Raw genomic sequence first — 72,089 nt, 5'->3', positions numbered from 1 at the left:
TCCACCTCAATTCCCTATTGAGTTACAACATAGCCAAGAAAAGAAACTCGATCCGTGCAAAAGATGCACTTCTCAAGGTTACCAAATAAACGTGCATCACGTAAGGCATTAAAAACATCACGTAAGTGATCCATATGTTCATCAAAAGACTTGCTGTAAATCAATATATCATCAAAGTAAACTACCACAAAATGACCAATAAAAACTCTTAAAACCTCATTCATTAAGCGCATGAAAGTGCTAGGTGCATTTGTCAAACCAAAAGGCATAACTAACCACTCATACAACCCGAATTTGGTTTTAAATGCAGTTTTCCATTCATCTCCAAGTTTCATTCTAATCTAGTGGTAGCCACTTCGCAAGTCAATCTTAGTGAAAATTATAGAACCACACAACTCATCAAGCATGTCGTCTAGCCTAGGAATAGGATGATGATACCAAATAGTAATATTATTGATGGCTCTACAATCAACACAACGCCAACTTCCATCTTTCTTAGGAACCAAAAGTACAGGAACGGCACAAGGACTAAGGCTTTCACGTACATACCCGCGGTCCAAAAGGTCTTGGACTTGCCGCTGAATTTCCTTAGTCTCCTTAGGATTGGTTCGATATGCAGCTCGGTTGGGCAAGGTCGCTCCCGGAATCAAATCGATTTGATGCTCTATCCCTCTCATAGGTGGCAGCCCCAGGGGTATCTCAGCTGGAAAAATGTCCTCATACTCCTGCAAAAGGTTAGTGATAGCAGGAGGTACCGAGCTAACAATATCATCAAGTGAAAACATAGCTCGTTTGAATACCAAAGCATAGCAAATATCATCATCAGAAATTTCAGCAAAGTCACATTTTGTTGCAAGCATAACACCACCCTTCAATTTAATCCCCTCAGCCTTAGAAATAGATGTAGACTTATCCTTTTTAGGTGGGAAAATAGAATTAGCAACTTGCTGATTTTCAGATTCAACATCATTCAAACCAGCAGAGCGTTCTCTATCAGCTTGTACAATTTGAGTAGGGGTCAAAGGTACCAAAGTAATTTTCTTTCCTTTATGCACAAAAGTGTATTTATTACTTCTACCATGGTGTGTAGCATCATTATCATGTTCCCAAGGACGACCCAATAAAAGTGAACAAGCTTGCATAGGTACCACATCACAATCAACAGAATCAGCATAAGAACCAATAGAAAATGAAACTCTGCAAGTTTGTGTTACCTTTGCTTTACCAGAATCATTTAGCCACTGAATATGATATGGACGTGGGTGTGGGCGTGTGGTCAAGCTAAGCTTCTTGACCAAATCAGAACTCACCAAATTGTTGCAACTACCTCCATCAATAATGACACGTGCTCGACGGTCGCTGATGACGAAGAAAATCTGGAACAAGTTATGGCGTTGTAGCTTCTCAGGTTGCTGCACTTGTGAGCTGAGCACCCGCTGTACAATAATGCTCCTATAGGACGCCGTGGTCTCGTCGCCAAGGACTTCGCCATCCTCCTCATCTGCATCTTGGTCTTCTTCATCCTCAATGTCAGAGGTGCTGATGTAACTATCTTCTGTAGCAATATATGCCCGCTGACTTGGGCAGTCCTTCTGCACATGGCCAATGCCATGGCAGCGGTGGCACTGAATACCCGACGTGCGTCCCATCGATGCAACGGATGATGAACTCTTGGTAGGCACCTGCAAAGAATTTTTACCTAAATCTGAAGGTCGTGTGGGAGGTGTCTTAGGTGTAGTGGAAACTCCAGAGGCTGTTGGTCGCTTGCTCGCTGGTGGAGGCGTCCGAAAAGTGGATGGCTTGGTCAGCCCTGAAGATGGGGCCGAGCATGGCGTATATGTGCTGGTGCTGACCTTGCTCTTGCCCTGCTGTTCACGCCCCTGCAATTCCTTTTCTGCAAGCATAGCAAACTGAAACAACTGGTTGACAGTGTTAAATTCTTTATAATCAACAATGTCCTGAATGTCGCGCCTCAAACCAGAGTAAAAACGACAAATGGCATCTTCGTTTCCCTCTACAACACTACAGCGCATCAATCCCTTTTGGAGCTCACCATAGTAATCCTGTATAGATTTATCTCCTTGTTCTAATCGCGTCAATTTCTTACACAAGTCTCTATGATAAGAAGGAGGAACAAAACGATCACGCATAGCTACCTTAAGTTCTTCCCATGTACCAGGTAAAGCATCCTGTGCAGCTAGCCCATTCCACCAAATAATGGCAAAATCCTTAAACTCACTAGTAGCTTGTCTAACTCTATGCTGCTCAGGTACAAGGTGGGCACTAAACTTTTGTTCTACCGTCATCTCCCAATCAAGATATCCCTCAGCATCATAATGACCCGAAAAAGATGGTATTGTGAACTTAATCTTAGCATAAGGATCATCGGGCACACGGTGATTATTACCTTGACGGTGGTGGTGGTGGACACCACCCATACCTATCGTGTTGCGGCGAAGACGTTGCCGTAATCTCTCTTGTCGGATAGCTGCTCGACCTATGTTTCCAGCGGCATCATGCACCGTGTCTTGACCATCGGTGTTGCTGCCGGAAACGTCGTTGTTGCCCGCCACAAAGGTTTCCAACTCAGTAACCTTGTCGGTTAGCGTAGAAATTCGCTTGTCCAATCTCTCCATGCTATTGCCAATGTTGAGTTCAATGAGTGCGTCAGTGACGGCCTTCCTGACAGCCTCATTCATCCTTTTTTGGGCATCCTCTACAACAGCTTGTAGTTGCTCTTGGCTGACACACTCGTTGAAACCCTTAGGATTGTTATCTCTAGTCTGTTCACCTCCTGCCATTGAAAACACAAAAACAGGAACAAACAGGTGAAAGTTATCCCTACCAAATGACTACGTGGTTGGAGTGGTGTCACTTTTCACAGCAAGTGGAAGCGTCTTACCAAGCTCTTACCAAGTTCTTACCACGCAAGCAGTGGACGGTACAACCGGCGGCTGGTTCATGATACCTGTGAGGTAGTGGTACCGAGATTGCAAGGCCCCTTGTCTGTACTGATCTGAAGAATTTGTGGAGCTTGGAAGGCAAACAAAGAGTAATATGTATATCTGGCACACAAGTCAGTAACAGAAAGTAATGCTGAATTATAGTCCAAAGTACTTGTTCTCGTTGCTGGTCTAAAGTGTTGCAAGTACCAGGTTGTGACAAAAGTATAGTGGATAGCAAGGTGATAGGTATGAGAAAAACAAGTATGGTGGATGGAAATAGCAACACAAACAAGGAAACAGACAGCACACGCAAACACAGCTCACTTTGGGCTTCTCTATGTGCTCCTCTAGATATTGTTCCTCTTTTGCCCCTCTCTTTTTTTCTATTTTTTGGGCTGTCGTTGTTTTTTGGGAAATTTCGACTTTTTTATTTTATTTTTTTGATATTTTTCCTTTACTTAGGAGCACAAAAGCAGTAACCATAGAAAATATGAGCTCAAACAAGTGTAAGACGTGGCCTGTGGAATTTTCAGAAAACTGGATGAAAATTGACAAAAACCTTGTGACCACGAAACGAGGATCTTGTGACCACTTTTTGGCCAATCTAAAAATTCCAAACCTTGGCAAAGCCAAGGATGGACGGATCCGAAATTTTTTTCTGATCGATTTGCATATATGGAACATCGAAAACGGAGTTCGTATGCGAAAACTAGACCGGTTTTAAGAATTGGCTCTGAATTAGAGGACAAAACGGGAATAATGTGTGCAAAATTGGTCACAACAGCCAAGATTTGATGGAAACGATGGGGGAAAACACACGAACTGGACTCTAACATGACCTAACCAGCAACAAGACCTCGACCAGGACACAAACTCAACACGATGGACTCTGAAACTGAAATATGCAAAGGCTATGGCGCGGAAGGTTCTAGGATAGGAAAAACGAGTATGGCACTGGACTATGGGACGAATACGAAACACTCAAACTAGGGAATAAAAGTGAACTTGACGGTATAACCTGGCTCTGATACCACTTAATGGAGACGGGGATCCCGATCTTCCGTCAGGTGATGGTAACTATCGTTGTGGCGGAGAATGACACACCGATCCGGCTTCAGATCGAAAGATCGAACCCTGCAATCTTAGCACCACAGCTCCTCTGGTTATCAACCAAGTCACGGACCAGGTTGACCTCGCCAAGAAGGCTAATCCCTGCCTGCGCAACGAAGAACACAAGCAAGAACAAGAAAGAACGCAACCAAATTGCAGATGAAAGATTAATCTCACGAGTTGGGGTCTCACAAACCGAAGAACGGCGAAACTGTTTCTTGACAGAATAATCTAAGCAAAACCCAAAAACTAATGGAGGGGCAGCGGCTGTTTATGAAGACTCTAGGGTCGTGCAAGACCCCTGGACGCGCCCCTAATGGGCCCAAACTCGATACACGGTCCAACGGACCAAAAGACGGTGTCGCAGCACCCTGGTAGATTCTGGACGCTGACTTGTTTCGACGATTCCTGTTGATTCCGAACAGGTTTTGACGTGAAACCACTTGGATTGGCTTCCTTATCAAATTAGCTTTCCATCCATATGTGGATCATCGAAAACGGAGTCCGGATGCGTCCTGGGCGACCAGTTTAAGGCAGACTGGTCCTGGAGGCCGAGGCAGACTCGAATTCGTGTTGGACTGGGCCTCCGGCTTGTGTTGGACGTCCTTGCTGGTCATCATCACCTCCTCCACGTCCTCTTAGTCCCTCTTGACCCTCTCCAATGTTCCTAAGCAAGATAACATCATTAGGTAGTAATCTATTCTCAAAAGTATGAAAAGGATCGTTTAAGAACGAGTTCACCTGTAAATTGAGTTGACGCATTCGAGCCCGGGTCATTGGACCTTGCATGACGGTTGGAGGATCAGCTGGTACATCCAAAGGAGTGATGTCCTCATCACTATGAGTGCAAGGTGAAGAATGGGGGAGGAGCAAAGAAGAAAGAGAAGAAGCAAACAAGCAAGCTCTCCAACACATACACCAACAAGGTGGACAAGAAGGCCTCCACAGCATACTTGTTAAAGAAGAAGAAAAATGACAAGGTGGTGGCCATCAAGGTGAACAAGCAAGCCAACAATGGGGTCAAACGCTTTTGGGTGCCAAAGGAAATCATTTCCAACATGAAGAGCACCAAGAAGGTTTGGATCCCGAAAGGGAAGTGAGAAGTCCAATTGACTTCGGGGAATTTGGAGACTTGGCAAAGTATGGGTGTATTTCATGGGGTGCATCATGATGGACAAAATCATTGCCAAGTGGGTTAGTGAATACTATGGACCCAAATTCCCCTTCCCATGTTAGGTAACTAGATGTTATTACTTTCAAATTGGTACTTTCTTCAAGTGGTAATTCTTACAAATTGGCATCTTATAGCATCTATTCACTTTTTATGCCTATGTTTGCATTTGCATGCTTATATCTTTTGTCATGCATACACTAGGCATATCTTATGGTAGATTTGCTCGGTTTCATTCTTAACCCTTGGAGCAAACCTACATGGTTTAAAATTGTTTAGGAGCACGGCACATAGCTTGTCTTTTGATTGTACATCTAATATGTACCAAAGACCAAATTGTAGATAATTTCTCCTGAATATCATCTTAAAAAATGACTCTCACATTCATGAGAAGTCATCTTTCAAGTGGTATTATTGATTCTCAAATCAATGTGCATGACTTCTACAAGTATCCCACACTTGTGTGCATAAATTTAGGGGGAGGTTAATCTACAAGTTGGATGCTTTGAGACTAACACATTTTCAAGCTTAGCATGTGTGTAGTAGTCTCATTGCAAGGAAAATGGAGTCCCCGGAGTTAAGCATCATACTTCAAACATCCACCACCTATTGCAAGTGGTAGAAATCAAATTGATTTCCACATATGGTATTTCTAAACCGATATCCTCATGTTGATTTCATTTTGATATTTATATGCTTTCTCCATACATTATATAGACTAAATTCCCTTGAGAAATAATTTACCAAATATGCATATGCCTTGCTTTGTATCATATGTATGCATATATTTAGGGGGAGCTTAATCTATATAATGTGAGAGTCAAATTTTGTGACCTATTCCACTCTACTTACAAAGGATCACAAAGTTTGACCCTCCCTTGTGCTACTAATGTCTTCCTTTTTGGTGTTTAATTCCAAAGGTGGAGAATTTTGAGGACCAAAAACAAGCATTAATAATTTACAAGTAGTAATGGTCCGAGAAAGAGAGGATAGTGGATTATGGATTGCCTATGTAATGGGGAGAATTTGTAGAAAGCAAGGCTTAAATCCATAATGCCACATGGGGACATTTTGCAAGGGCAAGATAAGTTTTTATGTAGTATCTTTTAGTAGTATCTTTTAGCAACATATAACCTTGCCCCTTGCATTGCATCCTAGCAAGTAGATAGTTTTTAAATTCGAAAAATTTTATTATTTGTTTGTTTTGGTTGTGTTGTCATTGTCGACGAAATATGGTCGGCAGTCTACCTAGGGGTATGCCCAAGGTAGTAGATTGTCGGCAGACAGATGCGCAAGCTACAAACAAGACGGTGACGCAAGACAGACACGAGTTTTTATCCAGGTTCGGCCGCCAAGAAGGCGTAATACCTACGTCCTGCGTCTGATTTGTATTGTTGTATGTCAATGAGAGATGTTTTTTAGAGGGGTCCCCTGCCCGCCTTATATAGTCCGGGGGGCAGGGTTACAGATCTGGAAACTAATCCTAGCCAGTTACAATTGCCATATGTGACCGGATAAGGATTCCTATTCTAACCGACCAGGATCTTGCCTGTTCGCCAAATCTGCCTTGACTCCTTGTGCGGGACTCCGAACAGGTTGGCCGGGCCGCACGTCGTCTTTTGGTGGACCGGTCTCACCGATCTGGGCTGGCCCAAGCTTAGCCGTAAGGGTATAGGGGTTAATACCCCCACAGCTAGTTCCTGAGCACCATGTATTATGCTGCGACACACCATTTTAACCTTCTCCGACAAGTAAGGCTTGAGTCCTTGACATCTCTGACCACCGTTGTCACCAGAGAAGTAGGTTGTCCGAAGAATGTATGGTGCTCTTAAGAAAAAAGAAAAAGATTTCCGTCCTGGGAAGTGTGCCCACTTGTATTTCTGAACAGAAATGTAAGTGCGTCTTGAAGCGTAGCGTCCTTGATCATCAGAGGCGTAGGGGTCGAAAAACAAACACATTCACCGCAAGGTGAAGTGTGCCCACTTAGTCCCCGAGCCTGGTAGTAGGTGACATAGGCACGTGGTGCCAGGGTCTAAAAAGAATTCCCAGTTAAGTTGAGAACCCAATTGTCGTACAAGCAATACGAGATGCACCGGCAGGTGCATTGTACCGATGTAGTCCCCAAGCTTGCTGGAAGGTGAAGTATGAGCCTTGTAGCAAGGTCTAAATAAATGTCTCTCAACTGTATGTGAGTACAAATCACATGTAGTTGAGGAAAGCAATCTCCGAGCAGTGGTCGGGACAGTCCCCGAGCACGATAGTAATCCTTACAATCATTCAAAGCACAAGGGTCGATTAAATAAACACATTCACCGCAAGGTGAAGTGTGCCCACTTAGTCCTCGAGCCTAGTAGTAGGTGACGTAGGCACGTGGTGCCAGGGTCTAAAAAGAAGAATTTCCATTGAAGTTAAGAATCCAATCATCGTGCAGGCGATACGAGATGCACCGGCAGGTGCATCGTACCGATGTAGTCCCCGAGCTTGCTGAAAGGCGAAGTATGAGCCTTGTAGCAAGGTCTAAATAAATGTCTCTCAACTGTATGTGAGTACAAATCACATGTAGTTGAGGAAAGCAATCTCTGAGCAGTGGTCGGGATAGTCCCCGAGCACATTAATAGCCGGAGCAATCCCCGAACACGGCAGCGGTCGGAGCAGACCCCGAGCACGGCAGTGGTCTAGGCGGTTCCCGAGCATGGCAGTGGTCTGGGCAGTCCCCGAGCACGGCAGTGGTCTGGTCCATCATTAGGCACAAGACATGCAGCGAAAGGAAAAAGAACGCCGCTTGTATTATTATTTGGTGTATTTATTTATCTCCTTACTCTATCAAGTCCAAACTGCCACGTCTGGTCAAAAAAGCAGACGGATATAACACGTCACTCTGCCTTATTGCTCTTTCTGGCAAACAGTCGCTTGGCACCTGTATGGAGGTGCGTCAGTGTGGGCCCTCTCACACTATCAACGAAGAGGCGCGTACACTGGTAATGAAGGGGCGCGTTTATTGGCGTAGATCTCGAGGTTGTGAAAACAACCATCTATGCCACGTGCGCACGTCTCCCAAGAATCTCGGGCGGACGAAATGACGGAGCTCTTGGTTATTTATAATATAGAACTAGTAAGTTACTTTTTACCGATCCCCATTGTCATTCATCGCCGCAACCTTCTTCTTCCTCTTGCCGAACCCTATTCCTCCGAAAATCATCACCAATCCCCCCGCCACCGCATCCACCCCCTTAGTAAGGACAGATTAATGGTGAAGAGAGACGCCCAGAAGAAAGGTGGAGTCATGGCGAAGGAGTGGTGGAAGTCAAGGAGCAATGAGCAGACCATCGAAGACCTCGTCGCCATGGGAGTGCTCCACAACAAGGCACTCGCAGGATGGCGTGCGTCGGAAGGAGAAAGCTTCCCCGATCCACAACCAGGTGAGATTGTGGTTTTCGAGGATTTCTTCAAACGGGGTTTTGGGGTTCCAGTGCACCCTTTCCTTCAGGGTCTCTGCTTGTATTACGAGATTGGGATTTGCAATCTGCATCCCAACTCGATTCTTCTTGTCTCCACCTTCATCCATCTTTGCGAGGCCTATGGTGGCTTCTAGCCCCATTTCGACCTCTTTCACCACCTGTTCTGTCTGTGGAAGAAAGGGAGCGGCGGCTCAAAGATAGCCGGAGGCATCTACCTCAATCTGCGTGACGGTATGAAGGCCTAGTACTTGCACTACCCCTGGAACACCTCGCTGGATGAATGGTACAAGAAGTGGTTCTACATCCATGAAGAGCCAAACACAATCACCCTGTGCGATGTGGGGTTGATTCCGGAGAAGAAGAACAGCTGGTCGGAGAAGCCCGAGCACTTGGAGCAGATCGCAGAACTACTCGGGATGATCCCGTGGGGAAAGCTGGATGGTCCAAGCGTGGTCGGGAACTTCATCAGCCGAAGGATCCAGCCCTGCCAGAAGAGGGTACATCCTAGCTTCGAGTACTAGGGGAGCGCAGATCCAACGAGGACCAGGAAAGAGGTGCTCGACAAGATAGAAGTCAAGGCCAGGATTGGGGAGCTATTCAACCTAGCCGATCCCAATTATGTCAGGGTAAACGACATCGAGCACGCCTTCAAGCTAGCCCAACCTCCCCAAAGGTAAATGATGCTTCCTTGTACCTATAGAATCATGTTGTAACAAGAAATTGACTGTTGTCTCCTTTATGTTTCCCAGAGTAATGGTCGTGACCGGGCAGTAGTGTTCGTGTCTCCGCCCCCTGGTGTGGATTGGCCACAAGTTGCTGGCCCAGCCACCCAGACCAGTGCCAGGACCAAAGACATCCACTGGGCGGCACTCGAGGTTGTGGAGGATGCATCGGCCAGAGCTACTGGCAAGCGGCCGGCTGCCAACAAACATCGCCAAGCCATCTTCCCCCTTTCAGACGATGAAACAGAGGATGCAGACATCTTTCGACTCGTCCCTCGAAAGAGGAGGAGACAAATGGGGTCGACGGAGCAGGGTGGCTCCGCTGTGCCAGCAGTGATCGCATCACCAACCACTACAACACAGAGGACAAGTGGGGGAAGTGTCGAGCATCAAACCCCGACGCCAGTACCGGTCATGGAAAAAGACCTAGTGGAACCCACCGAGCACGTGGAGCAAGCGCGATCGAAGAGACGCTCCTTCGCCATGTCATTCCGTGCTTCCAAGCTATAAGTATCTATAACTTTGATGTAAGTTTATAATTTATATTGAATACTATTGTCTTCTGAACTTTTCCCTGGTATATCAGGTCGGCGTCCACCGAAAATCCCGACTAGCTAGCCGGGTGTGGCACGGCTTCGCCAGTACTGGCGGAAAGAACTGCTCAGCAGCAGGTTGTGGAGGAACCTATAGAAGAAATTCCGCCGGAACCTCAGCAGACGAGCGGCCAGACGTCAGTCCCCGAGCAACTGGTCGAGAAGATAGCCGAACAAAGTACAAGTGCTCCGAGCACTAACCCTGCTAAAGCAGGTACCTTGGCGCCAAGGGAACCAGACCAAACCGAGGAGCAGCAACCAGAGTTGGCACAGAGCACGCTAGCTGATGCTATGGCTCGTGGGAAAGCCATAGTGGTCGCAGAGACTGCAGACTCCAGACCAGCGTGGCCCCCTGAACAAGAGGTCAAAGAGGATGAAGTAGAAGAAATTCTGGGCCATCCCCAAGATAAACGACAACATGTATATATGTCGCGCTGGCAAAACGACGAGTGGGTTATGAAGTTGAGACTGGCTGTGTGCCAGTTTCTCCTTCATTTTGGTGGTGTGGTCCTGGAGTTGAGACTGGCTGCGTGCCAGTTTCTCGTTGTCTTCCTTCAGACGACCATACTCTGCGGTCACGTGGCTATTCCCCTCCTGGAGGCGGGTTACTTCAGCTTCTAAGCCTGCATTACAGCTGTCACTACCAACAACACAACAATACGTGTTACACACTTGCTGTGATAAAGTGACAACTTACTTATTCTTTCCCGCTCTTTGTTATTAAGCTGGCCGACCAGGTTCTGGTTTTGTGCCTCTAGCTCTGCCCTCTTCTGGTCGGCGGCTTCAAGTTGGCGGCTCAAGTGTTCCATCTTGGCCACCAGTTCTTTATTATTCGCCGTGATCCCCTCAATCTGGTCGAAACACCTCTTTTGGTACTTCGCGGTCTTCATCAAGTCCTGCACATAAATAAGCTAAGTCAGACAGATCGACTACATAACAGGGTCAAGTGGTCAAGCCAAACAAACCTGGACTTCTGTCACCAGACGCTTTGTCGCCCGTTCGACTCTTAGGGTCTCTTCGACCTCTAGGATTTCTTCGTGCATAACCCATTCATCGTTCCGCCAGCACGACACATATACATGTTGTCGCTTATCTTGGGGACGGCCCATGACCTCTTCTACTTCGTCCTCTTCAGCCTCCTGTTCAGGGGGCGGCACTGGTCTGGAGTCCGCAGTCTCCGCGACCACCATGGCTTTTCCATGAGCCGTTGCATCTGCAAGAGTGCTCTGTGCCACTTCCGGCTGCTGCTCCTCGGCTTGATCCGGCTCCCTTGGCGCTAAGGTATCCGCCTCAGCAGGGTTTGTGCTCGGAGCACTTGTACTCTGCTCGGCTGTCTTCTCGACTAGCCACTCAGGGACTAATGTCTGGTCGTCCGCCTGTTGAGGTCCCAGCAGAGTTCCTTCTATAGGCTCCTCCACGGCTGGCTGCTGGGCAGTTTTTCCCGCCATTGCTGGCGAAGTTGTGCCACACCCAGCTAGCTGGTCGGGGTTCTCGGTGGACGCCGACCTAATATATCAGAGAAAAGTTCAGAAGATAATAGTATTCAATACAAATTACAAGCTTACATCAAAGTTATAGATACTTACAGCTTCGAAGCGTGGAATGATGTGGCGAAGGAGCGTCTCCTCGACCGCCCCTGCTCTGCGTGCTCGGCAGGTTCCACCGGAACTCTTTCCACCACCGGTACAGGCGTTGGGGTTTGATGCTCGACATTTCCTTCGCTTGTCCTCTGTTTTGCAGTGGTCGGTGATGCGATCACTGCTGGCACAGAGGAGCCACCCTGCTCCGTCGACCTCGAGCCGGAAGATGTCTGCATCCTTTACTTCGTCGTCCAAAAGGGGGAAGATGGCTTGGCATCGTTTGTTGGCAGCCAGACGCTTGCCAGCGGCTCTGGTCGATGCATCCTCCACAGCCTCGAGTGCCGCCCAGTGGACGTCGTCGGTCCTAGCGCTGGTCTGGGCAGCTGGGCCGACAACTTATGGCCAGTCCACATCGGGGGGCGGAGACACGAACACTGCTACCCGGTCACGACCATTACTCTGAGACACATAACGGAGACAACAGTCAATTTCTTGTTACAACATGATTCTACAGTTAAAAGGAAGCATCATTTACCTTTGGGGGAGGTTGGGCTAGCTTGAAGGCGTGCTCGATGTCGTTCAACCTGACATAATTGGGATCGGTCAGGTTGAATAGCTCCCCAATCCTAGCCTTGATTTCTATCTTGTCGAGCGCTTCTTTCCTGGTCCTTGTTGGATCTGCGCTCCCCTAGTACTCGAAGCCAGGATGTACCCTCTTCTAGCAGGGCTAGATCCTTCGGCTGATGAAGTTCCTGACCACACTTGGGCCATCTAGCCTTCCCCACGGGATCATCCCGAACAGTTCAGCGATCTGCTCCAAGTTCTCGGGCTTCTCTGACCAGCTGTTCTTCTTCTCCGGAATCAGCCCCACGTCGCACAGGGTGATGGTGTTCGGCTCTTCATGGATGTAGAACCACTTCTTATACCACTCATCTAGTGAGGTGTTCTAGGGGCAGTGCAAGTATTGGGCTTTCATACCGTCGTGCAGATTCAGGTAGACGCCTCCGGCTATCTTTGAGCCACCGCTCCCTTTCTTCCGAAGATAGAACAGGTGGCGAAAGAGGTTGAAATGGGGCTAGAAGCCACCATAAGCCTCGCAGGAGATGGATGAAGGTGGAGACAAGAAGAATCGAGTTGGGATGCAGATTGCAAATCCCAATCTCGTAATACAAGCAGAGACCCTGAAGGAAAGGGTGCACTGGAACCCCAAAACCCCGTTTGAAGAAATCCTCGAACACCACAATCTCACCTGGTTGTAGATCGGGGAGGCTTTCTCCTTCCGGCGCACGCCATCCCGCGAGTGCCTTGTTGTGGAGCACTCCCATGGCGACGAGGTTTTCGATGGTCTGCTCATTGCTCCGTGATTTCCACCACTCCTTCGCCATGACTCTGCCTTTCTTCTGGGCGTCTCTCTTCGCCATTAGTCTGTCCTTACTAAGGGGGTGGATGCGGTGGCGAGGGGGTTGGCGATGATTTTCGAAGGAATAGGGTTCGGCAAGAGGAAGAAGAAGGTTGCGGCGGCGAATGACAATGGGGAACGGTATGAGTAACTTACCAGATCTACATTATAAATAACAAAGAGCTCCGTCATTTTGTCTGCCCGAGATTATTGGGAGACGTGCGCACGCGCCGCAGACGGTTGTTCACACAACCTCGAGATCTACGCCAATAAACGCGCCCCTTCGTTACCAGTGTACGCGCCTCTTCGTTGATAGTGTAAGAGGGCCCACACTAACGCACCTCCATACAGGTCCCACACTGACGTACCTCCATACAGGTGCCAAGCGACTGTTTGCCAGAAAAGAGTAAGAAGACAGAATGACGTACTATACCCATCTGCTTTTTTGACCAGACGTGTCAGACTGGACTTGGCGGAGAAAGGAGATAAATAAATACACCAAATAAATACATCAATAGCGTTCATATTTTCGATGCTTGTTTTGTGCTCAAGGATGGATCAGACTCCTACAATGCTCGGGGACCGCCCAGACCACTGCCGTGCTCGGGGACTGCCCAGACCATGGCTGTGCTCGTGGACTGCCAAGACCACTACCGTGCTCGGGGATTGCTCCGACCACTGACGTGCTCGGGGACTGCTCCGACCACTGCCGTGCTCGTGGACTGCCAAGACCACTACCGTGCTCGGGGATTGCTCCGACCACTGATGTGCTCAGGGACTGCTCCGACCACTGCCGTGCTCGGGGACTGTCCCGACCACTGCTCGGAGAATGGTTCTTCTCGGCTACATGTGATTTGTACTCACATACAGTTGAGAGATATTTATTTAGACCTTGCTACAAGGCTCATATTTCGCCTTTCAGCAAGCTCAGGGACTACGTCGGTACGATGCACCTGCTGGTGCATCTTGTATCGCCTGTACAACGATTGGATTTTTAACTTTGGTGGAAATTCTTTTTTAGACCCTGGCACCACGTGCCTGCGTCACCTACTACTAGGCTCGGGGACTAAGTGGGCACACTTCACCTTGCAGTGAATGTGTTTTAATTGACCCCTGTGCTTTGAATGATTGTAAGGATTATCAATGTGCTCGGGGACTGTCCCGACCACTGCTTGGAGAATGGTTCTCCTCGGCTACATGTGAGTTGTACTCACATACAGTTGAGAGACATTTATTTAGACCTTGCTACAAGGTTCATACATCGCCTTCCAGCAAGCTAGGGGACTACGTCGGTACGATGCACCTACCGGTGCATCTCGTTTTTGTTTGTACAACAATTGGGTTCTCAACTTAACTGGGAATTCTTTTTAGACCCTGGCACCACGTGCCTACGTCACCTACTACCAGGTTCGGGGACTAAGTGGGCACACTTCACCTTGCGGTGAATGTGTTGGTTCAAGGACGCTATGCTTCAAGACCCCTACACCTCTGACGATTCAAGGACGCTATGCTTCAAGACCACTTACATTTCTTTCCAGAAATACAAGTGGGCACACTTCTCAGGATGGAAATCTTTTTCTTTTTTCTTAAGAGCACCATACATTCTTCGGACAACTTACTTCTCTGGCGATGACGGTGGTCAGAAATGTCAATTACTCAGGCCTTACTTGTCGGTGAAGTTGAAAATGGCATGTCTCAGCATAATACATGGTGCTCGGGGACTAGCTGTGGGGGTATTAACCCCTATACCCTTACGGCTAAGCTTGGGCCAGCCCGGATCGATGGGTCCGGTCCACTCGAAAGACGACGTGCGGCCCAGCCAACCTGATCGGAGTCCCGCACGAGGAGTCAAGGTAGATTTGGCGATCAAGCAGGATCCTGGTCGGTTAGAATAGGAATCCTTATCCAGCCACATATGGCAATTGTAACTGACTAGGATTGGTTTCCAGATCTATAACCCTGCCCCCCGGACTATATAAGGTGGGCAGGGGATCTCTCTAAAAATCATCTCTCATTGACATACAGCAATACAAATCAGACGCAGGACATAGGTATTACGCCTTCTTGGCGGCCGAACCTGGATAAAACCTCATGTCTATCTTGCGTCACCATCTTGTTTGTGGCTTGCGCATCTATCTACCGACAATCTACTACCTTGGGCATTCCCCTAGGTAGACTGCCGACCATATTTCGTCGACAAAGGGACCCTCCCATGGGGTTGCGAGTTTATGGACATCAGCCTGGTTTGTCTTCCACTTCAGGACCAAGTCCCCGACAACAAAGAACCGCTCTTTAACGTTCTTGTTGTAGTACCTACACAAAATAGCAAGGTATTTGGCCGTACGTTCACAAGAATCGAGCCGCTTCTCTTCTATGCTATTCACTTCTAGTTCCCGTACTTCATTAACCCTTCCTTCGTCGAAGTTCTCTACCCGTGCTGATCTGAAAGCTATATCTGATGGAAGGACTGCCTCAGCGCCGTAAACCATGAAGTACGGTGAGACGCCGGTGTTACGACTGGGCTGAGTTCTGAGGCCCCAGACCATGGCTGGTAACTCTTTGAGCCATCTTCTAGGAGCTTTGTCATTTTCTCTGTACATCCTCTTCTTCAATGCGTCTAAGATCATGCCATTAGCCCGCTCGACTTGTCCATTAGCTCTAGGGTGCGCCACCGAGACATATTTTACTACTATGCTCCTTTCATTGCAGAAGTCCCAAAAAGCGTTCCTGGTGAACTAAGTACCCAGATCAGTGATGATGCTGTTGGGTATGCTGAAACGGTGGATGACCTGGTCGAGGAATGTGATAGCCTTTTCTGAGGATGCCTGTACCAGAGGCATGTATTCTATCCACTTAGAAAATTTATCGATCAACCCAAAGACGCATGTAAATTTCCTTGGAGCCAGTTTGAAGGGCCCGATCATATCTAGTCCCTAGCATGCGAAGGGCCAAGAGGCTGGTATTGTCTGGATCTCATGTGCTGGTACGTGGATTCTCTTGGCAAAGAACTGACAGCCCTCATAGTGGCGGACTAGCTTCTCTGCGTCGACTACTGCTGATAGCCAATAGAACCCTGCTCGGAAAGCCTTATCGACCAGCGTTCTTGAGGCCATGTGGTTACCGTAGGAGCCAGAGTGGATTTGGTCCAGGAGATGTTCGTCATCCTCCTAGGTTATACACTTCATCAAGATTTCCTCCTTTGCGTTCTTGCGCCATAGCTTGCCATCGACGAGTAGGTACTGCTTACTGTGATGCATTAGGCGCTCGTTTTCTGTCCGATCAGTGTGACCGCTGCCATCTATTAGGTACTTGATGAAAGGTATTCTCCAGTCGAGCTCATGAGTGGTCGAAGGCGGCTCGGCGGTGCTTGACGCTGGAACCGTAGCCACCAACTGCTGGTCTGGAGGCTTGTCTGCCGTGGAATCTTCCTCTTCGATGGAAGGCGTGAGCAGATCTTGGACGAATACGCCATGTGGGATTTTGGCTCGAGATGATCTTAACTTTGATAGTGCATCCGCTGCTTGATTCTTGTCCCGAACCACGTGTATGTACTCGATGCCATAGAACCTGCCTTCTAGCTTTCTGATCGATTTGCAGTATGCATCCATCTTTTTGCTGGTTGTGTCCTAGTCCTTGTTGAGTTGGTTGATGACCAGAGCAGTCTCCGTAGACGTAGAGACATTTGACACCAAGCTCAACCGTAATGCGCAAACCATGTAGGCATGCTTCGTACTCGGCGGCATTATTAGATGCTGGGAAATAAATCCTGAGGATGTACTAGAGCTGCTCCTTGGATGGTGACACAAAAAAGACTCCTGCTCCCACATTGTCAATGTTGAGAGAGCCGTCGAAGTACATCGTCCAATACTCATCGGATCCTGGAGAGGCAGGCATGCTTAAGTCTGTCCACTCGACGATGAAATCGACGAGTGCCTGAGACTTGATTGTAGTACGGCTTGCAAATTCCAAGGAGAAGGGGCATAGCTCCATTGCCCATTTAACGATGCACCCATTCGCATCCTTGATGCTAATGATATCTCACAGAGGGTACTCAGTCATGACCACCACACGGTATCCGTCGAAGTAATGATTCAACTTTTGGGATGTTATCAGTATGGCGTAGATCAACTTTTGAATCTGTGGGTACCTGGTCTTGGACTCATTAAGTACCTCACTGATGAAATAGATTGGCCGCTGTACCTTGTAGACGTGGCCGGGCTCGTCTCGCTCAACCACCATGGCCATGGAGACCACTCGATTAGTAGCCGCAATGTAAAGCAGGAGTGTTTCGTCTTCTCTAGGAGCAGTGAGGACCGGAGGTGATGTAAGGTATTGTTTCAGCTATGTGAAGGCAGCGTCTGCTTCCTCCGACCACTCAAACTTTTCGGATGCTTTGAGTAGTTTAAAGAACGGTAATCCTTTTTCACCTAATCTTGATATGAATTGGCTGAGGGCGGCCATGCATCCGGTAAGCTTCTAAACATCCTTCACCTTTTTGGGCGGCTTCATGTCCAAGACAACTTTGACTTTCTCCAGATTAGGGCATATGCCGTCGTGACTGACGATGTTGCCGAGTAGTATGCCAGAAGGAACACCAAAGATGCACTTCTTTGGGTTTAACTTCCACTGGAATGTGTTAAGGGCTGCAAAGGTGCGTTCCAAGTTGTCAACAAGGGTATGTGCTTCCTTGGTTTTGACAACTATATCATCAACATAAGCCTCGACGAGGTCGTCTTTTATCTCGTCTTTGAGGCAAGCTTGTATAGCGCGTTGGTAGGTAGCCCCAGTGTTTTTGAGCCCGAACAACATAGTCATGTAGCAGTAGGCGCCGAAGGGCGTGATAAAAGATGTCTTGATCTGGTCGTCCTTTTTGAGAGCGATCTGGTGATAACCAGAGTAGCAATCGAGAAAGGAAAGCATCTCGCAACCGGCGGTTGAATCTATGACCTCGTCTATGCGAGGTAAGCCGAAGGGGTCCTTAGGGCAGTGTTTGTTGAGATCAATGTAATCAATGCACATTCTCCATTCATTATTCTTTTTGCATACAAGAACCGGGTTGGCTAACCACTCTGGATGATACACCTCTTTGATAAATCCGGCTGCCAAAAGCCGTGTAACTTCTACCCTAATCGCCTCCTTTTTGTCACGAGCGAACCGCCGTAGCTTCTGCTTGATAGGTTTGGCCTTGCCGTTGACATTTAAGGAGTGCTCGATCAAGTTCCGAGGTACACCGGGCATGTCAGCAAGTTTCCATGTGAACACATCCACGTTGCTCCTCAAGAACCCGACGAGCGCGTCTTCCTATTTGGGATCTAGGTTGGCCCCGATAAGGGCTATTTTGCTAGGATCACCGTCGACCAGCTAGATCACCTTGTGCTCCTTGGACTTGATGTTCTTGCATGGGGCCTCGAGCTTCGGGATCTCTAGGTGGTCGGTCGAGGTCTTCTTGGCATCGAGCATGGTCTTGGCCATGTGAATAGAGAGGTCATGATCCTCTGCTATTTTGAAACTATCGTCTTCACAGGTATAAGCTGCGTATACATTGCCCCGGAGGGTTAGAACTCCTTTCTCGGTAGGCATCTTGAGCACCAGATACCTATAATGAGGTATGGCCATGAACTTGGTGAGCGACGGTCGACCGGGAATAGCATGGTAGGTGCCGTCGAAGTCAGCAACCACAAAATTGAAGTAGTCGGTGCGGAAGTGGTCTGGGGTCCCAAACTGCACAGGTAGCGTGATCTGCCCGAGAGGTGTAGAGCTCTGTCCGGGGAGAACACCCCAGAACTATGCCTTGTATGGCTTGAGGTCTGCCTGAGCTATCTTCAGGGCGGGCAGACTGTTCTTGAACAGTATATCGATGGAGCTGCCGCCGTTGATCAGTACTCTGTTGAACTAAACCTTGTTGATACAAGGATCAAGGTCTAGGGAAAAACGCCCTGGCTCAGGTATTGCGGCCCACTGGCCCTTTCTGCTGAAGGAGATTTCATGGTGAGACCATGGAGGGAGCCACGGATCGGTGAGGAGGTTGTCGGTGTTGGCAACGTTCAAGCAAGCGTGGGCGAGCAGCTTGCGTTCTCGTTTGGTCTCGATGGACACTTTGCCTCCGATGATGGTGTGTACGCGATCGGTTGGCTTGACGTACTTGTGACGGGGGTCTACATCGTCATCGTCGTTATCCTCGTTGCACTGTTCCCCTACGTCGTTAGGCTTGTCGGATGTATCCGGAGCCTGTTGACGCGTGTAGATAGACTTGAGAACGCGGCAATTCTCCATGGTATGGTTAGACTTAGGATGGAGCTGGTAGGGCCCTTTCAATGCTTTGGCGTAGTCGTCTTCATAGTTACGACATCTGCCACCCTTTTTAACGGTATTGACCTCGCCGTCGTCTTCCCAAGCACGCTTGCTCCTATAATCATCACGGCGGTTACGCCGCTGATTATGTTGGTCACGGTGGTCGTGGGAGTCATTGCGCTGGTTGCGGCGGTCAAAATTATCGTTCCGACCATGGTTGCTGCGGTAGTCGTCGCGGTGTGGGAGGTGGTCGGAGCGTGGAACCCTTACTGCTTCTTCAATAATTATCTTTTTAGCATTGTCAGCGTCCGCATATTTCTTAGCGGTGGCCAGGAGCGCTGTGACCGATTTAGGTCTCTTGCGGAGGAGCTTGTCCCTTAGGGCATCGTGGAAGCGGAGGCCAGTGATGAAAGCCTCGATAGCCTCGTTGTCAGAGATTGATGGGACCTTGATGCGCATCTCCGAGAAACGCCGAACGTACTCACGCAGTGGCTTGTCTTTTCGATCTCGAATCCGTTGCAGATCATATTTGTTGCCTGGTTGTTCACAAGTTGCAATGAAGTTGTCAATGAAGGCTTGCTTGAGCTCCTGCCAAGAGTCAAAGTAGTTCGCCGGCAAGCTGACCAGCCATTGGTGACCTGCATGGCCAACAGCGACTGGGAAATAGTTAGACATGACGTGCTCGTCAGCCATGGCTGATCTACACGCAGTCTCATAGAGCATGACCCATAATTCAGGGTTTTCCTTGCCGTCGTACTTCTGAAGTTTCTTGATCTTGAAATTCTTGGGCCATATGACTTGGCGAAGGTGTGGAGTAAACTGCTTCAAACCCGGCGGGCCGTGGGCAGTGTCATATTCCATACGGCGATAACTTTCATGGGATGCTCGATCGTCGGCTCTCTGGTTGATGTGAGCGTGCAGATCGCGTCCACCGAGGTAATAGCGGAGATCGTTATTGCCATCATGGCGATCTCGATTGCCATCTGGATTAGCCCTATGACCGTGGTTATCGCGGCGATTGTCGTGGTTGTCTCGACGGTTATCGTCCCAGACGTCGCGACGGTTGTCGTCCCGATGGCGGTTGTCATCCTGGCCACCATCATGGCCACCGTTTCTGCCTTGACGGTTGTCTAATGGGTCATTGTTGCGCGAGCCACGTTGGTTGAGTGGCTATGAGCGACTTGGGTGCTGGTGGCTGTGGCTTGACTCGACCGAGACGGATGGGGCCTGGGCTTGGTTTACAATCTCTGCGGTCTGGGCCATAGCAGCCATCAGATAGGCTTGTATTTCATCGTGAACTGCTTGGGTTTCTGGGGTGTTGGGTAGCCGTTGCATTGTCGCTATGGCGACGGCTACGTTGGCGCTTGGAGTCCTAAAGACTTATTTGTCCCCCACCCTATCGAAAGCATCGTTGAGGTCACGTGGCTGGACCCTTATGCGTCGTGCCTCCTGGTCTGCTTCAGCTTCGATTTGTCGGTGATTAAACCGGTCAATATTGCGTGCTTCGCATGTAGTCCTTTCTTGTTCTGTTTCGCCAACCACTGGCGGTTCGTCATTGCTGACAACATGGATCAAATCCCCTCATCTTGGCGGGAAAGACGGGAATTGTGAGTACCCGGGGCATGGTCTGGGATATCCAGATCGTACTTGACGCCTTCATCTTCGTGATGCTGAAGCTCGGTGTGGATAGATGCATTAGATGCGATGCTAGATGAGGAGCTGGAGTCGCCCTCTTGGACTGTGTGGATGGATCCTTCTTGATAATCTTCAATCCGGATCATGTTGATGAAGTTGCGTGGCTTCGGCCGAGGTCGGTGCATAAAACACAGATCCAAATGGCGTTGTAGGCTATACGCGTAGCTGGAGGTAGCGTTTCATAGGCCATAGGGCTGGACCTAGTGGTTCTCCGTCGAGGCTTCGTACTCGAAGAGCTGGATACCCATCGCGGAGGCTGGCTGGCGATGAGCGGAGCGCCCTTCAGGAGTAGATATGACCACAAGATCTGTACCAAGTCATGCAGGGCGACTGGTCCGAGCTGGTTGGGTAGATCTATTGTGGGGAGCGGTTACCTGCTCATTAGGTTGACTTTGAATCGTACTTACCAGAGCTAGGGTTTCAGCAAGTTTGGTGCCGACCCGATCGATGGAGTCGAGCAGGTCGATGTTGTCGATCTGCTTCCCTTTGTAGCGGGGAAGCGAATGATGAGTTGTCGGCGTGGCTGAAGATGATGCAGGCATGGTCAGAGCCAGATGTACCATGGTCGGAGCCAGATCCATCATGGTCGGAGCCGTATCCGTCGTGGTCGGAGCCGTTTCTGCCGTGGTCGGAGCCGTAGCTGATGCAGGTGAAGCAGTGGTCAGCACGGACTGAATCCACGCCTTCTCTGGGGTCATGGCGATAAAGCCGTCGGAGCCAGTGGTCCAGGTGATCTAGCCAATAGTGAACGTGAGGCCATTCGGCGTAGCCATGGAGCCGGAGATGATGACCATCTTGTTTGCTTGGAGAGCAGTACGCACACCCCCTACCTGGCGCGCCACTATCGACAAAATATGGTCGACAGTCTACCTAGGGGTATGCCCAAGGTAGTAGATTGTCGGCAGACAGATGCGCAAGCTATAAACAAGACGGTGATGAAAGACAGACACGAGGTTTTATCCAGGTTCGGCTGCCAAGAATGCGTAATACCTACGTCCTGCGTCTGATTTGTATTGCTGTATGTCAATGAGAGATGGTTTTAGAGGGGTCCCCTGCCCACCTTATATAGTCCGGGGGTAGGGTTACAGATCTAGAAACTAATCCTAGCCAGTTACAATTGCCATATGTGACCGGATAAGGATTCCTATTCTAACCGACCAGGATCTTGCCTGTTCGCCAAATCTGCCTTGACTCCTTGCGCGGGACTCCGAACAGGTTGGCCGGGCCGCGCATCGTCTTTTGGTGGACCAGACTCACCGATCCGGGCCGGCCCAAGCTTAGCCGTAAGGGTATAGGGGTTAATACCCCCACAGTCATCAATCACCAAAAAGGGGGAGATTGTAAGGAAAATGGACCGTAGGCCCATTTACTTTGGATTTTGGTGTTTGATGACCAACACAACCAAATTGGACTAATGAATTTGCAAACGATTGTTTTGTAGTTCAATAGGGTGCAAGACATGACTTGGATGAAGGCGACATGATGATCCGATGATCAACACCATAAGCAAGACCTTAGAAGCACAAGAGAATACCCAAGATATCAACCAAAGTCCAAGCACAAAGATAGGAACCAAGTCATACGCAAGATTGTGAAGAAACGAGCTCACAGAGGTGACCGGACGCTGGACCGGATGCTCTGATAAAGTGGCTCTGACCAGACACAGGACAACAGTGTCTGATCAAGTATAGAGAGGTTCTAGAGCGGCAAAACTACGACCGAACACTAGTGGCAAACTGACCGGACGTAGGGCAGCAGCGTCCGATCGAGTACAGAGAGGTTCCAGAGCGGTGAAACTGCGACCGGACGTGTCTGGTGGCAGGTGACTGGACGCTGGCAACGTCCGATTAGTTGTTCATGGCTTCAACAGTCAGGACAACCGGATGCATCCGGTCAGGACGTGATCAACGTCCGGTCAGTAGCAGAAAAGCGAGATTTCATCCCCAACGGCTACTTTCTCAGTGGGGCTTATAAATAGACCCCCCAACCGGCCATTTAAGTAGTGTGGAGTTAAGGAAACATACCAAGGGTGTTGATACACCATTTTCGTGATCTCCACTTGCATAGTGCTTAGTGTTTCATTAGGTGATTAGCGTAGGTGCTTTGCGAAGCGCTTAGGTTGATTAGACCACCGCTTATGCGCTTGCTCTAGGTTTAGGCCTAGTGTTTAGTGAGGTTTGCATACCTCTTACCACTCGGTGCTTGCATGCACCATTGTTGTACATCAGAGGGGCTTGTAGTCTTGCGAGATCACACCAACCGCATTTATGGTGTGGCCACCACCGTGTACTGGAGGGAACAAGGCCTACGGCATTTCGGCCGAAAGCTTGATAATGAAGACGGTGGGGAGCATTCTAGGGAGGCTTGCCGGAAGGCACGTCGGAGACCCACTTGTGCGTGGGGAAGGCCTGATGCTATCCACGGAGTTACCTGACCGAGAGCTTGGCCCTTGCGAGGGATTCCTTGTGAGGGGCTCCAACGAGGACTAGGGGGAAGCTTGCGCGCTTCTCGATACCTCGGTAAAAATACCAGAGTCGTCGATGGGAGTTTGCATATCTCTACCTTACTCTTTAGATTCCGCATTTACATTGATTGTATTACTCCTTTTACGGTAGAGATAGCAACACACTAGCAAAACCGTAGTTGCACATTTAGATAGTTTATCTTTTGCATAGGTTTTGCTAGGATTAGAAAAAGAGGCCATAGTTTTGAGTTAGAATTTTAAGTTGCCTAATTCACCCCTCCTCTTAGGCATCAAGGTCCTTTCAAACACCCCGATCCTTTTGCATTGCATCAGGATCAAAAGTAAAACATGGATTATGGTCACTGTATGACACGTGAAATCCATATTTCTTTGTACAAGTTCTATTTAGGTACTCCCTTCCATCCGGTTTATAAGGCATTTCGCGTGAGCCAAGAGTCAAACTTTATAATCACTAGTAGAGAATGAACTTTTGGTTTTTGGCTTTAGTCTTGGCTAAATTTGTGCCCGGGACTAAAGGGATCATTAGTCCCGGTTGAATCCACAAAACGGGACCAAAACCCCATGCCTAATGGTTAGCGCCGCAGGTTAGCGCAGACTTTTGTAGGAGGGGACCCCTAGTCCCGGTTCGTGGCTCCAACGGGGACTATAGGTCATCATCTAGTCCCAATTAGAGCTACTAATTAACTGTTACTAAACCTTTGATCCAAGTTGGTGGCTCCAACTGGGACTATAAAATGAGCAATAATTCGGGTTTGAACTCACAAACCGGGGCTACAGGTCTCGGACTATATACTTTCTCCTTCCTCCCTCCGAGCCATTTCGAGCTCTGCATGCTCTCTATTCTTGCTCGTGGAAGGAATTCATGCTTGTGGGATTTGTGAAGACTTCATTCCTCCATCCATTCTTGGGTTATAAAGGTTAGCATCTTCATCATCTCCTATTTCATTGCTAGTATGACTCATTTTCATGGTTTAGAAATAGAGACATTTATGGTATTTTAGATTGGGAATAATGGTGAATTTTTTTTATTTATATGCCATTTGAGCTCAAACTCACTTGGTAGTTTGCATATGTAGCTATAAGAAGCTTATAGTAGTTCATCAAAACTAGTATCCTCCTTTCATTTCTAGTATATATAGCTCATTTCATGGTTTAGAAATAGAGAAATTTATGGTAATTGATAGAAATGGGTATAGAGATATCGAGAGTAGATGGCGACTGCTTCCGGGTCCTCGACCTCGTATCAGGTTCCTAAGCGACTGAGGCTGGATCTCCCTCCATTACATACGGCAAGTGCCAGTTGAAGACTGTGCTAGAGTACAGAGTGAAGAAGTAGGGTCCCAACAAGGGACGCATCTTCTACATGTGTCTGGATTGCGATGTGAATTCTTTTGGCCATATTTTTTTATGGTTTGTAGCCATTTTCTGTGATGATTTTATTAAAGTTCTTTATTTGCTGATTTAATTTCATGGGATGGCACTAGATGTGAAGGCTGGTATTGGGAGGAAGAGTACGTTAACCACGTGTAACAAGCGACTAAGGCGACTGATGAGAGTGCACCTATGCATGAAGAGGCAGCGAACTAGCAGAAGAGGCCCATGGATCAAGAACTGATGACGAATTTGTCTCTTTTAGTTAGAATTGGTCGCAAAATCCTTATTCTGTTGTGCATTGTTGGTCTTCTTTGTTTAGTGCTATTTGGGATTGTCTATATTGTATCAAGGATCTAATAAATTAATGTTCGAGTGAAACACCTGTGGTATATAGGATATTAATTAATCATGGTGAGTGATGGATATTTTGGATCTTTTAATTAACTAATCATGCATGTCGTGTAATATAGGATATTAATTAATTATGTTCAAGGTTTTGGTATGGTCATGTAATGCAGATGAACTGACAATTGATGTACAACATTGACCGCCGCTCCTAAGAGTTCATTGAGGGCATGCAAATGGTTTCATGTGCTGCTCATGTGTTCTTTGTAAGAATGTGAAGGATTATGCTTCCTCAAGGACCCTTCATGAACATCTATTTAGGTCGGGTTTAATGCTAAACTATATTTGTTGGACCAAACACGAAGAAAATAGGGTTGTAATGGAAGAAGATGAAGAAGAGGGCATGATGACAACATTATTCATGGGTTCACTAAATATGGTACCTTTGATGATATTGGAATGGGTGAAGCTGAAGAAGAGGTAGCGGTAGAAGATGACAGCCTGATGATCTTGGTCAGGCCATTCATGATGCATAGAGAGCGTGAAAAAGGAGAAGATCAAGATTGAGTGCATGCTAGAGGATCACAAGAAATTGCTATACCTAGATTGTGAAGAGGGGTTGAAAAAGTTGGGTACCACACTGGAATTGTTACAATGGAAGGCAAAGAATGGTGAATCCAACAAGAGATTTGGGGAGTTACTAAAAATCACAAAGAAGATGCTTTCGAAGGATAACAAATTGCCCACCACTACATATGAAGCAAAACAGGTTGTCTGCCCTCTGGGATTAGAAATTCAGAAGATACATGCATGTCCTAATGACTACATCCTCTACCATGGTAAGGAGTTTGAGAATTTGGATGCATGCCGGATATGTCATGTATAACGGTATAAGATTAGGCGAGATGACCCTGGTGATGTTGAGGGGAATGAACAACGCCCCAGGAAGAGAATCTCTACCAAGGTGATGTGGTATGCTCCTATAATACCATTCTTGAAATGTTTGTTTAGAAACAAAGAACATGCAAAGTTGCTACGATGGCACAAAGAAGACCGTAAGGTAGATGATATGTTGATACACCCCACTATTGGGTCCTAGTGGAGAGCAATCAACAAAGAATTCCTAGAGTTTGCAAAAGACACAAGAAACTTAAGGTTTGCTTTAAGTACAGATGCAATGAATCCTTTCGGGCAGCAGAGCAGCAGTCATAGTACTTAGCTTGTGACTCTACGTATCTACAACCTTCCTCCTTGGTTGTGCATGAAGCGGAAGTTCATTATGATGCCAATGCTCATCCAAGGCCTAAAGCAACCTAGCAACGACATTGATGTGTACCTGAGGCCATTAATTGAGGAACTTCTACTTTTGTAGAACAGAATAGGCATACGTGTGTGGATGAGCACAAATAGGAACACTTTGAGCTATGAGCATTATTGTTCATAACAATCAATGATTAGCCTGCTCCTAGTAATCTTTCAGGACAGATAAACAAGGGATATAATGCCTGCACGCACTATTTTGATGACACCAAAAGTATATAGTTGAAAAAATGTCAGAAGTTCATCGATTTTTCCTTCGAATCACCCCCTAAGAAGGAAAGGCAAGCATTTTAAAGGTAAGGCAGATCATTGGACAAAGCCTGACAATCGTAGTTGTGAGGATGTATTCAATATGGTCAAGGATGTACATGTAGTCTTTGGGAAGGGACCTAGCAGCCAACCTATTCTAAATGACACTAACGGACATGCACCCATGTGGAATAAGAAGTCTATATTTTGGGAGCTATCCTATTGACAAGTCCTATCAATGTGATGCACCTGGCGAAGAATCTTTGTGTGAACCTGCTAGGCTTCACGGGTGTGTATGCGAAGCATAAAGATACATTGGAAGCACGACAGGACCTACAGTGTTTGAAAGAATGAGACAACCTACATCCAGAGAAGGCAAATAATGGATGCTATTACTTAAGTCCTGCCAGCTACACTCTTAGCAAAGAAGAGAAGGAAAACATGTTTGAATGCCTAAGTAGTATCAAGGCCCCGTCTAGCTTCTCCTCAAATGTAAAGAGGATAATAAATGTGGTAGAGAAGAAATTCCTAAACCTAAAGTCTCATGACTGCCACGTGCTTATGACATAATTGCTTCCAATTGCATTGAGAGGGATTCTACCTGAAAATGTACAATTAGCCACAGTGAAGCTATGTGAATTCCTCAATGCAATTTCTCAGAAGGCAATCAATCTAGTGGATCTAGCAAAGCTATAGAATGATGTGGTCCAATGTCTTGTCCGCTTTGAGTTGGTGTTCCCACCATCCTTATTTAGTATTATGACGTATCTCCTAGTTCATCTAGTCAAAGAGATTAGTATTCTCTGTCCTATATTCCTACACAACATGTTCCCCTTTGGGAGGTTCATGGGAGTCCTAAAGAAATATGTTCACAACCGTGCTCGGCCAGAAGGAAGCATCTCCAAGGGCTATGTAATAGAGGAGGTCATTGAGTTTTGTGTTGACTTTATTCCTAACATTAACCCAATTGGCGTTTCTAAATCATGGCATGCGGAGAGACTAAGTGGAAAGGAAACACTAGGGAAGAAAGCATATATTGGTAGGGATGATAATTATTTCCATAAAGAACACTATACGGTTCTGCAAAACTCCTCCATAGTGGATCCGTATATCGTGGTACACAAGGACATTGTATGATCTGACTTCCCGGGGAAGCCTAAGGCCTAGATTATTCGTCGGCACATGGAAACTTTCGGTGGTTGCTTGCGAAAACATCTCATGGATGATGAGACTCTTGATGAGCAATTGTACTTGTTGTCTAGGGAACCGTCTTGGCATATCTTGACATTCAAAGGGTATGAGATAAATGAGAATACATTTTACACGATAGCCCAAGATAAAAGGAGCACCAACCAAAATAGTGGTGTCCGCATATAGATGCCGCAGACCCAAACAGGAATAAGGAAACATATTATGGACACATAGAGAAGATATGGGAACTTGAATATGGACCTTCTTTTAAGGTCCCTTTGTTTTAGTGCCAATGGGTGAAGCTGACCAGAGGTGGGGTAATAGTGGGCTATCAGGACGGAATGACAACAGCGAACCTCAACATTTTTGGGTACAGAGACAAACCTTTTGTCCAAGGATGTAACTAAGGTGTTCTATGTGAAGGACATGTCTACCAAATTGAAGAAAGGGAAAAACAACAACTCAGACAATGAGCCAAAGCGCCACATAGTTCTTTTAGTGAAAAGAAACATCGTGGGAATCGAGGACAAGTCAACATGTTAGAAGATTATGAAAAGAATGATGAAATTACACCTTTCGCAGTGAACAATGACCCAAGCATCCTGCTAAATAATGAGGACACTCCATGGTTATGGCACAATCATAACAGAGGGACATGCGTCAACAAGAAGTTCATTGTTGTTCTCGCTTGATGGTGATGTTTAATAGTGTGTATTAGACCTATTATGTAATAATTGTGATGTGCATTTCAACAATGTGTGATGGAAAAAATCTCATTATTATGTTAATTTGATGGATAAACTTATTTCCTATTCAAAAGAAATAATTTTAAAGATTTTAATTAAGTACTATATTTTTGCATTAACCAAATTGTAATTATAACTATAGCATATTAAATATTCATAGGGTAAAACAAAAGAATTCAAGTTACACATTTTTCTTGTGTAGATCAAAGAAAAACCAAGCCAAAAAATTTGTTTGGTAATCTCTAGACTTATATTTTATTTACTACCCAATTAACAACTCTTAGCATATTTATGAAATAAATATATAAAAAAGCAGTAGTATGCCCAATCCTGGCAGGAAACCAAACTACGTGCCACCTTTAGTCACAGGTGGTAGATCCACCTGGCACTAAAAATGGGCCGCATTTTCATGGCCCACCAAAAAATATCTGTAGTCCCGAGTGGTGGCTATAACTGGGACTAAAGGTCAGATCATTATTCCTAGTTGTAGCCACCACCCGGGACTAAAGGGACTAAAGACTCTTTAGTCCCAGTTGTTGGTTGCAACCAGGCCCCCCTGCCCTTTATATACCGCTTCCTCTTCTCCCCTCCATCGCTCGATCTATAATTTTTCTCTACCCGACAAGTCACCCTACCGCCACGTCTCATCGCCATCCTTGCGCCCAGTAGGCCTCACCTTGTCACACCATGGCCCCTTGCCCCCTTCCCCACAGTTGTGCATCGTCATTGTACCCATGCCACCATCATTCGTGGCCTCATGAGCACGCGTGGACCATGCACTGATCTCTATCCCAGCACCCCCACCATCTCCGCCGGTGGCCCGGCTCGTGCCTCCATCCATGCGCGGCGCCCTGCGCGGCCTGTTCCCATCCTCGTCCGTCGTATGACAAAACTATAGATCTCCACGCAGATCCAATCTAGATCCACAGTCGTCGTCGTCCTCGTTCTCGCCGACCAGTCCTGGGCACCGCTGTTATCCTCTCATCTAGCGCACGTGTGCCCCCAGCGCCCGACCTTGGCTCGCCATCCTCTTCATCGGTATTGCCCCATCATTTGGCCCCTTGACCCGGCCGGCCTCACCCCCGCGTGCCATCGTCCGTACGTCCTCTCGATGTGCTCCCTGGCCCGTGGCCTGTCTCATCCTTGCCGGCCCTGCCATCGTTGTCCTCGTCTAGCGCGTGCCCTGGCGCCTGGCGTTGCCCCGCGTGCCATCCCCTTCATCACCAGGCCTCACCCCCATCGTCCTCTCCGCAGTACGTGGGTGTTCGATGTGTGTGTGATGTGTGTAGTGTGCTAGAAAATTAAAAATGATTGTGGGCATAGACAAATTGTAGAAAAAAAATATATGGAAAATGTAGATGATGTATTATTGCATAGCGTGATATATAGAAAATGTAGATGATTTATAGTGAAAAAGATTATTGCATGATATGTGATGTATATATTGTATATATGCATGAATTTTGATATACAAATTTCGATATTTTGACTTTAGTGATGAAATGAATTTTGATATATATTGTATTTATGAATTTTGATATCTTGACTTTAGTGAATATGGATCTTGAAATTTTGGAATTTTGAAATTAAGCTGAGCTCTACACAGGCAAACCCTGCCCTAACTCCCGGCCGAGCTTGGGAAAATGCTAACTATGATTTTGAGCCTGACTCCATTTGCATATGCATGACTTTACTATGATATATAGTTGTGCTATAATTAAGATGGCTGACCCGTCGAAAGACGATAACCAGAATCAAGCCATGATGGACATTATTGCTAGCAAACAATATGGCGCCACCAAAGAGGATAACCAGGATGCCGATGATTACTTGATCAATTTTGTTGAGGAAGAAAATGCCGTGCAAGAAAATGTTGTGGAAGAAAATATTGACGAGTTATATATTGTTAATCAAGCATCACTTATATATGAAATTAAACATAATTCCATTCGAATATATATTAAGTAGTGAACCTTTATGTTTGTATGTAGCCCTCTAGATCGACATCATCAAAATCCAGAAATATACGAGGCCCGACCAAAAAGTTGGAGGGACGCTACATAATCTCAGTAGTCATTACCAGTACTGACGAAGTGCTTCTGCCAAAACATAATGCCAAGAAATTCATAAATCACATAGTTTCTTGTTAGGGACAAGCTCCCAATCAGCGCTCATGAATAGAAAATGAAGAAGGAAGATCCTCAGATCAGTTATGTGAGTGATAGAGACAAGAGGATTCTTTGGAACAAAATTACTGCACATTTTGAGCTACCAGGAGATGAAAATTTAAAAGAACTAGTTAAGAGTTGGTCTCTCAAGAAGATAGCCAAACAATACCAGACCTAGAAGAAGACCATGTACAATAAGTTTGTCAAGAAGAATCTGACTCTAGATTTCACTGCTGGCCCATACAAAAAGTTAAGGGCCCATTAGGATGAATTTGTGGGCTACAAGAATTCAGAAGAGGCAGGGTGAGGCATGGGTGAAGAATCAAGAGAATGTGTGACAAAAGATATACCATCATAGAATGGGAACAGATGGCTACAAGAGTACCATTGCCAAGTAGGAACTATGAACGCAACCTTGGTTGCCAAAGGGATCACACCTCTTACCTTGGATTGGCCTAAACGCTCCAGGACTTAGTTTTTTGCGCATGGGGGATCACTCAACCCAGAGACGGGGGCCTATATTATTGGTGAAACACTTCGAACAGCTGCACAAAGACTCTTTAATGCTATAGATGCTTCTACCCAAGGTGAGTTCTAGCCCAACCAAGACAAGGATGAGCTGACATATTCCCTCGGGAATCCTGAACACCCAGGGTGAACATGAGGCCAAGGGTTGATGTCATGTGCACATTTTATTTTACTTAGTACATGTTCAGTGTAATTAATGAGTTATGCTTGCGTATAAACATGTAGCTTTCACTGGATACTGTTGGTCATCGATGTTTCCAAAAGTCATATAAAAATCTTGAACTCATTGACAAAACCCATAGCAGAGTACCAAGACATGATAGATATTCTCTAGAGGTAATTTTGGTCTCGCACACTATACCTCTTACGCCATTTTGTTGATATCATGGTGTTGGTATTTATTAACTTGTCACTTGTTTTAATAGCCACTTATTATAAACCTATATCTCCTAACATTACTTTACTAGGTTGTCATCCCTAGTGATGATACTAGAGATGCTTGTTGGTACTATATAGCATTACTACTAGAATAATACTAAGAAGTTCTTTATTAATTTATGTGACTAGGAAGAATAGATAATATATATATATATATATATATATATATATATATATATATATATATATATAATCTACAAGCGCACAGATAATAGACCATTGTAGCACTTCACCCGAGAGTATTTCAGGTATCGTTATTTATATTTTTAGCACAGGGAAGGTCTGGCATGGATATGTATTGATAACCTATACTATTGATAGAGAAATAAACCATAACAAATGTTCTACTCATAACAGGGATAAGTTATAGGATAAGATATATGATAAGTATTGATTAATAATAATGATAAATTACTCAGAATACTCCGATATATGGCATTAGCATGGCCAGGTAGAATATTAGTTGAATAATTCCTATGTCATTCTTAATTACAATTCAAAGCATATATTGATTAGTGCAATTATACCTAGTAATCATTATTAAGATTATTGTCATATCTACACATAAGGGATATTACTAAGGAAGAATAAGAAAGAGCTTGTTCTTCCTTCATAACCGGACCCTACATACACCTATATTCAGGGAGTGGACTACAAAGGACTCAATAGGAGTGTCACATCCACGAACTACCACATGACCCGGAATATAGGGTGTATCAGGAGGTAAACAACGTATAAGCACCACGCTTACACAATGTCGACCACCCACCCAACTATACTAAACATTATAACAAAGAACATAAATAAGATGAATACTAATATTGTCATAACAATTGTAGCTAACATATAAAAGTAATGGAGATATAAAAGAGAGGGGGTACAAAGATTATACCAAACCACGCTCTTGACACGATTGGGAATCCAAGCGAAGCCTGCTTGCCTCCCTCTAGACCTAGCCTAACTAGTGATGCCTAGAATATGATGGAGCTCTGAGGATGATCAGGGTTTTTGTCTTCTCAAATGACTTGATGACTGGGGTTATGCCTGAGGGGTGGCAGGGGCTGGTATATAAAGGCTGGAGCATCCAACGTGAACCCTTGGATTAAACCAACTAAAAGGACAGCATAGATGCAATCTAGGAGGTGGTGGAGAACCGACATTGCAACGCGGAGGCTAACATTGGGTCCTAGGGGCTGACCGGCATACAGGTGGGGCCAGCCAACCCCACCTGGCAGCCTCTGCCTCTTTGCCTTGGCACAGAGTCCTCTCGAGTCTTCTAGAGTCTTCTGCTGTCTGTTTCGCTATGGATAAGTGCGATTAAATCTGACATGTAGGTCCACCTTGATGGTTTTCTGAATAAACCCTGCAGAAAATACAGATTCACCAAAACTCATGGAATTTGTTAGTTTAAACCCCTAAACCTTCATTGGTGATTATATTTATGCCCTTATGCATGTTATATTAATGGTTTATAATGGTTATTAAATGCCATCAATAAACTCCCACAAGCTTAACCTTTGCTAGTCCCTTAGCAAAGCTCAACTTTGTAAAAAGGATCAAGAGTTACGTCGATGCTTTCACTCCTCAAAACTACACATGCATTCAAACAAGAATTATCCTCTAGATTAGAATAAACCAATCTGACTTTCAAACTTACCCATATTACCTTCAACCATGGGGCTTCTTAGACTTCACTTGGGTCTTGAGTAATTGAAAGACAGAACAATCAAGTCAAGCACTATGTCTTAAGTTCTTTGCTCAACCATTATTCTAGAGTTTTTATAGATTTTCAAAATAAAACTTAGAAATTCCATTATATGACACTCTCAAGTCTCTCAATATATGTGGTATTTGTGGATCCTCACCAAAGACAGCAAAGATGTTATGCCTTTTTTTCTCTTCCTACAACTAAAGCTTATATGGAGTTCATAGGTAGGGAGAAAGCATAAAAGAGCATACTTGCAATACATATATTGTAAAGTCAAACCTCAGATCCAAAGAAAGTTGAGTCATACAATCAAATCAAGATGTGCATGTGTATGGATGAATGTGGTGGATATATATGGTGGCTAACCTAATTCTACTATGCTCCTTGAAAACATATCTCTTTTTTGAAACTTAGAAACATTTGCTAGAGAATAGGGGCTATCTTATTCATCTCTCTTTCTTTTTTTAGATGAGCATCTAACTACCTATTGTTTTCAATATCTCAGATACTTTTGTGTCCATTTTTTTCAATTTTTTTATGAATAACTTTTGCATAGCCCCATGCCTCTTTTATGCAACAAAACTTTTGAGAGATAGCCACAAGAACTTGGAGCATTTATTTCGCGGAAATTCCTATCAAGAATATTTTGGTGTTTACTCCCAGTGTAGGAGTAAAACCTTTTTGGGTGGATCTAGATAGAATGGCATGTTGTTGTGCCTACCCCCAGTGTAGGAGTAGTGCATATTTGGGTGGTGTGTGCATGATCTTGATTTTAATGGCATGACAAACCTCTCATAAGGGTCAATAAAGCTTGACAAAACTCAATGCAATGCACGTAGCATATATATTGAAGTTTTCCTAATCTAAATATCATGTATGGCTTTGGTAGGAATTCAAGCTTTGTCATATAGGAGCTCATCATGTAGGATTTTCATATTTTTCATAAGATAAAGCTCTAGAACTTTAGTATCACTTGGAATAAGATAAACAACAGCTCAAACCTTCTCATATCATATCCGTCAATTACCTAGACTTAAATCAAGCATATGCTACCCACAAGTTTCAAGTTTAGAGTAATTTCTTACATCAAAACAGTTGTATCCAAAACTTGGGAGAATTCAAGGCCGAAAACTAGGTACTTGAAAGGAATTACGATAGAGCAACTATTCATCATTTCCATTGCAAGAGATTATCCTCAGAGTCCATTTATTTAGCTTCTTAAAAACAAAAAACTAGACACACGCTTTTTATTTTGTTTTCATTTTTAGGATCACACCTTACTATTATATATATGGCTAATACAAATATAAATTTTTATTTTGCTTTTAGTTTGTTATGCATCTTTTTATTTCATTATTATTTTTAGCAACTATATAGCAAACTTAAAAATAGCAAATGAAAAGAAATACTTAGCTAGATACATGGGGATGCTCCTCCCCCAAGCTGGATGTTGTTGTGGTCTTTCTTAGAGTGAGTCTACCAACATAAGTCTTTCTCATCCGTCCAGAAGTAGGGTTCCTTGTGCAGCGGGTGTGACAATGACTCAAAAAAATATTCTTCGGATGGTTGGCTTTACTCTTGATCATCCAACAAAATACTCCTACAAGAACACCAAACCTCGAGGCACTAAAAGAAAATATGCATATATATATATATATATATATATATATATATATATGCATATATATATATACACCACAGTGAATATTCCCGTGGGTGTTTACACACCATAAAATTACTCATGTGGGGCTTAGGATTTTTATAATGTGATGATATACAATAATGAAACTTTTTATCTTCCTTTTCTAAATGCAATGCTAATGTAGATAAGTAAATATGCTAAAGTGAAAAGAATTCATGCAATGCTAGAAAGTAAATATGGATAACTACCGATGTTACCTCACGGCCAGGGTTTGGATTTTTGAGTCCTCCGGACAGAATTTGATTGGAGAAAAATCCTTTACTCTTCGGGTGCATCATCCGGTCTCAACGATGGAGACCTAGATGGCTGCACATCTTGTGACGGTGTCTCTGATGGTGATGTCACCTCCTCTTTCCATACCTGCTTGGTTCATGGACTTGACTTAGGCAGAGTAGGTTCATCTTTCACAGGTTGTTAAGGTTCCTCATCTTTCTCCCAACTTTTCTTTGGGGATTGATTCTTTTGGTTTCGGGATGATCAACATCTCCTCCTAGAGTAGGACTTCTTCAGTTGCTCATAAGTGGTACAACTATTGAAATAACATCATACATTCTCTCTAGGGAATTGGAAGTGGACTTGTCTAGATCCGACATAGATGATCGCATTGGTAGTGTTGAGGAATGGTCTTCCAAGGATGATGGACATATTATCTTCTTCTTCACCATGTCTAGAACCATGAAAATGGCAGGGGCAAATTGATCATGTATTCTTACCATAACATCTTTTGCTATTCTCTCTGGGAATCTAATTGATTGGTGTGGCATCTACAATTGCATATATGTAGGGAACAAATGTTCATCACCAAATAAGTATTCATACTTTACCTTGGACATTATGTTAACACCCGATCCAATGTCGTGGAAGGTCTTGTGGAATATTCTTTGATCAATGGTACACTTGATCATTGGTACTCCTAGATCATCCTTCTTAGCAAGGAATGGTTAAGCGAGGAGGTGGTCATACTTTGATCTGACTGTGTTGATCATGTTGATTGATTCTTCTTGTGACTGCCTGGTTTTGTTCTTCCACCTTCTCCTATTGTTCTTCTTCTTGGTCACTGTTGTCTCTTCAGGCAAGTATGACATTTGTGGATGTCCAGGAGATTGCAAGATACGATTCTTGAAAGAAAACTTCTCCTTTCTATCCTTGATTGTGAAGCAAATCTTGGCACTATCCACGTAGATGATGGCTTTTGCAGTGCTAAGGAAAGGTTGGCCCAAAATAATGGGTGCCCTTACATCTCCACCTGTTTCCAAAACAACAAAGTCTATGGGAACATATGATTGTCCTACTCGAACAATGGCATCTTCAAGAACTCCCTTGGGGTAGTAGAGTGACTGATCTGCAAGCTACAAATGCATATTTGTGTACAACAAAGTATCTCCATTAATTTGATCATAAATCACCTTAGGCATGATGTTGACACTTGCTCTGAAGTCACAGATAGCTTCTTGAAAAATGTGAGGTCCAATGGCGATGGGGATAATAGGTCTTCCTAGAACGCTCTTCTTTTCTGGTAAGGTATAATCTATCCACCTTCCCATCAATGGTTGTATACAGTAATATGCTGCATTGTGAATATCGACAAGATTTGTAGTTTCTAGATCTTTTGGTTGCCTCAAAATCTTACCATTGTCGGACGGAGGAACAGCAGCAGCCAGCTGAGCTATTTGTGATTCTATCATTTTATTAATGCTTTGCTGATTTTTAAAGGTAGAATCAAAGCTATCCATTCTATTATTTATGTTCTCTAGAATTTTATTATAGGTAGCTACCTTTCTAGATAATCCCTCCATAAGGTTGGATTGGCTAGCAATTAATTCTCTCAAGGGTGGTTGATTGAAATTATTAAAATTATTACCTTGATAGTTACCTTGGTAATTACCTTGGTAGTTTGGTCTCTGTTGCTGAGTCCATCCCTGATTCTGCCAAGGACAAAAGTAGTAGTTGTTGTTGACAAAGTTCATATCCTCATGGGTTTTAGGACAGTTGCTCCCTGAATGCCCAATGTTTTACACACTTCACATGTCATTCGAGAATCATGAATGCGCATAACTTCTTGCTTCTCATTGACTCGATCTTCGAGCTTGTTGATCAGTAGGTCCATCTTGGTAGATAGCATGTCTACCTCCTTGAGTTAATGCATACCTCCACCTCTCTTGTAGGTTTGAAGACGTTCTTCATTCCAACCTTGGTTGGAGGCCATCTTCTCCACAAGAGTTGTTACAGCTGGTATGGTGAGTGATAGGAATGCACCTCTAGCAGTAGCATCCATAGTCTCATGGGTACTGTTGGTCAACCCGTGGTAGAAATTATGCATGAGTAGCCAATTCTCCATCCCATGATGAGGACATTCCGCAATGTAATCTTGAAAGCGTTCCCATGCCTTAGGGACATATTCATCATGTTATTGCTGAAAGCTTGAGATTCTCCCACGTAGAGCATTGGTCTTACCTATGGGAAGGAACTTTACTAGGAAGGCAGTGTAGCATTGCTTTGCCTTCCCCAAGAGTGAGAATGGGAAGAGGCAAAGTAATATGGCATCTTGGGTTACTCCTTTGATGGTGAAAGTGCTGCAAATCTCCAGGAAGTGTTGGGGATGTGCACTCGCAACTTCATGTGCCTTTCCATAAAATTGGCTTGCTTGCACCATGTTGATGATGGCTAGCTTGAGCTCGAATCCATTATCTCCAACATTGACTGTTAGTCCAGTACGAATGCTGGCCATAGTTGGAGCAAAGAATTCATAGAGAGTCCTATTAGCCATAGCTTCAAATTCAGGTATTAAGCTTCGCCTTATCTGGTTGTCTTTAGACTCTAAAGCTAAAACTTTCTTGAGTTTAGCCTTAGTCCTTTTAAGTAATGCTTTTGGATCTTCAACGTAGTTTGTCGGAAGGTCAAAACCGGTCATACATTACCCTGCATAAGATACACAAGTAGATAAAACAAGGGTAAGCCTGTTTGAGCAGAGGTCAATGGTTTTCCTCGATCACATCAATAAATATAAGTTTATCAATACTTCCTTTGCCTAGCTACCTTCCCCGGCAACAGCACCAGAAATGCTTGTTGGTATTTATTAATTTATCACTTGTTTTAATAGCCACCTATTATAAACCTATATGTCCTAACATTACTTTACTAGGTTGTCATCCCTAGTGATGATGCCAGAGATGCTTGTTGGTACTATATAGCATTACTACTAGAATAATAATAAGCAGTTCTTTATTAATTTATGTGACTAGGAAGAATATATATATATATGTGACTAGGAAGAATATATATATATATATATATATATGAAAGGAATCTGCAAGCGCACAGATAATATACCATTATAGCACTTCACCCGAGAGTATTTCAGGTATCGTTATTTATATTTTTACCATAGGGAAAGTATGGCACGGACATGTATTGATAACTTATACTATTGATGGAGAAATAAACCATAACAATGTTCTACTCATAACTAGGGTAAGTCACAGGATAATATATATGATAAGTATTGATTAATAATAATGATAAATCACTCAGAGTACTCCTTTCTATGGCATTAGCATGGTCAGGTAAAATATTAGAGGAATAATTCCTAAGTCATTCTTAGGTACAAGTCAAAACATACATTGATTAGTGCAATTATACCTAGTAATCATTGTTAAGATCATTATCATATCTACACATAAGGGATATTATTAAGGAAGATTAAGAACAGAGCTTGTTCTTCCTTCATCATCGGACCCTACGTGCACCTATATTCGGGGAGTAGACTACAAAGGACTCAATGTAAGTGTCACATCCGTGAAATGCCACATAACCCGGAATATAGGGTGTATCTGCAGGTAAACAATGTATAAGCACCACGCTTACACAATATCGACCACCCACCCATGGATCCTTAGAGTGAGCGCTATACGAACTTATGCATGAACATGATAATAATCCAACTATACTAAGCATATAATCAAAGTAGACGATGAACATTATAACGAAGAACATGAATAAGATGAATACTAATATTGTCATAACAATTGTAGCTAGCATATAAAAGTAATGAAGATATAAAAGAGAGGGAGTACAAAGATTATACCAAACCACACTCTTAACATGATCGGGAATCCAAGCGAAGCCTGCTTGCCTCCCTCTAGACCTAGCCTAACTAGCTATGCCCTAGAATATGGTGGAGCTCTAAGGATGATTAGGTTTTTGTCTTCTCAAATGACTTGATGACTGGGGTTATGCCTGGGGGTTGTAGGGGCTGGTATATATAGGCCGCAACGTCCAACGTGAGACCTTGGATCAAACCAACTTAAAGGACAGCGTAGAGATAGTGGGCCCTAGGGGCCGACTGGCCGACTGGCCCCACCTGGCAGCCTCTACCTCTCTGCTTCGGCGCGGAGTCCTCTCGAGTCTTCTAGAGTTTTCTGGTGTCCGTTTCGTTGTGGATAAGCGTGATGAAATCTAACATGTAGGTCCACCATGATGGTTTTCTGAATAAACCCTGTAGAAAATAAAGATTCACCAAAACTCGTGGAATTTGTTAGTTTAAACCCCTAGACTTTCATTGGTGATTATATTTATGCCCTTATGCATGCTATATTGATGATTTATAATGGTTGTTAACTACTGTCAACACATGGGGAATAACTGCATTTATTTATTTTCTTTGGTAGTGCTCGGGTAAAGTTCATTGCGAAACACCATGGTGATTGGAAGGTGCCTCTGGATATAGTCCAATACCAAGTAAGTATTATCAAGGTCCCTGCATCTTTATTTAGTTGAATTCATTATTACCATGCTTCATTAGTTGATAAATTGTTTTCTTTAAACTGGTGTTTGATGCAGGAAAAGTGGAACAACTTATGTGGATACTATGTTTGCGAGCTCCTCATGTTGTACTCATTGAAAACAAGTGAAGAGTACCTCGAAGTACGTAAACAATATACACAATTATTTATTATCATTGTGTTGATATATATACACACTAATCATATATATTCATACTTTTCTTTCATTCGAATTGAAACATGAATGTTGGAAGCAAATGGTCAGACGAAATGACTAGATAAAAGCAATTAAAGAGTCATTAGCAGGATTTATTAATGACCATGTCTTAGATCCCAATGATGAGTACTACTATGACAAAAGAAAAGTATTTCCTAGCCATGACGAAGATTATGATTGAATGTAATCCCAAGGACAGTACAAGCTTTTGTTAGCTTATGTACATATTCCATGTACAAGCTTTTAAAATATTTGTATAGTTTCATACATTTTAATTTGTTATTTATGTATAATGCTCGAACAAAAACTTATACGTATGGATGTATATTAGTAGCGTAGAATTCATATAAGAAAAGCTAATTGAAACAAAAAAAGAATTAAATTGAAAAGAAACCATAAAAGAAAAAGGAAAGAAAAAGGAAAAAAAGTACATTTTAATATATTAGGCTATTTGTTAGTCAAAGACATTTCTAAATACAAATCTAATGTAACTATTTTTGTAATACAAACTTTTAATACATTAGGCTATTTGTTAGTCAAAGACAATATAGTATGAATTTTGAAATATGTGTATGCCTTATATTCGGGGACGGAGGGAGTAATAAAGTATGCAGTGTCTCTATGGCCCTTCACTCTTTCTCGTGGCAGTACAAGTTTGAGAAGCATATGTAAACACGATGTAACATTTGGTCCCAAGGCAAATTGGAATGTGTATCAACATTATAGATAAATCTCTAAATGGACGTGCCATATACAACTTAGAGTAACGCGCTTCTAGGCATAGTATAGGAGTCCATTCAATGAATTGGAATGCATGATCGTGATCATTGAATCACTGTTTGAACCACAAGTTGTCCAGGTGATCACGCAATAAGCTTAAGTACGATTGCAACACACGAATATGTTTGCTAGTAAGTATTAAGGACAACAACTATTTTGCATAGTTTTGCCTCCATGTAATGACACAAGAGGTCCCTAGCAGCGTAACACGCCCTCTCATCGCCTAAGTGGATTGCTAGAAACAGTGAGCTTCAAGTAAGTTGGCGGCATGCTCGTTTAATCAATTGCATGGCATTGACAAATTCAGTGACCGCGTGTATATATATCAGTACCCACACCCAACCAAATCTAGTGTAGCATAGCGAGGGCAGCTCGGATGATGGTTCATCCTAGTTGGTGGGTGTGGGCATCATATATGTCAGCATGGTTTCCTAGGGTGACAATAGCACGAATGTGAGACACGTTTATGTAGATTATCATTGTAGAGGTTCATGTCGCTATGGGTATGGGTTATGGTCTTGGAAAGAGGTGGTGGTAGCAAAAGCTAGGTGGCATGGAGCTTGGTTTGGCATGACACCTAGGCATAGGGGGCAGCGTTGTAAGGATCATGTGCCCATGCTCATATCTTTTAGCGTTGGTGTTGAGATGCAACACAAGCCTAGGACTAACATGTGTGCTTACTATGTGTTAGACATGTTCTAATAGGTATTAAGGATGCAAGATTAAAGTTGATCAAGATCCAAGTTAAAACAAAGAAGAAACAATGAAGATTCCCTATCGAAGCATTCACTGGATCACTTGATCACTACTAGATCATACGGTGGGGTCCAATAAGGGTGTGTTTGGTTGGTATGCTCCACACATCCTACATGGGTGGAGCTATATAAAGCTGAGCAAAAAGTTTGTTTGGTTGGTTGCATGTTTGCATGAGCGAATGCAATTGCATGAGTGGATACACATTGGTGGGATACACCCAAATTGAGCTTCAGTGCTAGGCTAGGCTGAGTGGATACAAGATGAGGGTGATGGGACACAACCTCACTAAACACCTTCTTTTATGAAATATGGTTCCACTCAGCTTGCGTCCCCTCAACCATGAAATATGAAGCAAGTCCCATCCATCCAACCAAACACACCCTAAGTTGGCCAAGAAAATAGTGCCCACAAGATGATACGGTGAAAAGAAGAATCACCCGACAGATCATCCGGTGCACATCAAAGCGTTGGCATAGTTGAAGACCTAGAATATCAATGCCACTAGATGATACGATGTAGCATAGGAGCAACATGACATCGCATCCGGTCAACATTAGAGGCATGGCAACGTCAAGACCAGCAATTGATTACCGCGCTAGATGATTGTTGACATTTCTTAGCGTTGCTACTAAGAACAGAGTTTTAAATCTAGTCCCTAGCGACAGCGCTAGAAATGCTTGTTGGTATTTATTATTTTGTCACTTGTTTTAATAGCCACCTATTGCTTACCTACATCTCCTAACATTACTTTACTAGGTGGTCATCCCTAGTGATGATGCCAGATATGCTTGTTGGTATTACCTAGCATTACTACAAGAGTAGATCGTCACTATTTTATGTGACTAGAAAAAATATATATGAATATATGAAAGGAATCTGCAAGCACACAGATAATTATACCATTGTAGCACTTCACCCAGGAGTATTCCAGGTATCATTATTTATATTTTTACCACAGGGAAGGTCTAGCATGGACATGTATTGATAACTTATACTATTGACGGAGAAATAAATCATAACCCATGTTTTACTCATAACAGGGGTAAGTCATAGGATAAGATATATATATATATATATATATATATATATATATATATATATATATATATATATATATATATATATATATATATATATATATATATGATAAGTATTGATCAATGGTAATGATAAATCACTCAGAGTACTCCTTTCTACGGCATTAGCATGGTCAGGTAGAATATTAGAGGAATAATTCTTAAGTTATTCTTAATTACAAGTCAAAGCATACATGGATTAGTGCAATTATACCTAGTAGTCATTTCTAAGATCATCTTCATATCTACATATAAGGGATATTACTAAGGAAGATTAAGAATAGAGCTTGTTCTTCCTTCATAACTGGACCCTATGTGCGCTTATATTCAGGGAGTGGACTACAAAGGACTCAATGGGAGTGTCACATCCGCGATCTATCACATGACCTAGAATATAGGGTGTATCCGTAGGTAAACAACGTATAAGCACAACGCTTATATAATGTTGACCACTCACCCATATGGTACCTTAGAGTAAGCGCTATATGAACTTATGCATGAACATGATGATAATCCAACTATACTAAGCATATAATCAAAGTAGACCATGAATATTATAACGAAGAACATGAATAAGATGAATAATAATATTGTCATAATAATTGTATCTAGCATATAAAAATAATGGTGGTACAAAAGAGAGGGGGGTACAAAGATAATACCAAACCATGCTTTTGACAAGATGGGGAATCCAAGCGAAACCTTCTTGCCTCCCTCTAGACCTAGCCTAACTAGCTATGCACTAGAATATGGTGGAGCTCTGAGGATGATTAGGGTTTTTGTCTTCTCAAATGACTTGATGACTAGAGTTATTCCTAGGGGGTGGTAGGGGCTGATATATATAGGCCGGAGCGTCCAATGTGAGCCATTGGATCAAACCGACTTAAAGGACGGCGTAGATGCAACCTAGGAGATGGTGGAGAACCGACATTCAAAGGAGAGGCTAACATGTGGGCCTAGGGGGAAGAGCGGCCTATAGGTGGGGCCGGTCGGCCCCACCTGGCATCCTCTGCCTCTCTGCCTCGGTGCGGAGTCCTCTCGAGTCTTCTGGTGTCCGTTTCGCTGTGGATAAGCACGATTAAATCTAACATATAGATCCACCTTGATAGTTTTCTGAAAAAACCCTATAGAAAGTACAGATTCACCAAAACTTATGGAATTTGTTTGTTTAAACCCCTAGACCTTCGTTGGTGATTATATTTATGCCCTTATACATGTTATATTGATGGTTTATAATGGTTGTTAACAACCATCAACAAACTCCCCAAAGCTTAACCTTTGTTAGTCCCTTAGCAAAGCTAAACTTAGTAAATGGATCAGGAGTTTAAAGATTTTTTTGAACATCGACGCAACTCCTTAAAAGTACACATGCATTTAAACAAGAATTCTCCTCTAGATTAGAATGAACCGATCTGACTTTCAAACTTACCCATATTACCTTCAACCATGGGGCTTTTCAGCCTTCACTTGGGTCTTGAGCAATTGAAAGACTGAACGATCAAGTCAAACACTATGTCTCAAGTTCTTTGCTCAACAATTATTCTGGAGTTTTTATAGATTTTCCAAAATAAAACTCAGAGTTTCTATTATATGACACTCTCAAGTCTCTCAATATATGTGGTATTTGTGATCCTCACCAAGGCAAAAGTGTAGCACCCGGTTTTAATAACAAAAGCAGATACGCACCATATATGAGCCCAGGAAGTCAAATTTCACATATAGCTACAAATAAGGGGTAATATCAAAAGACAATGCTCAATATATCACGTACTTAGTATAAAGGATATAACCTTCTACAACAAACAGCGGAAAGACAACTCTGATCTTCTGGTGAAGACTCCAACTTCACAGGGACATCTAACTGGTTGATCACAAGCCTAATTCCTCCAAACTCTAGCAATCTGGTACCCATCTGGGATTTTTATCCAAATAATTGAAAAATAAAGCAAGCGTAAGTACATGTCATACTCAACAAATATAACATGGGGTTCATGAGGCTCAAAAGGCTGACACTAGTTTAACTACGATTAGCTTTTAATTGTCACAATTTTAGCATAGGAGTAGCAACAAGTTTATCATAAGCCCATATAAACACATGATCAGGCAAACATGAATAATGAATAGCAAAAACACTAATCATTAGTGAGCATCTTTATCATCAGTATCATCAGTGTTCACCATCATTAACCATTAATGATCATCTATTCCGTAAGGGTCCAAGGCCGCTCGTGACTGTGAGCATGGCTGATATACCAGTTTTACACTCTATAGAGGTAATACAATTTCATTGTGAGTCGTGATTTACCCTTTCGCCCGAGGCGGCCAACCTCTTGACCCACTACCAAGGAAGGCCGGTAGGGTTCACTATGAAGCCTTTCAAAGGTTCGTCTAACAAGTTAGGGCCGCTAGGTTTCCTCATCAATAAGCATGAACTCCCCTCCAAGGAGTGACTGACAAAAGACCAAGAAACCAAAATTCACTCAACCTGGCAGGCAAGTCATACCTGTTGGAGCCCCTCTTGCGCCATAAAGATAACCACTAACAAACTAGAAAAGGTCCTTATACTGAGCTAAAGCCAGAGCCATGTAGCCCTCATAGCTATACTATAAGTCCTAGATGTTCGCTTACAGATAAGTCCTTAGGGAGAGGAATCTAGAGCACCATAAAAATAGTCCAATGCTCTAGCCCCCTTGTTCCATGTTGCTAAAAAGCATCTTTTAGTGATTATTGCATATACATTAGTCAAGTTACAAGATCATGGTTGTAGTTGAGCACTAGCATCATACTACCCAATGCAATAATCCATAGGAATCAAGGTACAGAGTAACAAAGTACTAGGAAATTCCTAGTGGTAATCAAGGTAGAAACATGCATATGATTAAAATGATAGTAAGGTGAATAGGACAACAAGGAAGATCCCATGCTATACTTGCCTTAAAACTCATATCCTTCTTCTATTGAATTATAACCTCCAAAGGACTTCTTCTAGATCACCAACTTCTTTTATGTCACGAACGCAAAGCTCACCAACTGGACACAATCATAAAGCACCACACAAGCATCCATGCAATCATACACAAAGCAAACAATAGATCTAAATTAGAATAGTACACCAAACATAAAATCAAGATGAAAAGTTTGTAAAACAAATCTACGTCTTGCTACAAACACACATACGCTAAAAGCACTCTAATCGGAGCTATAACAAAGAAGTAATGAATTAAACAAGATTTCCTTTAATAAAATAATAGATTAAATCTAACCTTGAATTTCAAAACTTGAAAATATATTTAATAGTAGCTTGAACATGTAGATTACTCAATTACGAATCTGATGCAACTTAAACGGGTCAAATCGAAGCTAAAACAGAGATTTTATAGCTAAAACAAGATCAGTGCCACTTCTGTAAATAGCTGAAACTTGATTTTAGAACTTAAATTAATAAAATCAGATTTTAAACTAAGCTAGGGATGGCGGGCATGATAAAGAAGAAGTATGGGGGTTCTTTAGAAAAAGTGCAGGGATGGTGGGTTCTAATCTACAAAAAACGAGGGCTCTTTTGAAAAACTGTCGGACGAAGGGGTACCGGCCAATCTCGGCCGTTGGATCAAGATAGAATGGCTAGGAACAGATCAGAGAGAGAGCGGACCGGCGTGGCCAGCGGCGAGCTTGGCAGTGGCGCCCATTGACGGCGACAAGTGGCGCACAGGGAACACGGCCTACGGGCCTCGATTAGAAGTGAGAAAAACACCAAAAAGTAGAGAAAGAAATGGTGAATCCAACCAAGCATCTTACCGAGAAGCAGAGTGGACGAAGGTGTCACTATGCTTGGTGAGGCGACGATGAACAACAGCGCTATGGTTCGGCGATGTTGTGTCGGCTCGGTGAGGTGGCTACGGCTTAGAACGGGATGGGGAGAGGCGTGGTGCGGGTGGCTGCTATTTATGGCCTAGGATATGAGTGGGACGCATGCCAAGGACAAGGCATGGCAGCGGCAGTGTCGGAGGTGGCGCGGCGAAGTCTGGGCAGTCATGCATTGGAGGGTGAAGACCCTACTAACAGATGGGGCCGAGGTGGCAGCGAGACAAGGCAGGAGGAGCGGAGAACGGTGCGGCTACGCTGGGCTGTCCTGCTGGGCTGCTATGGCGGGAACTAGGCTGGCCTGCTGGATAGAGGGGCAGGAACGGCCTGCGGCGGAGGGGAAAGGCCGAGCGGGGGAGCAGGACACGCGCTGGGTCAGTGAGGGGAGAGAGCAGGTGGGCCGCGAAGGAGAAATGGGCTACTCGGGCAAAAAGCCGAGAAAGGGAGAAGAAGAAAATAAAATTCCTTTTCTATTTTCTTAACACATTTTAAAATCCAATTTAAATTCAAACTTAAATCCTTTTGCAAATTTTGATCAAACCAAAGCATCACAAAAAATATGCAGCATCATGTATGCACATTCATGTATGTAGACCTTATATTTGATTTTAAATTTTAAATAAGTTGTCATTTTTCTAAATTTAAATGCTCACAAAATGCATAATTAAATCAAATTCACCTTTTTCAAAATAATACAATTTTTAGGGTGTTACAAAAAGTGATATTATGCCTTTCTTTCCTACAACAAAGGCTTATGTGGAGCTCATAGGAATATAGAAAGCATAAAAGAGCATACTTGCAATACATATATTGTAAAGTCAAACTTCGGATCAAAGAAAGTTGAGTCATACAATCAAATTAAGATATGCATGTGTATGGATGTATGTGGTGGATATATATGGTGGCTCACATATTTCTACTATGCTCCTTGAAAACATATCTCTCTTTTGAAACTCGAAAATGACTTTGCAAGAAAACATGGGCTTTCATCGTTTCTTCTTTTTAGGCGGGCATCTAAGTACCCATTGTTTTCAATATCTCGGACACTTGTCCATTCTTTTCTCATCTCTTTTTTTTCTTTTTCTCTCTTTTTTTATGAATAACTTTTGCATAGCCCCATGCCTCTTTTATGCAACAAAACTTTTGAGAGATAGCAACAAGAACTTGGAGCATTTATTTGGTGAAATTCCTATCGAGAATATTTTTGGTGTTTACTCTCTGTGTAGGAGTAAAACCTTTTTGGGTGGATCTAGATAGAATGACATGTTGTTGCGCCAACCCTAGTGTAGGAGTAGTGCATATTTGGGTGGTGTGTGTGATGTTGATTTTAAGGGCATGGCAAACCTCTCATAAGGGTCAACAAAGCTTGACAAAACTCAATGCAATGCAAGCATCATATATATTGAAGTTTTTCTAATCTAAATATCTGTATGGCTTTGGTAGGAATTCAAGCTTTGTTATACAGGAGCTCATCATGTAGGATTTTCATATTTTTCAAAAGATAAAGCTCCAGAACTTTAATATCACTTGAAACAAGATAAACAACAGTTCAAACCTTCTCATATCATATCCGTCAATTACCTAGACTTAGATCAAGCATATGCTACCCACAAGTTTCAAGTTCAGAGTAAATTCTTACATCAAAATAGTCATATCCAAAACTCAGGAGAATTCAAGGCTAAAAACTAGGTACTTGAAAGGAATTACGACAGAGCAACTATTTATCATTTCCATTGCAAGAGATTATCCTTAGAGTCCATTTATTTAGCTTCTTAAAAAACAAAAAACTAGACACACACTTTTTATTTTGTTTCCATTTTTAGGATCACACCTTACTATTATATATATATGACTAATACAAATATAAATTTTTATTTAGCTTTTAGCTTGTTATGCATCTTTTTACTTCATTATTATTTTTAGCAACTATATAGCAAACTTAAAAATAGCAAATGAATAGAAATACTTAGCTAGATACATGGGGATGCTCCTCCCCCAAGCTAGATGTTGTCGTGGTCTTTCTTAGAGTGAGTCTACCAACAGAAGTATTTCTCATCCGTCCAGAACTAGGGTTCCTTGTGCAGCGGGTGTGACAATGGCTCAGAAAAATATACTTCGGATGGATGGCTTTACTCTTGATCATCCTACAAAATACTCCAACAAGAACATCAAAACTCATTGCACGGATTAGGATAAGGGGTTAGCAGTCAGCCATTTAGAGATTTGTTGTCCTTGGGGGTTTAGTCAGATTTCCTAATTGGCAAAGTTCTAGCAAGATGTCTATTAAATATTATTGTATTTTCTTTTTATATAATGCAAAAAGAAAATTTGCATGCTTGATATATATATATATAAATATATATATGCATGATATATATATATATATATATTATGCCACCACAGTGAATATTCCCGTGGGTGTTTAGACACCATAAAATTACTCACGTGAGGTTAGTATTTTATGATGTAATGATGTAATGTAGTCATGAAACTTTTTATCTTCCTTTTTCTAAATGCAATGCTAGTGCAGAAAAATGAATATGCTAAAGTAAAAAATAATTCATGCAATGCTAGAAAGTAAATACGGATAACTACCGATGTTACCTCACGGCCAGGGTTCGGATTTTTGAGTCCTCCGGACAGGACTTGGCTGGAGAAAATTTCTTCACTCTTTGGGTGCATCATTCAGTCTCAACAATGGAGACCTAGATGGCTGCACATCTTGTGATAGTGTCTTTGATGGTGATGTCACCTTCTCTTTCCATACCTGCTTGGTGTGTGGACTTGACTTAGGCGGAGTAGGTTTATCTTTTACAACTTCTTTAGGTTCCTCATCTTCCTCCCAACTTTTCTTTGGGGATTGATTCTTTTGGTTTTAGGATGATCGGCATCTCCTACTAGAGCGGGACTTCTTCGGCTACTCATAAGTGGTATAACTATTAAAATAACAGCGTACCTTCTCTCCAGGGAATTGGAAGTGGACTTGTCCAGATCCGACGTAGATGATTGCGTTGGTGGTGTTCAGGAATAGTCTTCCAAGGATGATGGGCGTATCATCTTCTTGTTCACCCATGTCTAGAAACGTGAAGTCGGTAGGTGCAAACTGATCATGTATTTTACCATAACATCTTTTGCTATTCTTTCCAGAAATCAGATTGATTGGTCCACCATCTGCAATTGCATATATGTAGGGAACAAAGGTTCATCACCGAATAAGTATTCATATGTTACCTTTGACATTATGTTATCACCCGATGCAATGTCATAGAAGGTTTTTTGGAATATTCTTTGTCCAATGGTACACTCAATTGTGGGTACTCCTGGATCATCCTTCTTAGCAAGAAATGGTGAAGCGAGGAGGTGGTCATACTCTAATCGAAGTGTGTTGATCATGTTCACTGATTCTTCTTGAGGCTGCCTGACCTTATTCTTCCTCCTTCTCCTGTTCTTCTTCTTCTTGGTTACTGTTATCTCTTTGGGCAGGTACGGTGTTTGTGGATGTCCGGGAGATCGCAAGATGCGGTTATTGAAAGAAAACTTTCCTTCCTATCTTTGATTGTGAAGCAGATCTTGGCACTGTCCACGTAGATGATGACTTTTGCGGTGCTTAGGAAAGGTTGGCCCAAAATAATGGGTGCCCTTACATCTCCACATGTTTCCAAAACCATAAAGTCTACGGTAATGTATGATTGTCCCACTCGAACAATGGCATCTTCAAGAACACCCTTGGGGTAACAAAGTGACTGATCACATGCATCTAGGTTATTATGTTGGTTCTCCACCGCCTCCTCGGTTGCATCTACGCCATCCTTTAAGTCGATTTGATTCAAGGGCTCACGTTGGATGCTCTGGCTTATATATATCAGCCCCTGCCCCCCTGAGGAAAGCATGTCATTTGAGAAGACAGAAAACCTAATCATCCTTAGAGCTCCACCATATTCTAGGGCATAGCTAGTTAGGCTAGGCCTAGAGGGAGGCAAGCAGGCTTCGCTTGGATTCCCAATCTTGTCAAGAGCATGGTTTGGTATAATCTTTGTACCCCTTGTACCCCTCTCCCTTTTGTATCTCCATTACTTTTATTTGCTAGTTATAATTGTTATGACAATATCAGTATTCATCTTATTAATGTTCTTTATTATAATGTTCATGGTCTACTTTGATTATATGCTTAGTATAGTTGGATTATCATTATGTTCATGCATAAGTTCATATAGCGCTCACTCTAAGGATCTATGGGTGGGTGGTCGACATTGTGTAAGCATGGTGCTTATACATTGTTTACCTACGGATACACCCTATATTCTGGGTCATGTGGTAGATCACGGATGTGACACTCCCGTTGAGTCCTTTGTAGTCCACTCCCCGAATATAGGCGCATGTAGTGTTCGATTACGAAGGAAAAGCAAGCTATGTTCTTAATCTTCTTTAGTAATATCCCTTATGCATAGATATAACTATGATCTTAGTAATGATTACTATGTATAATTGCACTAATCAATGTATGCTTTGACTTGTAATTAAGAATGACTTAGGAATTATTCCTCTAATATTCTACCTGACCATGCTAATGCCATAAAAAGGAGTACTCTGAGTGATTTATCATTATCATTGATCAATACTCATCATATATATATCTTATCCTATGACTTACCCCTGTTATGAGTAGAGTATTGGTTATGGTTTACTTCTCCTTTAATAGTATAAGTTATCAATACATGTTCATGCTAGACCTTCCCTATGGTAAAAATATAAATAACAATATCTAGAATACTTTCGGGTAAAATGCTACAATGGTATATTATCTATGCGCTTGTAGATCCTTTTCATTCATATATTTATTTATTCTTCCTAGTCACATAATTAATAAAGAACTGCTTAGTATTATTCTAGTAGTAATGCTATGTAGTACCAACAAGTATCTTTGATATCATCACTAGGGATGACAACCTTGTAAAATTAGGAGATATAGGTTTATAATAGGTGGCCATTTAAAAACAAGTGACACGTTAATAAATACCAACAAGCATTTCTGGCGTTGTTGCTAGGGACTTGATTTAAAACTCTGTTCTTAGTAGCGACGCTAAGAAATGTCAACAAGCATTTTTGGCGCCGTTGTCGGGGAAGGTAGCTTGGCAAAGGAAGTAATGATAAACTTATACTTATTGATGTGATCGAAGATAACCATTAACCTCTGCTCAAATAAACTTACCCTTGTTTTATCTACTTGTGTATCTTATGCAGGGTAATATATGACTAGTTTTGACCTTTTGACAAACTATGTTGAAGATCCAGAAGCATTAATCAGAAGGACTAGAGCTAAACTCAAGAAAGTTCTAGCTTTAAAGTTGGAAGACAACCATATAAGGCAAAGCTTAACACCAGAATTTGAATCCATGGCTAACAGGACTCTCTGTGAATTCTCTGCTCCAACTATGGCCAACATCCGTACTGGACCAACAATCAATGTTGGAGATAATGGATTCGAGCTCAAGCCAGCTCTCATCAACATGGTGCAAGCAAACCAGTTTTGTGGAAAGGCACATGAAGATGCGAGTGCACATCTCCAACACTTCCTGGAGATTTGTAGCTCTTTCACCATCAAAGGAGTAACCTAGGATGCCATATTACTTCATCTCTTCCCATTCTCACTCTTAGGGAAGGCAAAGCAATGATTCTACGCCAACAAAGATAGAAATACTACATGGGATAACTGCTCCACTACCTTTCTAGCAAAGTTCTTTCCCACAAGCAAGACCAATGCTCTGCGTGGGGGAATTTCAACCTTTCAACAACAACATGATGAATCTATCCCTGAGGCATAGGAATGCTTTCAAGATTACATTATGGAATGTCCTCATCATAGGATGGAGAATTGGCTACTCATGTAGACTTTCTCCCATGGGTTGACCAACAGCACCCGTGATACTATGGATGCTACCGCTAGAGGTGCATTCCTATCACTCACCATACTAGCTGCAACAACTCTTGTGGAGAAGATGGCCTCCAATCAAGGTTGGAATGAAGAACGTGTTCAAACCTACAAGAGGGGTGGAGGTATGCATTAACTCAAGGAGGTAAACATGTTGTCTGCCAAGATGGACCTGCTGATGAAGAAGCTTGAAGATCGAGCCAATGAGAAGCAAGAAGTCATGCATATTCATGATTCTCGCATGACATGTGAAGTGTGTGGAAACATTGGGCATTCAGGAAATAGCTATCCTGAAACCCAAAAGGATGTGAACTTTGTCAACAACAATAACTACTTTCATCCTCAGCACAATCAAGGATGGAATCAGCAACAAAGGCCGAACTACCAAGGTAATTACCAAGGTAACTATCAAGGTAATAATTTTAATAATTTCAATCAACCACTCTTGAGATAGTTAATTGCTAGCCAATCCAAACTTATGGAGGGATTATCTAGAAAGGTAGCTACCAATGATAAAATTCTAGAGAACATAAATAATAGGATGGATAGCTTTGCTTCTGCCATTAAGAACTAGCATAGCTTTAATAAAATGATAGAATCACAAATGGCTCAGTTGGTAGTTGTTGTTCCTCTGGCCAACAAAGTAAAGATTCTGGGGCAACCGGAAGATCTAGAAACTCAAATGCTATTGATATTCACAATGCAACATATTACTGTATACAAAAATCAACGAGAACTTGGATAGACTATACCTTGCTAGAAAAGAAGAGCGATCCAAGGATACCTGTCATCCCCATTGCCATTGGACCTCACATTTTTCAAGAAGCTGTCTGTGACTTCAAAGCAAGTGTCAACATCATGCCTAAGGTAATTTATGATCAAATTAATGGAGATACTTTGTTGTACACAAATATGTATTTGCAGCTTGTAGATCAGTCCCTCTGTTACCCCAAGGGAGTTCTTGAAGACGCTATTATTCAAGTGGGACAATCATATGTTCCCATAGACTTTGTAGTTTTGGAAACAGGTGGAGATGTAAGAGCACCCATTATTTTGGGCCGACCTTTCCTAAGCACTACAAAAGCCATCATCTATGTGGACAGTGCCAAGATCTATTTCACAATCAAGGATAGAAAGGAAAAGTTTTCTTTCAAGAATCATATCTTGCAATCTCCTGGACATCCACAGACGCCATACCTGCCCAAAGAGATAAAAGTGACCAAGAAGAAGAATAACAAGAGAAGGAGAAAGAACAAAGCTAGGCAGCCACAAGAAGAATCAGTCAACATGATCAACACACTCCGATCAGAGTACGACCATCTCCTCGCTTCACCATTCCTTGCTAAGAAGGATGATCCAGGCGTACCCACGATCGACTGTACCATTGGACAAAGAATATTCCATAAGACCTTCTACGATATTGGGTCGGGTGTCAATATAATGTGCAAGGTAATGTATGAATACTTATTTGGTGATGAACCTTTGTTCCCTATGTATATGCAATTGCAGATGGCGGACCAATCAATCCAATTTTTGGAAGGAATAGCAAAAGATGTCATGGTAAGGATACATGATCACTATGCCCTTGCCGACTTCATGGTTCTAGACATGGTAGAAGAAGAAGATGATACACCCATGATCCTTGAAAGACCATTCCTCAACACTACCAACACGATCATCTACGTCGGACCTAGACATGTCCACTTCCAATTCCCTTGATAAAAGGTACATTGTTATTTCAATAGTTATACCACTTATGAGCAGCCGAAGAAGTCCCGCTCCAGGAGGAGACATCGATCATTCCGAAACTAAAAGAATCAATCCCCAAAGGAAAGTTGGGAGGAAGATGAGGAACCTGAAGAAGTTGTAAAAGATGAGCCCGCTCTGCCAAAGTTAAGTCCACAGACCAAGCAGGTATGGAAAGAAAAGGTAACATCGCCACCAGAGTAACAAGAGGTGCAACCATCAGGGTCTCCATCCCTAGGACCGACTGATGCACCCAAGGAATAAACAAGATAGGAAAAGAGTCCTGTTCAGAGGATTTAAAAATCCAAACCCTCACCGAGAGGTAATATCGGTAGTTATCCATATTTACTTTTTAGTATTGCATGAATTACTTTTCACTTTAGCATATTTACTTTTCTACATTAGCATTGCATTTATAACATGAAGATAAAAAGTTTCATGACTACATTACAGTACTGCAACATAAATTCTAAGCCCCACATGAGTATTTTTACTGTGTGTAAACTCCCACGAGAAGATTCACTGTAGTGGCATAAAAAATAATATATATATATAAATAAAAAAATAATATCGGTAGTTATCCTTGGAGATTTATAACATGCATGCATATTTTCTTTCTGCATTATATAAATAAGAAAATCCAAAAATATTAAATAGACATTCTGCTAGAATTTTGTCAATTAGGAAATCTATCTAAACCTCCAAGGATAACAAATCTCTGAATGGCTGGCCGCTAACCCCTTATCCTAATCTGTGCCATGATTTTTGGTGTTCTTGTTGGAGTATTTTGCAGGATAATCAAGAGTAAAGCCACCCATCCAAAGTACATTTTCCCAAACTGTCACTACATTCGTTGCGCGAGGAACACAACTTCTAGATGGATAAGAAAGACTTCTGTTGGTAGACTCATTATAAGAAAAACCACGACAACATCTAGCTTTGGGGAGGAGCATCCCTCATGTATCTAGATAAGTATTTCTTTCCCTTTGGTTTTACTGTTAAGTTTGCTTCATCTTAGTTAAAATAAAAAGATGCATAATAAACAAAAACAAAATAAAAATTTATCTTATCTATATAATTGTAAGGTGAGATCTTAAAAATAAAAAGTGTGTGTCTAGTTTGATTTTTAAGAGCTAAATAAATCAATGAACTCTGAGGATAATCTCTTGCAATGGAAATGATGAATAGTTGCTCTATCGTAATTCCTTTCAAGTACCTAGTTTTCAACATTAAATTCTCCCAAGTTTTGGATACGACTGTTTTGATATAATAATTTACTCTGAACTTGAAACTCGTGGGTAGCATATGATTGATCTAAGTCTAGGTAATTGATGGATATGATATGAGAAGGTCTGAGTTGTTGTTTATCATGTTCCAAGTGACACTAAAGTTCTAGAGATTTATCTTTTGAAAAAATATAAAAATCCTACATGATGAGCTCCTGTATGACAAAGCTTTAATTTCTACCAGAGCCATATATGATATTTAATTAGGAAAACTTCCACTTATATGTTGCTTGCATTGCATTGAGTTTAGTCAAGCTTTGTTGACCCTTATGAGAGGTTTGCCATGCTCTTAAAATCAAGATCATGTACACACCACCCAAATATGTACTACTGCTACACTGGGGGTAGGCACAACAACATGCCATTCCATCTATATCCACCCAAAAATGTTTACTCCTACACTAGGAGTAAACACCAAAAATATTCTTGATAGGAATTTCCACCAAATAAATGCTCCAAGTTCTTGCTGCTATCTCTCAAAAGTTTTGTTGCATATAAGAGGCATGGGGCAATGTAAAAGTTATTCATAAAAAAAGAGAAAGATGAGAAAAAATGGACAAGTGTCTGAGATATTTAAAACAATGGGTACTTAGATGCCCGCCCAAAAAAAGAAAGATGAATAAGATAACCCATGTTTTCTTACAAAGTTGTTCCCAAGTTTCAAAGGAGAGATATGTTTTTAAGGAGCATAGTAGAATTAGGTTAACCACCATATATATCCACTACATACATCCATACATATGCACATCTTGATTTGATTGTATGCCTTAACTCTCTTTGGATCTGAGGTTTGACTTTACAATATATGTATTGCAAGTATGCTCTTTCATGCTATCTCCATTCCTATGAGCTCCACATAAGCTTTAGTTGTAGGAAGAGAAAAGCATAACACCACTATTGTCTTGGTAAGGATCCACAAATACCACATATATTGAGAGACTTGAGAGTGTCATACAAAGGAAGCTCTGAGTTTTATTTTGAAAACCTATAAAAAACTCTAGAATAATGGTTGAGCAAAGAACTTGAGACATAGTGCTTGACTTGATCATTCTGTCTTTCAATTGCTCAAGACCCAAGTGAAGGCTGAGAAGCCCCATGGTTGAAGGTAATATGGGTAAGTTTAAAAGTCAGATCAGTTTATTCTAATCTAGAGGAGAATTCTTATTTGAACGCACGTGTATTTTTAAGGAGTTGTGTCAATGCTTTTAAAATCCTTGAACTCCTGATCCATTTACTGAGTTTAGCTTAGCTAAGGGACTAGCATAGGTTAAGCTTGGGGGAGTTTATTGACGGTAGTTAACAAACACTATAAACCATCAATATAACTTGTATAAGGTCATAAATATAATCAACAATGAAGGTTTAGGGATTTAAACTAACAAATTCTATGGATTTTGATGAATCTGTATTTTCTGCAGGGTTTATCTAGAAAACCATCAAGGTGGACCTACATGTTAGATTTAATTGCGCTTATCCACAGTGAAATGGACACCAGAAGACTCAGGAGGACTCCACACCGAAGCGGAGGGCAAGACGCCGCTAGGTGGGGCCGGTCGTCCCCACCTATAAGCCGCCATCCCCTAGGGCCCACCTGCCAGCCCACCATTGTTATGTTGGTTCTCCACCACCTACTAGGTTGAATCTATGCCATCCTTTAAGTCGGTTTGATCCAAGGGCTCATGTTGGACGCTTCAGCCTATATATATCAGCCGCTGCCCCCCTGAGAAAGGCATAAGTCATTTGAGAAGACAAAAACCCTAATCATCCTCAGAGCTCCACTATATTCTAGGGCATAGCTAGTTAAGCTAGGTCTAGAGGGAGGCAAGCAGGCTTCGCTTGGATTTCTGATCTTGTCAAGAGTGTGGTTTGGTATAATCTTTGTACCCCTCTCTTTTGTATCTCCATTACTTTTATATGCTACTTATAATTGTTATGAAAATATTAGTATTCATCTTATTCATGTTCTTTGTTATAATGTTCATGGTCTACTTTGATTATAGCTGGATTATCATTATGTTCATGCATAAGTTCTTACAGCGCTCACTCTAAGGATCCATGGGTGGGTGGTCAACATTGTGTAAGCGTGGTGCTTATACGTTGTTTACCTATGGATACACCCTATATTCTGGGTCATGTGGCAGATCGCGGATGTGACACTCTTATTGAGTCCTTTGTAGTCCACTCCTCGAATATAGGAGCACATATGGTTCGGTTACTAAGGAAGAGCAAGCTCTGTTCTTAATCTTTCTTAGTAATATCCCTTATGTGTAGATATGATGATGATCTTAGCAATGATTACTAGGTATAATTGCACTAATCAATGTATGCTTTGACTTATAATTAAGAATGACTTAGGAATTCTTCCTCTAATATTCTCCCTGACCATGCTAATGCCGATCACACCTGATTTTAAGGATAAAATAGGATGCAAAATCTTATGTGCGCCTAGAGATCAGTCACACACATAACCCGACAAATTATAAATAGTATCATCACAAGTGTTTATTACATCACGAATAATAAGACATAGACTTCACATAAATGTAGCGGAAGTATAAAGAAAAATCTCACGCGAAAGCTCAAAATCACAGGGACGTCAACTGGTTGACCACAAGTCTAGTAATCCTTAGGAAAGTCGTCATTACCATAGCCATCTGTTACCCATCCAGGATTTTTATCTAAATAATGAAAATAAACAAGCGTAAGTATGTGTCATACTCAACAAGTGTAACATGGGGTTCATGAGGCTCAAAAGGCTTGACATAGGTTTAACAACACTCAGCTTTTAGTTATCATGATTTTAGCTTAAGAGTAGCAACAAGTTATTTCAATCCCAAAGTAATTCACATGATCAATGTAAACATGAATATTGAATAGCATAAATGAATAATTCTTAGTGATCATCTATTCCATAAATGTTCCAAGGCCGCTTGTGACCGTGAGCACGACTGATATACCATTTTACACTCTACAGAGGTTGTACACTTTCACTGTGAGTCATGATACCCATATGCCCAGGTTAATTACTCCCAAAACACTTCTAAGGTGAGCAGGCAAGGGTCACTATGAAGCCTTTCAAAGGTTCGTCTAACAAGTTAGGGCCATTAGATTCACTTGGCAAACAAATATAGGAACCCCCTACCGAATGGCACAATTCCATCACGGCTATACACATAAGAGTAGAGGTTATCCTATACTCGGTTCAGCAAGCCATTCTTATGCCAATAAAGGTAACCTCTAACAAGCTAGAACAGGTCCTCATACTACGCTAAAGCTAGAGTCATGTAGCCCTCATAGCTGTACTATAAGTTCTGGATGATCACTTACAGATAAGTCCTTAGGGAGAGGAATCTGAAGCATTTAGAAAGTAGCTAAATACTCCAGCCCCCTGTTTCCAAGTTGCTAAAAAGTCATATTTTAATGTTTATTGCATATACCATTTGTCAAGTTACAAGATCATGGTTTAATTGAGCACTAGCAAAGCTACCCAATGCATATCCCATAGGAGACAAGGTATAAGTTTAATTCTAGGGAATCCCTATCAAGGTGACACATGCAACATGAACTAAATATATTAAAGTTGATAGGAAACAAGGGTAATCCCATGCTATACTTGCCTTGAACAAAGTGGTCCTGTTGTTCCTGCTCGTCGAAGTAGTACTCTTGATCACCCACGAATTGCTCACCGTCTATACTCGATAACCACAACAACATACAAGCATCCAAAAGCAATCATGTAAAGCAAACAAAGGCTATAGATTAGAACAGTACATCAATCAGCATAAAATTTAGATGAAAAGTTTATAAAATGAATCTACGTCTCGCTAAGGTCACACAGACGCGAAGATCACAAAATTCAGAGCTAAAACGAAGAAGTTATGAATTAAACAAGGTTTCCTTTAATAAAATAGTAGATTAAATCTAACCTTGAATTTTAAAAGTTGAAAACATACCTAACAGTAGTATGAACATGTAGATTATGGAATTATGAATCTAACGCAAGTTGAACGGATCAAATCGGAGTTAAAACGGAGAAGATATGGCCTAATGAAGATAGTGGCAGTTTTGTAAATAGATGAAACTTAATTTCCAAATTTAAAATAATTAAAACCTGATTTTAAATCTGCCTAAGGACTGCGGATACAATTTAAAGAAAAGGCAGGGGCTCTTTAGAATAAATGCCGGGACGGCGGGTTGAGATCCAAATAATTATAAGGGCCCTTTTGCAAAACGACTTGCGAAGGGGTATCTTTGAATCTGGGACGTTGATCACGTGATCGACGGCTACGATTAAATGGGTGGGAGAGAGAGAGAGTGTGTGTGCCCGCTGGAGAAGAAAACAGCGTGGCATTGGCCATGAACGGCGGCGAGGAAGCTCGTCGGCGACATTGATTTAGGCCCTACGGAACACCACAGAGCAAAGTGAGGGCACAGGGAGAGAGAGGAGATCAAGGCAAACTCACCAAGACCAAAAGCAAGGATGGGGATGGACCGACGACGTGCGGCAACTGCTCGACTCAACAACAGCGGTGGCGCTAGGGCTATGGTTTTGCTGCGGTTCAAGCGAGGGCGGCAGCTTGCTCTAGGATTAGGAGGAGGTGAGCGCAAGGGCCGCTATTTATAGGCGGCTTCGGCGTGCGGGTCACGCCAGGACATGGCATAGAGGAGGTGGACTCGGTGGCGACGGTGGTCATGATTGACAGGGTCTTGCGTGGGGAGGAAGAAGACAACTGATCAGTGGGGTCCACCTGTCAGCGTCAGCGGGAGAGGAACGACATGGGTGCGCTACCGAGCGGGCCATGGGCGAAGCTGGGTCGAGAGAGGAAGGGGGAGAGCACTAGGCCGAGAGCAGCAGGCCCATGCGGGGGAGTGAGGGAGAGGATAAGGTGGGCTGCGCCTTGGGCCAGAAGGCCGAATAGAGGGAGAGGGAAAATAAAACTCTTTTTTTCTATTTTCTTAAACACCATTTCAACTCCAATTTAAACTCAAATTCAATTCTTTTGCAAATTTCAACCAAACCCAAGCATCGCAAATAAAATATGCAGCAGCATGTATTTACATACATGTATGTAGACCCATATTTGATTTTAATTTTAACAAAGTTATTATTTTCTATCTTTAAATGCCCACAAAAATGCATAATAAATCAAATTCTCTTATTTCAAAATCATGAAATTTTTAGGGTGTTACAATTCTACCCCCCTTAAAATGAATCTCGTCCCCGAGATTCGAACGATGCTTACTCAAATAACTGCGGGTATATTTTTCTCAAATCCTCTTCTCTTTCCTAGGTAGCCTCATCTTCTGTATACTAATTCCACTGAACCTTACACATCTTTATAACTCGGCTCCTCGTAACCCTTTCTACCGTTTCAAAAATCTTTATCAGGAACTCCTCATATGTAAGATCTTCCTTAACTATGAGCTCCTCTAACGGTATCTGGTCCTCAGATACACGCAAATACTTCTTTTATTGAGACACATGAAACACATCATGCACACCTGACAAGCTCCCAGGCAATTCCAATTGATAAGCTACATCTCCACATCTCTCTAAAATCTTGAAAGGCCCAATATACCTTGGTGCAAACTTTTCTTTCATGTTAAACCTTCTCACACTTCTCATAGGTGACACCTTCAGGAAAACATAGTCCCCTATTTCAAAAACCAACTCTCTTCTCCTAGTGTTGGCATAACTCTTCTGTCGAGACTATGTCACTCTCAAGTTATCCCTAATCATCCTTACTTGCACTTCTGTGTCTCTTAAAACATCTAGTCTAAACACTTGAGTTTCTCCTGTTTGATTCCAAAATAACAGGGTTCTACACTTTCGTCCATACAAAGCTTCAAAAGGTGCCATATTCAGACTCTTCTGATAATTGTTGTTGTACAAGAACTCTACATAAGGCAAACTCTTGTCCCAACTTGTACCATACTGCAATGCACAAGCTCTCAACATGTCCTCTAAAATCTGATTAGTTCTCTCAGTTTGTCCATCTGTCTAAGGATGATATGCTATACTAAAATTCAACTTTGTTCCCAACGATCTATGTACTTATTGCCAAAAATGAGACGTAAATTGAGTACCCCAATTAGACACAATTTTCTTGGGAACTCCATGCAGACATAATATTCTTTCCATATATAATGCAGCCAATTTGGGTCTAGTATAGGTAGTCTTGACCGGTAAGAAGTGAGCAACTTTAGTTAACCAATCCACTATCACCCAAATTGAATCATAACCTCTCTGAGTGCGTGGTAACCCAACAATGAAATCCATACCAACTTCTTTCCACTTCCACTTAGGTATCTTCTTTAGTTGTAATAATCCTGTAGGTCTTTGATGTTCTGCTTTGACTCTTTGATAGGTATCACATATAGCAACATACTCAGAAATATCTCTCTTTAGTCCATACCACCAATACTTCTCTCTTAGATCCAAGTACATCTTGGTACTCCTAGGGTGAATAGAGTAAGCGGACTCATGTGCCTCACAAAGAATTGCATCTCGTACAGCCTTAACCTCTAGTACACATAGTCTTTTTTCCAAACCATAGAGTTCCATTATCATCCATTTGGAAACCTAGTGCCTTGCCAATCACTATGTTCTCTACTATCTCTTTCAACTTCACATCCAGTAACTGGCCCTTACGTATTTCTTGCTCCAGTGTCGGTTCTATCACCAACTCCACTGCATTAGTGACAAAGCCCAAGTTCAGTTGCTCAAATTCTGCACACAACTCACTTGACATAGCTACCACTTGCACCTCCTTGGCGTAACTCTTCCTGCTAAGAGCATCAGCAACAACATTCGCCTTTCTAGGATGATAGTGTACCTCCAGATCATAATCTTTAATCAACTCCAACCATCGATGCCGCCTCAAGTTCAAATCTGTCTGGGTGAATATGTACTTCAAACTCTTGTGATCAGTGTAGATATCACTCTTATGCCCAATAAGATAGTGTCTCCATGTTTTCAAAGCATGAACCACTACTGCTAACTCCAAATCATGAGTAGGATAGTTTAGCTCATGCTTTCTCAACTATCGGGATTCATAGGCCACTAATCTTCCTTCTTGCATAAGAACACATCCGAGACCTTGATGAGATGCATCACAATAGATAGAGAAATTCTTGCTTAGATCTGGCAAAACCAATACTAGGGATGTAGTTAATCTCTTCTTCAATTCTTCAAAGTTAGCCTGGCACTTTTCTAACCACACAAACTTAACATTTTTCTCCAACAAAGCTGTCATGGGCTTGGCAAGTTTAGAAAACCCCTCTATGAACCTCCTGTAGTATCCAACCAATCCTAAGAAACTACGAATTTCTCTCACATCGGTTTGTGGTTCCCAATTCAACACATCTTTCACCTTGCTTTGGATCTACTGCTATTCCACCATTAGAGACAACATGGCCTAGGAAAGAAACTTCCTTCAACCAAAATGCACACTTGCTTCGCTTAGCATACAACTTGTGTTCTCTGAGCTTTTGCAAGACCAACCTTAGATGTTCAGCGTGCTCTTCTTCCATTTTGGAGAATACCAATATATCATCAATAAATACCACCACAAACTTATCCAAAAACTCCATGAACACCTTATTCATCAAGTACATAAAGTATGCAGGTGCATTGGTCAAACCAAAGGACATAACAGTGTACTCATACAAACCATACCTCATAGTAAAAGCTGTCTTGGGTATGTTAGTTGCACGAATCTTCAATTGATGATAACCAGAACAAAGATCAATCTTAGAGAAAAACAAGCACCTCTCAACTGATCAAACAAGTCATCAATTCTAGGTAGTGGGTACTTGTTCTTGATAGTAACCTCATTTAGTGACTGATAATCAACACACATTCTCTAGGCACCATCCTTCTTGTCAACAAATATAACCGGTGCTCCCAAGGAGATGAACTAGGATGAATAAAACCTTTCTCTTGTAACTCCTTTATTTGTTTCTTAAGTTCCTCTAGTTCATTAACCCCCATTCTATATGGACGCTTAGCTATAGGTGCAGTTCTAGGTAATAATTCAATAATAAACTCACTATCGCGGTCAGATGGCATACCTGGCAAGTCATTGGGGAACACATCCAGAAACTCATCCACTACTGGGTCCTCCTTGTTGACGTGATCATCAAGCTGGTTCACTATGGCTGACGGCTGTGCTTATACTACAACATCGACACTGATTCTATCCCCATTCGGTGCGGTCACAACAACTACCTTCTCTTGACACTGAATGACTGCCCGGTTTTTGCTTCATCCAGTCCATACCCAGAATCACATCAACGCCAGATGTTCTCAATACAATGGGGCTCACTTTGAACTCTACCCCCTTAAGGATAGACTAGTTGGAAGACAATGATAAGAGGCTTGCATACTATCTCCTGGTGAGTTTACTAATATGGGATTTTGCATGGCACATAAGGGTATGCTATGTGTTCCAACAAATGCTTGTGATATGAAAGAATGCAAAACTCCAGAATCAAAAAGAACAGTGGCAGGAGTGGAATTAACATCGAACGTACCAAGCATGACTTCTGGTTCCGCAAGCGTCATCTCTGTAGACACATGATTCACCTTTTCTGTGTTGGGTGCTAGATTCTGACACATTCCTTTTGGATTACTATGCTGACCCTGGGGTGTTAGCTGATTCTGCTTTCTAGGGCAACAGTTAGCATAATGCCCAACTTCTCCACAATGATAGCATACATTGGGGGTGCTAGGTGCACTGGTCTTCATGGGAGTGTTGTTAGGCGTTCCTTGTCATGATGTCTGCTTGCCACTCTACTGCTAGGGGCATTGATTGTCATTCTGCTGCTGGTACGGTGGACACTACTAGTTCAGGTTGCGATTCCACTGATTGGGTGGTCCCTGGTACCTCTGCTAGAAGCCTTGCTGAGGGTTGGTGCGTGGATGAGTATTGCTTCTAGAGGCCTGTCCCTAAAGTCTCATCTTCTTAGACTCCATCTCTTTGCGCTTATTGTCAATAACAATGGCGCGATTCACCAGCGTCTGAAAATTGGGGTATGTATTGGACATAAGCTAGAGTTGTAGACCATCATACAAACCCTTGAGAAAGCAGCGTTGCTTATCAGCATCATCAGCCACCTCATTCGGAGTGTAACGTGACAACTGAGCAAATTTGTCATGATACTCAGCTACAGACATAGATCCCTATTTCAGAGCTCTAAATTCCTTCTGCTTGAGCTCTATCAATCCTTTAGGTATGTGGTAGGATCTAAAATTCTCTCTAAATTCCTGCTACGTGATAGGAGGAGCATTAGTGGGATGTCCATACTCGAATGCCTCCCACCAGTCTTGAGCTTCTCCCTGGAGTTGTCCTGACGCGTACAACACATTCTGCTGGTCGTTGCACTGTGCTATGTTGAGTTGTTTTTCCACTGCACGAAGCCAATCATATGCTTCCAGTGGACCAGTGGCATAAGAAAACACCAAGGGGTGGCCCTTCAAGAATTCACCATGCTGTCACACGGTGCTCCACCAGTTGGTTGATTCTGTTGATTCTGCACCAGAGCTTGTATAAGCTGTGTCTGCACTACTAGAAGCCGCTCAACAGTCGGTGGCGGTGGTGGTGGTGGATGTGGGGAAACACCTCCATGACCTTGGCCTCTTCCTCTTCCAGACATCTGACATCCAACATAAATATTCAAAATTTAGAGATTTCCAAGTTATATGCACGTATAGGGATATAGAATACATTCTAAAAATTTTTTGGACTTGTTCCAACATCAGCAGCTCGGTAAAATAGTCACATCTCGAGTTCTAGATATCCAAAAGAGGTGTCCTATACATGGTTGGAAAGCTTAAGAAATTATATACAACTTTTATTTAGACCACATGCCCAGATTCTGTTGTTAGTTTACTCAAAAACAGAACAAAACTGAAACTATTCTAGATTCCAGACTGCGTAGAAACTTCAAATTAAAACAGCTATATCGTACAAAACAAATCAGATATAGGGGTGATTCTAGAGGTATTAAAAATATAATTAAGTCTAGTTACTTCCATAAAAATTTCATAATTTTTGGTCGAGTAGATTTAGATTGGCATTGAGATAAGGGCAGACTACTCTAAAAAACAGATCCGAGAGAATATGATGTACCAAACCCAACTATTTATTTATTGACTCAAACTTTAATATTCTTAACTATGGAACTTGCGGACATACCCACAAAGTTCCAACACTCATTACAAAAATCCAACTCACACATAAACATAATAATAAATCAACTAGGCGCACCAAAATTCACACCGCACTACTTGACTCAACTTGACCCGTGCTACTAATGTCTTATTACATAAAAAGGAACTCCAACACCTATGGGTGAAATTCTTGGGGAAGCTCCTTATAGATCCTTGGTAGGTTGAGGCACACCCTTTGCTTGTCTATCACTTGTTGATATCTCTTAAGGGTCGCCTCCTGTGCCTTCAATTGATCTTTCTGCCGTCGATTCTTGTCTACTAATTTATAGGCATAGTGCACCATCACTTGAGTAGTGGGATCCGTGCCTTCAGGGTCCATTATTTCCCATTCCAATTTAGGGTGTTGGTGAGGGAGGAATTGATATTGATCTTCCTTCATATCATCAAAGTGACGACCACAGAGACCCATGCAGGCTACAACGGCTGCATCTTCTATACCATCTTCCATGGTGGCACGACGAGCATGATGTGAATAGCTTGCGTCTAGCTGGTATGCTTCCTTCTCTTCATCCCTGATGGAGATGCACACCCTAGTCTTCCAATAAGTGTCCTCTAGAGGGTGCGTATGTTCTTTGTACACATACTCCACAGCTGCATCCTAATCAGCGTAGTAGGTCTGAAGAAACCCCATAAGTCGGTGGTGCGAAACGGAGGATTCACACCCCGGCTTGTACCGGATCTTTGTAGTCCATCCCATGGCAGGGGTAGGCTGATCTTCTGGAATGGCGTCCTCCTCATCATCATCATAAGACACTATGACGACCTCCACTTCTCGGGTTCTTCTTCTTTGGGCTCTTCCTAGAATGGCTCAAGCGTAGGTGTAGGTGCTGGTGAGTCAACTTCTTGCTCATGGGGTTCCTCCTCCTCATGTGGCTCCATGGACTCATTCAAGCCACGAGGCAGGTAGTAGCCTCTGGTCCTAATGCGAGCGGTCTTATTGGCATGAGGCATCTATAGAATGAGATTTAGTTAAATTAGAAGCAATAATTTTCATAATAGAGTGAGGCAAAAGAAGCATAAAATTTAGCAAATAACAAGGGTGAGATGGAAAGCATGAAATGAGTGAAGCAAAAGAAGCTAAAATGACCATTGCTAACTAGGCTTGCATCCTATAGTCAACACGGCACTGATACCAATCTGTCACACCCAATTTTAAGGATAAAATGGGATGCAAAATCTTATGTGCGTCCAGAGATCAGTCACACACATAAGCCGACAAATTATAAATAGTATCATCACAAGTGTTTATTATATCACGAATAATAAGACATAGACTTCACATAAATGTAGCGGAAGTATAAAGAAAAATCTCTCACGGAAGCTCCATATCACAGGGATGTCAACTGGTTGACCACAAGTCTAGTAATCCTCAGGAAAGTCATCATTACCATAGCCATCTATTACCCATCTGAGATTTTTATCCAAATAATGAAAATAAACAAGCGTAAGTATGTGTTGTACTCAACAAGTGTAACATGGGGTTCATGAGGCTCAAAAGGCTTGACACAGGTTTAACAGCTACCCAATGCATATCCCATAGGAGACAAGGTATAAGTTCAGTTCTAGGGAATCCCTATCAAGGTAACACATGCAACATGAATTAAATGTATTAAAGTGGATAGGAAACCAGGATAATCCCATGCTATACTTGCCTTGAACAAAGTGCTCCTGCTGTTCCTGCTCATCAAAGTAGTACTCTTGATCACCCACGAATTGCTCACCTTCTATACTCGATAACCACAGCAACATACAAGCATCCAGAAACAATCATGTAAAGCAAACAAAGGCTATAGATTAGAACAATACATCAATCAGCATAAAATGCTAATGAAAAGTTTATAAAATGAATCTACGTCTCGCTAAGATCACAAAATTCAAAGCTAAAACAAAGAAGTTATGAATTAAACAAGGTTTCCTTTAATAAAATAGTAGATTAAATCTAACCTTGAATTTTAAAAGTTGAAAACATACCTAACAGTAGTATGAACATGTAGATTATGGAATTATGAACCTAACGCAAGTTGAACGGATCAAATCAGAGTTAAAACGGAGAAGATATGGCCTAATGAAGATAGTGGCAGTTTTGTAAATAGATGAAACTTAATTTCTGAATTTAAAGAAAAGGTAGGGGCTCTTTAGAATAAATGCAGGGATGGCAGGTTGAGATCTAAATAATTATAAGGGCCTTTTTGTGAAATGACAGGCGAAGGGGTATCTTTGAATCTGGGACGTTAATCACGTGATGGATGGCTGTGATTAAATGGGAGGGAGGGAGAGAGAGAGAGCACACCCACCGAGGAAGAAAACGGCGCAGTGGCGGCCATGAATGGTGGTGAGGAAGCTCACCAGCAACATTGATTTAGGCCCTATGGAACACCACAAAGCAAAGCGAGGGCACGGGGAGAGAGGAGATCAAGGCAAACTCACCAACACCAAAGGCAAGGACGGGGATGGACTCATGACGCATGTTGGCTGCTCGACTCGATAGCAGCGGCGGTGCTAGGGCTATGGTTTTGCGACGGCTCATGCGAGAGCGGCGGCTTGCTCTAGGATTAGGAGGAAGCAGTGTGTGCAAGGGCTGCTATTTATGGGCGGCTTCGGCATGCGGGTCACGCCAGGACGCGGCGTAGAGGAGGAGGACTCGGCAACGATGGCGGTCGTGACTGACCCGGTCTCGTGCAGGGAGGAAGAAGAAGACGATTGACCAGTGGGGTCCGCCTATCAGTGTCAGTGGGAGAGAGGAACGGCGCGGGCGCACTGCCGAGTGGGCCGTGGGCAAAGCTGGGCCGAGAGAGGAAGTGGGAGAGCACTAGGCCTGGAGCAGCAGGCCCATGCGAGGGAGTGAGGGAGAGGAGAAGGCGGGCTGCGCCATGGGCCAGTAGGCCGAATAGAGGGAGAGGGGAAATAAAACTCTTTTTTCTATTTTTTAAACATCATTTCAACTCCAATTTAAACTCAAATTCAATTCTTTTGCAAATTTCAACCAAACCCAAGCATCACAAATAAAATATGCAGCAGCATGTATGCACATACATGTATGTAGACCCATATTTGATTTTAATTTTAACAAAGTTATTATTTCTCTAACTTTAAATGCCCACAAAAATGCATAATAAATCAAATTCTCTTATTTCAAAATAATGAAATTTTTAGGGTGTTACAATGCCATAGAAAGGAGTACTCTTAGTAATTTATCATTATCATTGATCAATACTCATCATATATATATATATATATATATATATATATATATATATATATATATATATATATATATATATATATATATCTTATCCTATGACTTACCCCTGTTATGAGTAGAATATTGGTTATGGTTTCCTTCTCCTTCCATAGTATAAGTTATCAATACATGTTCATGCTTGATCTTCCCTATGGTAAAAATATAAATAACGATACTTGGAATACTATCGGGTAAAATGCTACAATGGGTCTATTATATGTGCGCTTGCAGATCCTTTTCATTCATATATTTATTTATTCATCCTAGTCACATAATTAATAAAGAACTACTTAGTATTATTCTAGTAGTAATGCTATGTAGTACCAACAAGTATCTCTGATATCATCACTAGGGATGACAACCTAGTAAAATTAGGAGATATAGGCTTATAATAAGTGGCTATTTAAAAACAAGTGACACGTTAATAAATACCAACAAGCATTTCTGGTGTTGTTGCTAGGGACTAGATTTAAAACTCTGTTCTTAGTAGCGACGCTAAGAAATGTCAACAATTATGAATATCGACAAGATTTGTAGTTTCTAGATCTTTCGGTTTGCCCCAAAATTTTACCTTTGTCAAACGAAGGAACAGTAGCTGCTAGCTGAGCTATTTGTGATTCTATCATTTTTATTAAAGCTATGCTAGTTCTTAATGGTAGAAACAAAGCTATCCATTCTGTTATTTATGTTCTCTAGAATTTTACCATTGGTAGCTACCTTTCTAGATAATCCCTCCATAAGTTTGTATTGGCTAGCAACTAATTCTCTAAAGGGTGGTTGATTGAAATTATTAAAATTATTACCTTGATAGTTACCTTGGTAGTTTGGTCTCTGTTGCTGATTCCATCCTTGATTCTGCTGAGGGCAAAAGTAGTAGTTGTTGTTGATAAAGTTCACATCCTCATGGGTTTCAAGACAGTTGCTCCCTAAATGCTCAGGGTTTCCACACACTTCACATGTCATGCGAGAATCATGAATGTGCATGACTTCTTTCTTCTCATTGGCTCAATCTTCAAGCTTCTTCATCAGCAGGTCCATCTTAGTAGACAACATGTCTACCTCCTTGAGTTGATGCATACCTCCACCTCTCTTGTGGGTTTGAAGACGTTCTTCATTACAACCTTGGTTGGACGCCATCTTCTCCTCAGGAGCTATTGCAGCTGGTATGGTGAGTGAAAGGAATGCACCTCCAGCAGTAGCAGCCATAGTCTCATGGGTACTATTGATCAACCCATGGTAGAAAGTCAGCATGAGTAGCCAATTCTCCATCCCATGATGAGGACATTCTGCAATGTAATCTTGAAAGCGTTCCCATGCCTCAGGGACAGATTCATCATGTTGTTGTTGAAAGCTTGAGATTTTCCTATATAGAGCATTGGTCTTGCCTATGGGAAAGAACTTTTCTAGAAAGGTAGTGGAGCAGTTATGCCATGTAGTATTTCTATCTTTGTTAGCATAGAACCATTGCTTTGCCTTCCCCAAGAGTGAGAATGGAAAGAGGCAAAGTAATATGAAATCTTGGGTTACTCCTTTGATGGTGAAAGTGCTATAGATCTCCAGGAAGTATTGGAGATGTGCACTCGCATCTTCACATGCCTTTCCACAAAACTGGCTTGCTTGCACCATGTTGGTGAGGGCTGGCTTGAGCTCAAATCCATTATCTCCAACATTGACTATCGGTCCAGTACGGATGTTGGCCGTACTTGGAGCAGAGAATTCATAGAGAGTCCTGTTGGCCATAGCTTCAAATTCAGGTGTTAAGCTTCGCCTTATATGGTTGTCTTCTGACTTTAAAGCTAGAACTTTCTTGAGGTTAGCTCTAGTCCTCCTAATTAATGCTTCTAGATCTTCAACGTAGTTTGTCAAAAGGTCAAAACTGGTCATACATTACCCTGCATAAGATACACAAGTAGACAAAACAAGGATAAGCCTATTTGAGCAGAGGTCAATGGTTATCTTCGATCACATCAATAAGTATAAGTTTATCAAAACTTCCTTTGCCTAGCTACCTTCCCCAGCAATGGCGCTAGAAATGCTTATTGACATTTCTTAGTGTTGCTACTAAGAACAGAGTTTTAAATCTAGTCTCCAGCGCCAGCGCCAGAAATGCTTGTTGGTATTTATTATCTTGTCACTTGTTTTAATAGCCACCTATTGCTTACCTACATCTCCTAACATTACTTTACTAGGTTGTCATCCCTAGTGATGATGCCAAAGGTGCTTGTTGGTATTACCTAGCATTACGACAAGAGTGATACTCAGTAGTTCTTCACTATTTTATGTGACTAGAAAGAATAGATATAAATATATGATTATACTATTGTAGAACTTCACCAGAGAGTATTCTAGGTATTGTTATTTATATTTTTACCATAGGGAAGGTCTAGCATGGACATGTATTGATAACTTATACTATTGATGGAGAAATAAACCATAACCCATGTTCTACTCATAACAGGGGTAAGTCATAGGATAAGATATATATATGATAAGTATTGATCAATGATAATGATAAATCACTCAGAGTACTCATTTCTATGGCATTAGCATGGTTAGGTAGAATATTAGAGGAATAATTCCTAAGTTATTCTTAATTACAAGTCAAAGTATACAATGATTAGTGCAATTATACCTAGTAGTCATTGCTAAGATCATCTTCATATCTACACATAAGGGATATTACTAAGGTAGATTAAGAATAGAGTTTGTTCTTCCTTCGTAACCAGACCCTACGTGCGCTTATATTCGGGGAGTGGACTACAAAGGACTCAACAGGAGTGTCACATTCGAGATCTACCACATGACCCAGAAGATAGGGTGTATCATTAGGTAAACAACGTATAAGCACCACGCTTACACAATGTCGACCACTCACCCATGGATCCTTAGAGTGAGCGCTATACAAACTTATGCATGAACATGATGATAATCCAACTATACTAAGCATATAATCAAAGTAGACAA

At 42.5% G+C, this 72,089-nt stretch overlaps 3 non-coding genes across 3 annotated transcripts; 2 read left to right on the top strand and 1 right to left on the bottom strand.

Annotated features, from left to right (window-relative positions):
* Window positions 1-37,554: 37,554 nt before the first annotated feature.
* Window positions 37,555-37,663, top strand: LOC136484435 (small nucleolar RNA R71). Its single transcript, XR_010765956.1, has one exon. It is a non-coding gene; the product is annotated as a small nucleolar RNA R71 (small nucleolar RNA).
* Window positions 37,664-52,448: 14,785 nt separating this feature from the next.
* LOC136484432 (small nucleolar RNA R71) lies at window positions 52,449-52,555 on the bottom strand. The gene has a single exon (XR_010765953.1). It is a non-coding gene; the product is annotated as a small nucleolar RNA R71 (small nucleolar RNA).
* A 17,837-nt stretch (window positions 52,556-70,392) lies between these two features.
* LOC136484556 (small nucleolar RNA R71) lies at window positions 70,393-70,501 on the top strand. Its single transcript, XR_010766070.1, has one exon. It is a non-coding gene; the product is annotated as a small nucleolar RNA R71 (small nucleolar RNA).
* Window positions 70,502-72,089: the final 1,588 nt, after the last annotated feature.

This window comes from Miscanthus floridulus, chromosome 9 (assembly GCF_019320115.1).
Source record: "Miscanthus floridulus cultivar M001 chromosome 9, ASM1932011v1, whole genome shotgun sequence".
Classification (NCBI taxonomy): Eukaryota; Viridiplantae; Streptophyta; class Magnoliopsida; order Poales; family Poaceae; genus Miscanthus; species Miscanthus floridulus.
This window is presented reverse-complemented; position numbering and strand designations above follow the sequence as displayed.